Raw genomic sequence first — 72,089 nt, 5'->3', positions numbered from 1 at the left:
GTTGAATTAATTGAGGTAATATGTAGGTAGAGTTAAAGTGACTATGTATAGATAGTAAACAGAGAGTAGCAGCAGTGTGGAAGAGGTCTGGGTAGCCCTTTGATTAGCTGTTCAGGAGTCTTATGGGGGTAGAAGCTGTTGAGAAGCCTTTTGGACCTCGACTTGGCGCTCCGGTACCGCTTGGTGAGTGGTAGTGTTGGTTTGTTGCTTACTTTTAACAAATAAGGAATAATCAAAATGTGAATAAATAAAATTAAGATATTTTATTTAGAATACAGCTGTTGACAGAAGTCAAAGATCAACATACAACTGATGTCTCTCCTGAGTTGTGAACTAAAGAAAGACAGGATCTTCTATAGATCAAACCTCTTGGTGTCAAACCCTGCATGTGCAGTTTAAAGACCCAGTTATTCTAAACACAAGGTTTCTGAGAACCTGTCTCAGCAGTATGTAAATCTGCCCTGGTTTCAGAGAAAAACAGACAGTCACTCTGTCTCGCTGTCATCCACAGGCCCTTTTCTCACCTCTTCTCACAGACACGGGTCTGCGGTTTTGGCAGAGAGCTACACACAGAGAGGCCTCAATATTCAGCTATACAGTGAGTATAAGTACAATGACATGTAAGCAAATGAATAACAACATAATCAATAGTGGGGTCTTTAGAAGACCCCCAGAATCAACTTGAACCCTTCAGTAGCAGAGAGAACAGTCCATGACTAGGGTGGCTGGAGTCTTTGACAATATTTAGGACCTTCCTCTGATACCGCCAGATATAGAGGTCCTGGATGGCAGGAAGCTTATCCCAAGTGATGTTCTGTACTGACCCAGTCACTTGTGCTTCCTGCTTGTAAGCAGCAAACAGGAGGATAGAATGATGGTCAGATTTGCCAAATGGAGGGCGAGGGAGAGCTTTGTACGCGTCTCTGTGTGTGGAGGAAAGGGGGTCTAGAGGGAGAGCTTTGTACGCGTCTCTGTGTGTGGAGGAAAGGGGGTCTACAGTTTTTCCCCCTCTGGTTGCACATTTAACATGCTGGTAGAAATGAGGTAAAAGTGATTTGAGTTTCCCTGCATCCCCGGCCATTAGGAACACCTCTGGATGAGCGGTTTCCTGTTTGCTTACGGTGGTATACAGCTCACTGAGTGGGTTAAGTGCCAGCATCTGTCTGTGGTGGTATACAGCTCACTGAGTGGGTTAAGTGCCAGCATCTGTCTGTGGTGGTATACAGCTCACTGAGTGGGTTAAGTGCCAGCATCTGTCTGTGGTGGTATACAGCTCACTGAGTGGGTTAAGTGCCAGCATCTGTCTGTGGTGGTATACAGCTCACTGAGTGGGTTAAGTGCCAGCATCTGTCTGTGGTGGTATACAGCTCACTGAGTGGGTTAAGTGCCAGCATCTGTCTGTGGTGGTATACAGCTCACTGAGTGGGTTAAGTGCCAGCATCTGTCTGTGGTGGTATACAGCTCACTGAGTGGGTTAAGTGCCAGCATCTGTCTGTGGTGGTATACAGCTCACTGAGTGGGTTAAGTGCCAGCATCTGTCTGTGGTGGTATACAGCTCACTGAGTGGGTTAAGTGCCAGCATCTGTCTGTGGTGGTATATTTAAAAAAATGTTTTTATTATATTTAACTTGGCAAGTCAGTCGAGAACAAATTCTTATTGACAATGTGTGTGAGTCATGTTCATTGTGGGAGAGAGAGGCATGTTTTCAACTCAGATAAAAAGAACATCATTTCCTCTTACAGTTCTTCTGTAAACATGAAGCCTTAGTCCTTTACAATATTATCAATGCCCCTTTAATTTGATATCGAGAGTAATTCTGTAGATATTGAGAACGGACATGAAGGAGTAGATCTCTCCAATCCTCAAATAAAATGCAGCAAAACATGAAATTAACAAGTAATTACAACGTATTTACATTGTGGATAATGTGTGTTGTGTTTTATGTTTCCTTGTCAGCCACCCATCTCTGCTTTGTCAGTCTAGAAAGGCCCAGTGTCTTCTGGGTGAGGCTGTCAGGCAGATCTGAAAGAGAGACACACAAAGTGACAGTAAGTATACAGGTCAACAACATGTCTGTGTACATCTGTTGGTGTGACTGAGCATGTAAAACAGAATTCTCAATTACAATTTTACAGATGATTACAAAGTTTGAAAGCAAAGTTGACTCATCAGTATGCTGCTCTTTCGGGAACTAGAGTGAGGCACCCAGATATGAGGCTAGCGCCGTTAGCATTAGCATGCTAGCAGAGACAGCATGTTAACTATGAAAGGATCGATCCAGCAACAATGTCGAGGTCAAAAACGAAAGGAACAATCAATCAAAGAAGCGGAATGTCGGTATAGGGAAAAAATGTTGCAATTCAACGGCCAAGACACGAGACATATGTGGCAGGGTCTTCAGGCCATCACGGATTACAAAATGAAAACCAGCCACATCACAGACACTGACATCTTGAGACACCGACATCTTGAGACACCGACGTCTTGCCACCAGACAAGCTAAACACCTTCTTCGCCCGCTTTGAGGATATACAATGCCACCGACACGGCTCATTACCAAGGACTGCGGGTCCCCCCTCTCCTTCTCTGTGGCTGACGTGAGTAAGACATTTAAACGTGTTAACCCTCGCAGGGCTGCTGGCCTAGACGGCATCCCTAGCCGGGTCCTCAGAGCATGCGCAGACCAGCTGGCTGGGGTGTTTACGGATATATTCAATCAATCCCTATCCCAGTCTGCTGTCCCCACATGCTTCAAGATGGCCACCATTGTTCCTGTTCCCAAGAAAGCTAAGGTAACTGAACTAAATGACTATCGCCCCGTAGCACTCACTTCCGTCATCATGAAGTGCTTTGAGAGACTAGTCAAGGATCATTTCACCTCCACCTTACCTGACACCCTAGACCCACTTCAGTTTGCAGATCGCCCCAACAGGTCCCCAGGCGATGCAATCGCCATCACACTGCACATGCCCTGTCCCATCTGGACAAGAGGAATACCCATGTAAGACTGCTGTTCATTGACTACAGCTCAGCATTCAACACCATAGTACCCTCCAAGCTCATCACTAAGCTTAAGGCCCTGGGTCTCAACCCCGCCCTGTGCAATTGGGTCCTGGACATTCTGACAGGTCGCTCCCAGGTGGTGAAGGTAGGAAACAACATCTTTACTTCACTGATCCTCAACACTGTGGCCCCACAAGGGTGCGTGCTCAGCCCCCTCCTGTACTCCCTGTTCACCCATGACTGCGTGGCCTCCAACTCGGTCATCAAGTTTGCAGACGATACAACAGTAGTGGGCTTGATTACAAACAACGACGAGACAGCCTACAGGGAGCAGGTGAGAGCAGGAAAGTGTGGTGAAAAAAAACCCACCTCTCACTCAACGTCAACAAAGCAAAGGAGATGATCGTGGACTTCAGGAAACAGCACAGAGGCGGTAGGGTAGCCTAGTGGGGCGGCAGGGTAGCCTAGTGGTTAGAGTGTTGGACTAGTAACTGGGAGGTTGCAAGTTCAAAACCCCGAGCTGACAAGGTACAAATCTGTCGTTCTACCTCTGAACAGGCAGTTAACCCACTGTTCCTAGGCAGTCATTGAAAATAAGAATTTGTTCTTAACTGACTTGCCTGGTTAAATAAAGGTAAAATAAAAATAAATCGATGGGACAGTAGCGGAGAAAGTTCCTCGGCGTACACATCACGGACAAACTGAAATGGTCCACTGAAGAAATTTGGCTTGTCACCTAAAACCCTCAAAATCTTTACAGATGCACAATCGAGAGCATCCTGTCGGGCTGTAGGTACGGCAACTGCATCCCCCTCAACCACAAGGCTCTCCAGAGCGTAGTGCGGTCTGCACAATGCGTCATCGGGGGCAAACTACCTGCCCTTCAGGACACCTACAGCACCCGATGTCACAGGAAGGCCAAAAAGATCATCAAGGACAACAACCACCCGAGCCACTGCCTGTTCACCCCGCTATCATCCAGAAGGCGAGATCAGTACAGGTGCATCAAAGCTGGGACCGAGAGACTGAAAAACAACTTATATCTCAAGGCCATTAGACTGTTAAACAGCCATCACTAGCACAGAGAGGCTGCTGTCAACATACAGACTCAAATCTCTGGCCACTTTAATAAATGGATTTAATAAAGGTTTCACTAGTCACTTTAATAATGTTTACATACCCTACATTACTCATCTCATATGTATAGACTGTACTCTATACCATCTACTGCATCTTTCCCATGCCATTCTGTACCATCATGCCGTTCGGCTCATCCACATATTTATATGTATATTTTCTTATTCCATCCCTCTACATTTGTGTAGGTAGTTGCTGAGAAATTGTTAGATTACTTGTCAGATATTACTGCACTGTCAGAACTAGAAGCACAAGTATTTCGCTACACTCACATTAACATCTGATAACCATGTGTATGTGACCAATAACATCTGCTAACCATGTGTATGTGACCATTAACATCTGCTAACCATGTGACCATTAACATCTGCTAACCATGTGTATGTGACCATTAACATCTGATAACCATGTGTATGTGACCAATAACATCTGATAACCATGTGTATGTGACCATTAACATCTGCTAACCATGTGACCATTAACATCTGCTAACCATGTGTATGTGACCATTAACATCTGCTAACCATGTGTATGTGACCATTAACATCTGATAACCATGTGTATGTGACCATTAACATCTGATAACCATGTGTATGTGACCATTAACATCTGATAACCATGTGTATGTGACCATTAACATCTGCTAACCATGTGTATGTGACCATTAACATCTGCTAACCATGTGTATGTGACCATTAACATCTGATAACCATGTGTATGTGACCATTAACATCTGCTAACCATGTGTATGTGACCATTAACATCTGATAACCATGTGTATGTGACCATTAACATCTGCTAACCATGTGTATGTGACCATTAACATCTGATAACCATGTGTATGTGACCATTAACATCTGATAACCATGTGTATGTGACCATTAACATCTGATAACCATGTGTATGTGACCATTAACATCTGCTAACCATGTGTATGTGACCATTAACATCTGATAACCATGTGTATGTGACCAGTAACATCTGATACCATGTGTATGTGACCATTAACATCTGCTAACCATGTGTATGTGACCAATAACATCTGATAACCATGTGTATGTGACCAGTAACATCTGCTAACCCTGTGTATGTGACCAGTAACATCTGATACCATGTGTATGTGACCAATAACATCTGCTAACCATGTGTATGTGACCAGTAACATCTGATACCATGTGTATGTGACCATTAACATCTGCTAACCATGTGTATGTGACCAGTAACATCTGCTAACCATGTGTATGTGACCAATAACATCTGATAACCATGTGTATGTGACCATTAACATCTGATACCATGTGTATGTGACCATTAACATCTGCTAACCATGTGTATGTGACCAATAGAATGTGATTTGATGCAGTGCCTCCACCTAATAAATAAAGATATGTATTGACTGACTTGGTCTATGGTGGAAAACTGTCTGTTATGTTTATCTAGTGTATCTTTGTATTTAATTAAAGTCTGTAATAACGTATCTATATATTTAAACATTATGTTATAGTGTTTATCCACTGTATCTATGTATTTAACTACAGTCTGTTATGTTTATCTAGTGTATCTACATATTTAACTAAAGTCTGTAATGTTTATCCAGTGTATCTATGTACTTAACTACAGTCTGTAATGTTTATCTAGTGTATCTATATATTTAAACATTATGTTATAGTGTTTATCCACTGTATCTATGTATTTAATTAAAGTCTGTTATGTTTATCTAGTGTATCTATGTATTTAACTAAAGTCACATGATGTTCTGATGAGATTTGCTCCCTCTGCTAGAATACTTCCCCTTTGTCTACATGACTGATTCATGGTTCTTGACTCACAGCCAAATGCTGTTTCTCCATATCCTGTTATTTAGCAGTAGACTGAACTAAACTGTGAGAGACGAGCAGGACAAATGGTTGTGGTTCTCTTGAGAAACAGTGTTGAGACATTGAACACTGAGAAATGGTGTGACATTTCTCAACAAGACCTCACCACAAACCAACAGCAGCCTCTCAGTTCCATGGTCCTTTGGCTGAGACCAAACTCTATTTCGTTGGGCTCTTAACTCTGCACCTCTATGGGCCCTCTGCACCTCTATGGGCCCTCTGCTCCACTATGGCCTCTCTGCTCCACTATGGCCCCTCTGCTCCTCTATGGCCCCTCTGCTCCTCTATGGCCCCTCTGCTCCTCTATGGCCCCTCTGCTCCTCTATGGCCCCTCTGCTCCTCTATGGCCCCTCTGCTCCACTATGGCCCCTCTGCTCCTCTATGGCCCCTCTGCTCCTCTATGGCCCCTCTGCTCCTCTATGGCCCCTCTGCTCCACTATGACCCCTCTGCTCCACTATGGCCTTCTCAGCCGACTGACTGAGAGGGCCCAAGAGGGACCAGCTTGCTGAGAGGGCCCAAGAGGGACCAGCTTGCTGAGAGGGCCCTAGTGGAGCCAGCCGCTTGAGAGACCCCCTGTGGAGCCAGGTGGCGGAGAGGGTCTATGGTGGCAAAATTGCTGTTATAATGTTTATCCAGTGTTTCTGTACATTTAACTAAAGTCTGTTATAATGTTTATCTAGTGTATCTATATATTTAATTAATGTCTGTAATAATGTATATATGTACATTTAATTATAATATGTTATAGTGTTTATCTAGTGTATCTATGTATTGATGAGACTTGCTCCCTCTGCTAGAATACTTCCCCTATGTCTACATGACTGACTCATGGTTCTGAACTCACAGCCAAATGCTGTTTCTCCATATCCTGTTATTTTGCAGTAGACTGAACTAAACTGTGAGAGACGAGCAGGACAAATGGTTGTGGTTCCTTTGAGAAACAGTGTTGAGACATTGAGCACTGAGAAATGGTGTGACATTTCTCAACAAGACCTCACCACAACAGTCACAATGTGGAAAGATGAACATCTCTCTGCAGAGGAGATTATATATAATTTAGTACATTTGCTTTTGTCTGTTTTTGTTTTCTCAATCGCTCAGTTCCATAGGTCAGGGGTCAAGCTGAGCTGAGCCAATAGTGGAAGAGGTTACTGGTTGACTGTTGACTATATTCAGTTGACTGTATGTTACTATGTCAGTCCTCTGTCTTTTGACACCTCCCTCCCTCCCCCCCCCCTCCTCTCTCTCTGCTCCTCTCTCGTTCTCTCTCTCTTCCTGACATATAGCATCAGGCCTGTTGATCTTGACTCAGGTCACAGACCTCTAGCACATACACCCCTCCCATACTCTAACATGAGACCAATATAAAACATATTATATACTCTCATTCATTTACATAGAGACAGATACAATCAATCATTGACACACTGAATATACAACAGTCAGATGCATGACACCATCACCAATGTTTTGTTTTTACTGTGGCTGTAAATGCTACAAAAACCACCTTCTCCACAATAAGTGTTTCCAGATCACTTGATTGACGTACAACATTTACAACTGGTTGTGGTTCATCCACCTCCATCTCTTCTTCAGAACTGTGGCCTCTTTTCCCTTCAACTCTCTTCATCACCTCCACATAGGAGACTTACTGTACAGCCCTGATCCTTGACTCCTCAACCTCTTTCACCCTAACAGGGAATTCTGGGAATTCAGGAACATGATCCCAGCTGCATTCTCCATAGGGGCCAATAATACAGATAAACAGCTACATTCTCCATAGGGGTCAATAATACAGATAAACAGCTACATTCTCCATAGAGGTCAAACAGCTACATTCTCCATAGAGGTCAATAATACATAATGTCCAACGGTACGCCAGAGATATCAACCTCATACCACTCCTGGTTACTATGACGACACCATATCAACACCATACCATTCCTGGTTACTATGACGACACCATATCAACACCATACCATTCCTGGTTACTATGACGACACCATATCAACACCATACCACTCCTGGTTACTATGACTACACAATATCAACACCATACCACTCCTGGTTACTATGACTACACCATATCAACACCATACCATTCCTGGTTACTATGACGGCACCATATCAACACCATGCCATTCCTGGTTACTATGACTACACCATATCAACACCATACCATTCCTGCTTACTATGACGACACCATATCAACACCATACCATTCCTGGTTACTATGACGACACCATATCAACACCATACCACTCCTGGTTACTATGACTACACAATATCAACCCGGCGTTCAGTGCAACTGAATCGGGGGCACCGACTGCCAACAGACCGAGACCCCCCAAAAAGTAGGAACACAAGGCTTTATCGTGGGTTTTTACAGAAGTGTTTGTCGATCTACTAGGAATACCATGGAGATCGACCAGTTCGGTGCTCTAGAAAAGTTAGTGAAGTTCAATCTTGTGTTTCTCGCTATTGGCTGATTTATCTGCAGCTTAGAGAGAACATTGTGTCACACCCTGATCTGTTTCACCTGTCTTTGTGATTATCTCCACCCCCTTCCAGGTGAAGCCCATCTTCCCCATTATCCCCTGTGTATTTAGGATTTTTCCCAGTCTCTGTTTTCATGTCCTCCTGGTTTTGACCCTTGCCTGTCCTGACTCTGAGCCCGCCTGCCTGACCACTCTGCCTGCCCTGACTCTGAGCCCACCTGCCTGACAACTCTGCCTGTCCTGACTCTGAGCCCGCCTGCCTGACCACTCTGCCTGCCCTGACTCTGAGCTCGCCTGCCTGACCACTCTGCCTGTCCTGACCCTGAGCCCACCTGCCTGACCACTCTGCCTGTCCTGACTCTGAGCCCACCTGCCTGACCACTCTGCCTGTCCTGACTCTGAGGCCACCTGCCTGACCCTGAGCCTGCTTGCTGATCTGTACCTCTGCCTTCCTCTGAATTACAGATCTCTACCTACCCTGAGGATGCCTGCCGTCCTGTACCTTTGCCCCCCTACTCTGGACTATCGACCCCTCCCTGCCTTGACCTGTCTTTGCCTGAACCCTGTTGTCTGCATTTGGGTCTTACCTTGGTTCTAATAAGACTGACCATCACACCTTAACTGATATTAGTGCCTGTCCCCAGATGGACAGTTAGACTACAGTAAAGTACATTTACAGGTGATCACATCATTGTCCTGCTTTGAGACACATTTTTACTGTCTGCTTCCAGCTGGATGTTATTTTACTAGCCGCACAAATTGTAACATATCTTACAATTTCGAAAAACATACCTGTGCTCCAGAACAGGATCATCAATATCACTGCAGGTATCATATCTTTCTCTAACTGGGGCTCCACTGAGCGAAACACGTCTACTGTCATGAAGAGAGGACTGAAGAGTGAGAAATACTGCTAGGCTATATGACTTCTATCTCATTACTTCCTTACTTCAATTATGTGGCAAACTGTTAAGCAAATCAGAAGGAAACACTGACATCAGTGTTGTTAAATGCTAGTTTTTTTCCACTGATAAAAACTTGTCTTGTGTGACTTAGTGTTAAGTCTGGGCATTCAGCAAAGAGCTGTTTGGGTGTGACCGCAGTGTGTGGCACATCCTGTTTTTCACAATCTGCAGGGACTCCACTGTGTGGAAATCTGTTAGAAAGGACCAGAGAATAGTGTGATCTGTGGTAACTCTAGACAGATGAGCCCTGGTGCTGTCAAAGTCAGCTATCTTCATCTGCACAGCCACAGTCACCTTTTACACACTATGTTCCTCACCTACTCTCTCTCCTCCCCTGTCTCCTTCTATCAACCCAGTCTGTTAATAAGTCCTATCTCACTCTCCCATCTCTCGCTCCCTCCTCTCCTGTCTCCTCCTACCAACCCAGTCTGTCAGTCCTATCTCTCTCTCCTGTCCTGTAAATGACTACAAACTACATTCAAGTCTGGAGTTTATTCAAATAAGAAAAGAACAAAACAACATCCAGGTGAATCGGTTAGAAATCATCAATGACATCACATCAACTCACAAGTATCACAGTAGGATAGAAATTAACACTTGGTAGACTATATAACTTCTACATCCATGGTGGTGATATTAACACTTGGTAGACTATATAACTTCTACATCCATAGTGGTGACATTAACACTTGGTAGACTATATAACTTCTACATTCATGGTGGTGACATTAACACTTGGTAGACTATATAACTTAAACATTCATGGTGGTGACATTAACACTTGGTAGACTATATAACTTCTACATTCATGGTGGTGACATTAACACTTGGTAGACTATATAACTTCTACATTCATGGTGGTGACATTAACACTTGGTAGACTATATAACTTCTACATTCATGGTGGTGACATTAACACTTGGTAGACTATATAACTTCTACATCCATGGTGGTGACATCAACACTTGGTAGACTATATAACTTAAACATTCATGGTAGTGACATTAACACTTGGTAGACTATATAACTTAAACATTCATGGTGGTGACATTAACACTTGGTAGACTATATAACTTAAACATTCATGGTAGTGACATTAACACTTGGTAGACTATATAACTTCTACATTCATGGTGGTGACATTAACACTTGGTAGACTATATAACTTCTACATTCATGGGGGTGATATTAACACTTGGTAGACTATATAACTTAAACATTCATGGTGGTGACATTAACACTTGGTAGACTATATAACTTCTACATCCATGGTAGTGACATTAACACTTGGTAGACTATATAACTTAAACATATTGGTTGTTACTGTTGGGTAGCAACTTCACCAGCTTGTTGTTGTTGTCATGGTTGTTCCTGTTTGGTAGTAACTTCACCAGATTCTTGTTGTTGTCATGGTTGTTCCTGTTTGGTAGCAACTTCACCAGCTTGTTGTTGTTGTCATGGTTGTTACTGTTGGGTAGCAACTTCACCAGCTTGGTGTTGTTGTCATGGTTGTTCCTGTTGGGTAGCAACTTCACCAGCTTGTTGTTGTTGTCATGGTTGTTCCTGTTGGGTAGCAACTTCACCAGCTTGGTGTTGTTGTCATGGTTGTTCCTGTTTGGTAGCAACTTCACCAGCTTCTTGTTGTTGTTATTCTGAAGCATCTTGTGTGATGTTGGTCTTGAGGGGAGAGGGTGAGAGAAGATGGATTCTATTCATATGCTGTCCAGCTTCTGAAGAACGTATGGTGCTAGAATGGAGAGGAGATCAGTAAACAACAGAACGTATGGTGCTTGAATGGAGAGGAGATCAGTAAACAACAGAACGTATGGTGCTAGAATGGAGAGGAGGTCAGTAAACAACAGAACGTATGGTGCTAGAATGGAGAGGAGATCAGTAAACAACAGAACGTATGGTGCTAGAATGGAGAGGAGATCAGTAAACAACAGAACGTATGGTGCTAGAATGGAGAGGAGATCAGTAAACAACAGAACGTATGGTGCTAGAATGGAGAGGAGATCAGTAAACAACAGAACGCATGGTGCTAGAATGGAGAGGAGATCAGTAATCAACAGAACGTATGGTGCTAGAATGGAGAGGAGATCAGTAAACAACATATTTAGATTCTCTTCGCAACTAGACAGTACATTTGACTCATGTTGGTTCCATGTAGAACCCTCTGTTAAATGGAACCCCAAAGGGTTCTACCTGGAACTAAAAGGGTTCTTCAAAGGGTTCTCCTATGGGGACAGTGGAAGAATCCTTCTAGGTTCTAGATAGCACCTTTTATTTAAGAGTGTAGGCCTATATTCAAATCCCCGAGATGACAAGGTAAACATCTGTTGTTCTGCCCCTGAACAAGGCAGTTAACCCACTGTTCCTAGACCGTCATTGAAAATGAGAATTTGTTCTTAACTGACTTGTTAAATAAAGGTTAAAACATAAATAAAACAACTAGACAGTTACAGTACATTTGACATTAAAGTAAAATCCTAATTGTATATATACTTACCTATATAGACACACTTCCCAGGTTTGACAGTAAAAAACCTTGCTACAAAGACTATTTTCCTGACTGTCTCTACTGATGGCCTCTAACAGCAGAATAAAATAAGTGGGATATTTAAACAGCACTGAAACAGAGTAGGTTGCTAGTTGACGATGTGTTGTAAATTGTTTCAATGCTGCCGTCTACAGATCTTCTAATGTATTGTAATACCACATGTACCAATACAGTAGAATAGACAGGGACACTGTGTAATGATACAATGACCCTCCATCCAATGTTCTGCTGCTGTTGTGCAACATTGTGACGTGTAGTGGCAAATCGGTTCAAATATGACACAACCAAGAACTTTGTGAAAATCAATATAGACTTTTAATACAACAGTATCATAAGCCGGAGCGGTCCGCGGAACACACACACTTTTTCAGAGCCCTCGCTCTGAGTTATACACCTACCATATAAGTCCCTCCCATATGCAAATTAAGTTACATCCCAATCCGTGCTTCCTGCTTGTTCAGCCCAATAACGCCCCCATCTGCTTTCCATTAGATCCTAATGGTGACAAGACCCTTGCTTTGACCCTTCACTCAGCTTAATGCGTTCTCCTGTTTGTGTGTTATCTAGGGTCAGCAGACTATGTGTCTCTTCTGTTTTTAGCATGCTCAGCTATACTAAAAATACTATACATTCCCCTTTCCTGTGGCCTGTGTTCATACCCTGTAATTAACTCCATGTGTCCCTTTTGGTGTCTTTCATCTCCTTTAGCTTTAGGGTGCCTAGCTGTTCTGGTCGCCTTCTCTTCATATGGTTGTCTAAGATCAAACAGACTTGTCTCCTGTGATGTGATTGATGTCTGTAATCCATCAATTGGTCCTTTGGCTGAACCCCCCGTCCTTAGATAACCTCTGATCTTTGTATGTCCAGCTGCCCTAGGTGTTGCCCTCTCCCATGGCCCCACTCTGGCTTCCTGTCCTATACAATAGACAATGTACCTTACCAGAATGGCAAATGCATCCCTCTTTTATATAGGACAGTATATTTATCCATATATGTACCTAATTTCTCCCACAGACGCCACTGACATGTTTACAGGTTGCCATGCCGACGAAAGAGAAGGTGTTTTCATTCTGTAACAAGGCCTTCACTTCAGTCTGGATGACTGGTTGACTGCAGACAGGTTACACAGTATCAGTGGAGGTGTTAGGCTGTTTCTGCTCTCCTCCCAACTACTAATGGAATTGTCCTGCCAATGCAACGTCTGAAAATGTATCCAGTCACTACTGTAAGTCTCTCTGGATAAGAGCGTCTGCTAAATGACTCACATGTTCAATGTGTAACTGACAGTTAGACTTACAGGTTATGTCGTTGTCTTTTGTTTGAATTGTTTACGTGTCCGCTGTGCGGGGGAAATGATAATACAAGCGGAACTACGTAGCTAATTGTAATTGTTGTAACGGGGATCCTTATTGTAGCAACACACTTTTGGAGGGAAGGCAATCCTGCGCTGCGTTAGCTAAGTTTTCATGTCATCGGGTGTAGTTCATAAAGGTTGAAGAGTGTATGTTAGGATGAAGTGTGAATTCATGCCAGGACTAATAAGTGTCAAGTTTGATTTCCTCCCTTCTGTAATAAGCAGCCGTATTTTTTCAAGAGGTATTTTCTCCTTTATTCATGTGTTTAATCTGAACCCGTTATAACGCCGGTTAAACTGTTATGTATGTAAGCACTTCAGAGTTATACCAAGCTAATAAGTCACTCGTAAGATAAGGTTGTAAGAGTGTGCTTAACTGTATTTTTCATTTACTTTATATCACGGAAGGTGATAATTCTGACTAAAACTACAGAATAAAGCCGCCAGTTAAAATCAAGAAACGGTTGTGCTCGTGGTTACTGAAGGGAGCTACACAATGTAATGTTCAGGTTGACAATATCAATGGAATAGACCAAAGCAGAGCCATGTATTTAGATATGAACAGATATCTCGATGGAGGATAATGTCAGTATTTAGCTACGTTATTAGCTGTTTTGCTCACCAAAGGTGGAACAAAGTGAAACTGTTGATGTCAAAGCCTCAGTTCCGCGAGAGTCGTGGGTGAAACCATTCACCCCAGGAAAAGGGGTGATATAAATAACGTTTCCTTTCATTATGTGTTACTGAATTCATTAAAATATTTGCTGCCATTGTAGTAAGGTTGGTAATATGAGAGGTCTTCGGACCTACCATTTTTGTATTATTTTCTTTGAAAGAACAACTAGTGTGTTTTGAGTGCTTCTCCCCTATTTGGGAAGTTGGTCTGCCCGCTCCTCAGTCTGACAGATATTCTGAGAGCAGGTTCGAGTCCTCTTCCTCTGTACATAAAAACTGTTTCAAACTGTATAACACAATAGTGGTTTTGGAAAACTGGTTCATATATCCTAAAGTCAATAGCGAATGTGGCTCTGTATATATGTATTTAGCCGTTCATGAATTGAAGACCTATTTCAGCCAGTTAACCAAGTTGTTGCTGTCTTAGCTAGCCGTGTTAATGACGAGCTAACGAGCACCGTTGGTCTCTGCACTACAATGTCACGCTAGTTATTACCAGCAGGTGATTTACTAGCAGGTGACTTATTGAAATATTAAGTGAATGTTTATTTTCTTACTACCGTAAAAGGTTTATATAAAAGGGTTGTACTTGTGCTCTGTATTTTTTGATTAATATCACTTCACATTGAGGGTATGAATCAATAACGTTACTGTTGTTCCTATCTAACAGATATCTTGTGTCCTACCTAACCATGTATCACTACTGTTGTTCCTATCTAACAGATATCTTGTGTCCTACCTAACCATGTATCACTACTGTTGTTCCTATCTAACAGATATATTGTGTCCTACCTAACCATGTATCACTACTGTTGCTCCTATCTAACAGATATCTTGTGTCCTACCTAACCATGTATCACTACTGTTGCTATTATATTACTGAACAGTACAGCTTGGGTTGGTCTACTATTATCCTACTGAACAGTACAGCTTGGGTTGGTCTACTATTATCCTACTGAACAGTACAGCTTGGGTTGGTCTACTATTATCCTACTGAACAGTACAGCTTGGGTTGGTCTACTATTATCCTACTGAACAGTACAGCTTGGGTGGGTCTACTATTATCCTACTGACCAGTACAGCTTGGGTTGGTCTACTATTATCCTACTGAACAGTACAGCTTGGGTGGGTCTACTATTATCCTACTGAACAGTACAGCTTGGGTTGGTCTACTATTATTCTACTGAACAGTACAACTTGGGTTGGTCTACTATTATCCTACTTAACAGTACAGCTTGGGTTGGTCTACTATTATCCTACTGACCAGTACAGCTTGGGTTGGTCTACTATTATCCTACTGAACAGTACAGCTTGGGTTGGTCTACTATTATCCTACTGAACAGTACAGCTTGGGTTGGTCTACTATTATCCTACTGAACAGTACAGCTTGGGTTGGTCTACTATTATCCTACTGAACAGTACAGCTTGGGTTGGTCTACTATTATCCTACTGAACAGTACAACTTGGGTTGGTCTACTATTATCCTACTGAACAGTACAGCTTGGGTTGGTCTACTATTATCCTACTGGACAGTACAGCTTGGGTTGGTCTACTATTATTCTACTGAACAGTACAACTTGGGTTGGTCTACTATTATCCTACTGGACAGTACAGCTTGGGTTGGTCTACTATTATCCTACTGAACAGTACAGCTTGGGTTGGTCTACTATTATCCTACTGAACAGTACCACTTGGGTTGGTCTACTATTATCCTACTGAACAGTACATCTTGGGTTGGTCTACTATTATCCTACTGAACAGTACCACTTGGGTTGGTCTACTATTATCCTACTGAACAGTACAGCTTGGGTTGGTCTACTATTATCCTACTGAACAGTACCACTTGGGTTGGCCTGTAACAAGTCATTAAAGAGTAAAAAGTAATTAAAGAGCAGCAGTAAAATAACAATAGCAGGACTATATACAGGTCAGTACCTGGCTCTCCAGAGAAGACAGGCTATGTGCACACAACCCACAAAATGAGGTGGAGACTGAGATGCACTTCCTATCCTCCTGCCAAATGTATGACCAGTTAATTCATATTGTATTTTGTAGTCTGTCCAAGAGGGGAATAACACAGACTGATCTCAGTTAATTCATACTGTATGTTGTAGTCTGTATAATAATTAAATCACACCAGACTGATCTCAGTTAATTCATACTGTATGTTGTAGTCTGTCCATGAGGGGAATCACACAGACTGATCTCAGTTAATTCATACTGTATGTTGTAGTCTGTCCAAGAGGGGAATCACACAGACTGATCTCAGTTAATTCATACTGTAGGTTGTAGTCTGTCCAAGAGGGGAATCACACAGACTGATCTCAGTTAATTCATACTGTAGGTTGTAGTCTGTCCATGAGGGGAATCACACAGACTGATCTCAGTTAATTCATACTGTAGGTTGTAGTCTGTCCAAGAGGGGAATCACACAGACTGATCTCAGTTAATTCATACTGTAGGTTGTAGTCTGTCCAAGAGGGGAATCACACAGACTGATCTCAGTTAATTCATACTGTAGGTTGTAGTCTGTCCAAAAGGGGAATCACACAGACTGATCTCAGTTAATTCATACTGTATGTTGTAGTCTGTCCGAGAGGGGAATCACACAGACTGATCTCAGTTAATTCATACTGTATGTTGTAGTCTGTCCAAAAGGGGAATCACACAGACTGATCTCAGTAAATTCATACTGTAGGTTGTAGTCTGTCCAAAAGGGGAATCACACAGACTGATCTCAGTTAATTCATACTGTATGTTGTAGTCTGTCCGAGAGGGGAATCACACAGACTGATCTCAGTTAATTCATACTGTATGTTGTAGTCTGTCCAAGAGGGGAATCACACAAGACTGACATCCTGTCATTTTATTAAAAACATTCATTCATTACATGGCAGTTTAGAGAGCAACATCACAACAATAATCTACTAATAATCTACTACATAATCAATAATCAATATCATAACATTTATAATCAACAACATCATGAGGTAAACAACAACAAAAACGAAATGACTTGAGAAAAAGATGACGCCTTTATTCAAACATGTTTCAAAATACAAAGAATGAACAGATGATTATAATAATACCTGGACTAATAATGGAAACACTTCAAGATAAAGAATCTAAGAGACACTAAATAAGATAAAGAATCTAAGAGACACTAAATAAGATAAAGAATCTAAGAGACACTAAATAAGATAAAGAATCTAAGAGACACTAAATAAGATAAAGAATCTAAGAGACACTAAATAAGATAAAGAATCTAAGAGACACTAAATAAGGTAAAGAATCTAAGAGACACTAAATAAGGTAAAGAATCTAAGAGACACTAAATAAGATAAAGAATCTAAGAGACACTAAATAAGATAAAGAATCTAAGAGACACTAAATAAGATAAAGAATCTAAGAGACACTAAATAAGATAAAGAATGTAAGAGACACTAAATAAGATAAAGAATCTAAGAGACACTAGATAAGATAAAGAATCTAAGAGACACTAAATAAGATAAAGAATCTAAGAGACACTAAATAAGATAAAGAATCTAAGAGACACTAAATAAGATAAAGAATCTAAGAGACACTAAATAAGATAAAGAATCTAAGAGACAATAAATAAGATAAAGAATCTAAGAGACACTAGATAAGATAAAGAATCTAAGAGACACTAAATAAGATAAAGAATCTAAGAGACACTAAATAAGATAAAGAATCTAAGAGACACTAAATAAGATGAAGACAAAAGCAAAAAGCAATACATTCTGGAACACAAAACAGACATTACTGAGCTACTTAAAATACCCCATGTTACCAAAACCCCATGTTACCAAAACCCCATGATACCCAAAACCCCATGTTCCCCAAAACCCGATGATACCCAAAACCCCATGTTACCCAAAACCCCATGTTACCCAAAACCCCATGATACCCAAAACCCCCTGTTACCCAAAACCCCCTGTTACCCAGAACCCCATGTTACCCAAAATCCCATGTTACCCAAAACCCCATGTTACCCAAAACCCCATGTCACCCAAAACCCCATGTTACCCAAAACCCATGTTACCCAAAACCCCATGTTACCCACAACCCCATGTTACCCAAAACCCCATGTTACCAAAACCCCATGTTACCCAGAACCCATGTTACCCAAACCCCATGTTACCCAAAACACCATGTTACCCAAAACACCATGTTACCCAAAACCCCATGTTACCCAAAACCCCATGTTACCAGAACCCCATGTTACCCAAAACACCATGTTTCTCTGGTGGTAAAAACCAAACTAAATGAATAATGGTGGTTGCAGTCACTCCTTTTAGATTTCTTCCAAGGTTCTAGAAAGATAAACTAATTCTGAACTTGTTATTAAAATTAGAACCACTTCAGATTTGTCACCACATTTTAAACATCAGTCCACTGCTGACCATCGAATTAAAACACAAAACTGACCTAAGATCAGCATGTAGGGTCAGCTTCATTCTACTCCTACTCCGTCCCCTGGGCTGCTCTCTCCTCTCCCGGTCCAGCTTCAGCTCTGGAGCTCAGAGAGACCATCTCCATGGCATTGACATAAAGATCCATGCTGCTCACCCTGTTCACTCTCTTCTGCCTCCTGGTGGGCTAGAGAGACACAGCACCAACAGCCAGACACTTACTCTCTAGTATCTCCATTCTCTCTCCCTCCCCCTCACCCTCTCCCTCTAGTTTAAATGACTTGTAACTTCTGAGTAAATGTCTTTACCTTGTAGTACAGGTAGGAGGTGGTGATGGATGTCAGTAGGATCAGCAGCACTACAACGTGTCTGATGATGAAGGCTGGCAGAGGAGAGGCTGCAAACAGAAACACCTTTGATGAGGGGACTGATCATCATCACATAGATCTGTGGGAAATCTGTCATTGACAAAGTTATAAGTTTGGTTCATGTTCAGTTACCTGTGATGGTGAGGGAGAGGAGCTCACTCTCAGAGGAGAAGTTATGAGAGAAAACATAATTGTCATAAACACAGCTGTAGTTCCCTTGGTGGGAGTCATCTGCAGCAGGGAAGAGGAAGGCAGCAGAGTGATTGACAGCTGGCTGGGTCTGGGTTCTGTTGGAGCCGGTGAACGTGAGGAGGAAGGAGCCTCCTGGGTACTGTGGCTGAGTGGAGCAGGTGATGGTGAAGCTGTAGCCCCTGAACATCTCGGGCCCCTGGTGGCCCCTGAAGACCCCTCCCATTGAGTCAGTCAGGAAGATATCAGGCTGGACCAGGAGATCTGTAACAATAAAAGAGAACAAGAAAAACCTCTTCAACTAGTTTCCTATAGATATGACAATAACATCAGCATGTAACAGTGCCAGCCACCCTCCCTCACAGGGCAACATGAGTAGTGGGCCTACAGTCACTGAGACAACATATGTTGATATCAGGCTGAAGCAGGACATCTGGAACAAGAGGAGAGAAAAAGAAAACGTAGCTCCTCAACTACTGTCCTCATTTAGATATGACAATAACATGACATGTGACAGTGGTAGTGAGTAGAGACGTTCACTGAGATAACACTCAAATACAAAAGCATTCTGGGATATTTAAGGTGTATTTGATTCCTACTTGACTGAGTGATCTATTTTGCAAAGCAGATTTACAAGCTAAACAGTCATCATGAGAGGTGCAGAGGAAGTTGTATGAATGAAGGAAATCAGTTGAATGTAATTATAATCTATTGTTATTACCTGAGCAGATCACTGTGAGTCCAGGACGTAGATCATACATTCTATAACAATCCCTCAGTGAAGGCTCAGACCCAGAACAGGAAGCTCCATTCCCTCTAGTGATGTTTCCAGGTAATACTGAAACTGTGGAGCCACAACCCAGCTGTCTACACACTACTGCAGCTACATTCTCCTGGTTCCAGTCATCAGCTCCCACAATCCTCCACTCTCCCTGGTCGTACCACTCCACTCCACCAGCACAGCGACTGCCTCCTCCCACCAGCCTCACATCATCAGGCTCTGAGAAAAGAAAAGAGAGAGACAGTAATCTTACTATTTTCTCACTAAAACACACCTATATTGTCTCTCATATTCTTCACTCCAGGTGAGAAACAATGTTGATTGAGTGACAAACTGTTTCTTACCTGAGCAGGTGAGTCCAACAGCATTACCAGGTAGGCAGGTGTTGTTTTTTCTGTCTGAGGTGTCACAGTCCAGGAGAAGGGACTCATTACCTTTACACTGGAACTCTTTATCCCAGGTCTGACCCTCACCTTCTCCATAGAGCCCCCCCTGTAGAGCTGCAGGAGCCCCACAGCCAAACTCCACACAGACTACCTCTGCATCCTGCCGGTCAAAGTCAGCTTCACACACTGAGGCCCAGGACTGATTGGACTTCACCTCCACTCTCCCAGAGCAGAGACCAGCTCCACCCACAAGCCGCACAGACTCTGGAGAAAAAGAGTTGGTTGAACATTCCGTTTTGTTGATGACACTGTCAAGGACTAAACACAAATATGTTGGATAAAAGATTGTAGTTTGCTATGTTTGATACTGTAAGAGGTAGAAATGGGTTCTTAGTCACTCAGGATCGGGTTGGGAATAATGCAGGCAGGAGACAGGAATAAGTTCACTTCACTGTTCACACACAGCTTAACGACAAGGTCTGATTCATTATGTCACGGTCAGGATTGGCTGGGCCAATAGTGGAAAAGGTTACTGGTTATAATGACATCACTGGTGAGAACTCAGTGATACAAATATATTCTCTCTTTCATCTCTCTCTCTTCCTCTCCTCCTCCCTCATTCTCTTTGTAACAGTCGTTGTGAGTAGAGACGTTCATTGAGATAACACTCAAATACAAAAGCATTCTGGGATATTTAAGGTGTATTTGATTCCTACTTGACTGAGTGATCTATTTAGTAAAGCAGACTGACAAGTTAAACAGTCATCATGAGAGGTGCAGAGGAAGTTGTATGAATGAAGGAAATCAGTTGAATATAATTATAATATGTTGATATGTTTCCTGAGCAGATCACTGTGAGTCCAGGAAGGAGATATAATACATGGACTAAAGTATGTGGAACTCAGCAGTGAGTTTTACAACAGAGGATTATTTTTACGCTCTACGTGGTTCAGCCCTCGACTGTCCGTTCTGTGAGCTTGTGTTGTCTACCACTTCACGGCTGAGCCGTTGTTGCTCCTAGATGTGCCACGTTGAAATTCACAGAGACCTTCAGAAAGGACATTTTACTGCCAATGTTTGTCTATGGAAATTGCATGGCAAGGTGGTCAATTTTATACACCTGTCAGGAACAGGTGTGGCTGAAATAGCCGAATCCACTAATGTCCACATACTTTTGGCCATATAGTGTATCTTGTTATTACCTGAGCAGATCACTGTGAGTCCAGGAGAGAGATCATAACTTCTGGAACACTCCCTCAGTGAAGACTCAGACCCATAACAGGAAAGTCTAAAAGCTCTAGTGGTGTCTCCAAGTAGTACTGAAACAGTGGACCCACAGCCCAGCTGTCTACACACAACTGCAGCTACATCCCAGTCTTCAGCTCCCACAGTCCTCCACTCTCCCTGGTCGTACCACTCCACTCCACCAGCACAGCGACTGCCTCCTCCCACCAGCCTCACATCATCAGGCTCTGAGAAAAGAAAAGAGAGAGACAGTAATCTTACTATTTTCTCACTAAAACACACCTATATTGTCGCTCATTTCTTTACTCCAGGTGAGAAACAATGTTGATTGAGTGACAAACTGTTTCTTACCTGAGCAGGTGAGTCCAACAGCATTACCAGGTAGGCAGGTGTTGTTTTTTCTGTCTGAGGTGTCACAGTCCAGGAGAAGGGACTCTTTGCCTTTACACTGGAACTCTTTATCCCAGGTCTGACCCTCACCTTCTCCATAGAGCCCCCCCTGTAGAGCTGCAGGAGACCCACAGCCAAGCTCCCCACAGACTACCTCTGCATCCTGCCGGTCAAAGTCAGCTTCACACACTGAGGCCCAGGACTGATTGGACTTCACCTCCACTCTCCCAGAGCAGAGACCAGCTCCACCCACAAGCCGCACAGACTCTGGAGAAAAAGAGTTGGTTGAACATTCAATCAGTTTGTTGATGACATTGTCAAGGACTAAACACAAATATGTTGGATAAAAGATTGTAGTTTACTATGTTTGATATTGTAAGAGGTAGAAATTGGTTCTTAGTCACTCAGGATCAGGTTGGGAATAATGCAGGCAGGAGACAGGAATAAGTTCACTTCACTTTATAGAAAATAAACAGCTGGACATCCATCAGGCAGCTTCACTTCAGTACCATCTGAACTACAATGATCTGCCCATGAACATCTCCCATAAACCAATATGACAAACACAAATATAATGTTTAAATACATCTGACATCTCTCCCTCTATTTAAATGAAATAAAAACACATAAAACATGATACATGGCAATATTATATAATGTATAAATAAATCTCTCAATATGACCAGTCTCTTACCTGAACAGGTCACATGATGATAAGTTCTACCATTACAGCCACCAGGTCCTCCTCTTACAATGTCACACTGTCTAACAGAAGACTCATTTCCATAGCAACCACCTAGTATAACTCTTTGTTTTCCATCTTCAAGCAGAGGTCCTCCAGATTCAGCTACAGGATTCCCACAGTCCAGCTCTCTACACACAAACCTGACCTCTATCACCATGCTCCACCAACTAGTACAAAGACCTAACCACTCTCCTCTGTAGAAGACTTCCACTGTCCCAGAGCAGGAAGTGGTCCCATCCACCAGTCTGACTGAGTATTCAGCTGTAAACAGCAGAGAGGAAAACACAGTGGTGAGGACAGATGATGACAGTGATTCTGTTATTCTAACAGCAGTAATGCTTTGTGGTTGACAAGTATTAGTAGTTCCATAAAACACTACTTGTTATTGGGGTTTAGAATGGTTTGTATGGACACATGAATTTCTCCATGTGGGATAATAAAGTTGACTAATATTGAACTGCTATAATCACTGTAGATTTATACTCTACCTACCTGGTGGACTGACGCTTTGAGCGTGAAGATCTGAGGAGAAATAGAGAGACAGAGGAGAAAGAGAGAGACAGAGGAAGAGAGAGGCAGAGGTTAAATTAACATCAACATGACCTTTCATGGTGCAACAACACCCATGTGTACATACACTATATATACAAAAGTATGTGGACACCCCTTCAAATTAGTGGATTCTATTTCAGCCACACCCCTTCCCCACCCCTTCCACACAGTAATACAATCTCAATAGACAAACATTGGCTGTAGAATGGCCTTACTGAAAAGCTCAGTGACTTTCAACATGGCACCATCATAGGATGCCACCTTTCCTACAAGTCAGTTTGGCCCCGGTCAACTGTAAGTGCTGTTATTGTGAAGTGGAAACTTCTAGGAGCAACAGCTGCTCAACTGTGAATTGGTAGAGCATAAAAATCGTATGTCCTCGGTTGCAACACTAACTGCAGAGTTCCAAACTACCTCTAGAAGCAACGTCAGCAGAATAACTGTTCGTTGGGAGCTTCAGGATGAATTTTCCATGACGGAGCAGCCACACACAAGCCTAAGATCACCATGGTCAATGCCAAGCGTTGGCTGGAGTGGTGTAAAACTCAGATAACATGAGAACACTACCTGTCCTAATGCGTAGTGCCAACTGTAAAGTTTGGTGGAGGAGGAATAATGGTCTGGGGATGTTTTCATTGTTTGGGTTTGGCCCCTTAGTTCCAGTGAAGGGAAATCTAATCGCATTCTAGATGATTCTGTGCTTCCAACTTTGTGGCAACAGTTTGGCGAAGGCCCTTTCCTGTTTCAGCATGACAATTCCCCTGTGCAAAAAGCAAGGTCCATACAGAAATGGCTTGTTGAGATCGGTGTGGAGGAACTTGACTGGCATGCACAGAGGCTAACCTAAACCCCATTGAATACCTGTGATGATTTGAAATGCAGACTGCAATCCAGGCCAAATCGCCCAGCATCTGTACCTGAGCTCATTAATGCTCTTGTGGCTGAATGGAAGCAAGTCCATGCAGCAATGTTCCAACATCATTGCCTATCGAATATACAGTGTCTATGGGGTCATATTGCACTTCCTAAGGCTTCCACTAGATGCCAACAGTCTTTAGAACCTTGTTTGAGGCTTCTACTGTGAAGGAGGGTGGGATGAGAGCTGTTTGAGTAAGGGCTCTGCCAGAGTGGCATGAGCTGATCACACTCGCTCACGTGATAGCGACCTGCGTTCCATTGCAATTCTAAAGACAAAGGAATTCTCCGGTTGGAACATTATTGAAGATTTATGTTAAAAACATTGCATTCTGATGAAGATCATCAAAGGTAAGTGAATATTTATAATGCTGTTTCTGACTTCTGTTGACTCCACAACATGGCGGGTGTCTGTATGGCTTGTTTTTGTGTCTGTGCGCCGTACTCAGATTATTGCATGGTGTGCTTTTCCGTAAAGTGTTTTTGAAATCTGACACAGCGGTTGCATTAAGGAGAAGTGGATCTATAATTCCACGCATAACATTTGTATATTTTTTCAATGTTTATTGTGAGTATTTCTGTAAATTGATGTGGATCTCTGCAAAATCACCAGATGTTTTGGAAGCAAAACATTACTGAACATAACGTGATTTTTGGATATAAATATGAACTTCCTCAAGCAAAACATACATGTATTGTGTAACATGATGTCCTATGAGTGTCATCTGATGAAGATCATCAAAGGTTAGTGATACATTTAATCTGTATTTTTGCTTTTTTGTGACTCCTCTTTGGCTGGAAAAATGGCTGTTTTTCTGTGACGAGGTGCTGACCTAACATAATCTGCTTTCGTCGTAAAGTCTTTTTGAAATCGGACAATGTGGCGGGATTAACAACAAGTTTATGTATGTTTGAGGAATTTTAATTATGAGATTTCTGTTGTTTGACTGTTGTCAAATTGATCCCGTTAACGGGATCTTAAACCGTCTCTTCCATAGGAGGTTAAATTTGATGACAAAACAGTGGTAGGCCTGATCACCGACAACGAGCTCCAAGCACACCATGTCAGTCGTGAAGAGGGCACGACATAACCTATTCCCCCTCAGGAGACTGAAAAGATTTGGAATGGGTCCTCAGATCCTCAAAAGGTTCTACAGCTGCACCATTGAGAGCATCCTGACTGGTTGCATCACTGCCTGGTACGGCAACTGCTCAGCCTCCGACCGCAAGGCACTACAGAGGGTAGTGTGAATGGCCCAGTACATCACTGAGGTCAAGCTTGCTGACCTCTATAACAGGCAGTGTCAGAGCAAGGCCCTGAAAATTGTGAAAGACACCAGTCACCCAGTCATAGTGTTCTCTCTTCTACCGCACGGCAAGCGGTACCAGAGCGCCAAGTCTAGGTCCAAGAGGCTTCTAAACAGCTTCTATCCCCAAGCCATAAGACTCCTGAACATCTAGTCAAATGGTTACCCAGACTATTCATATTGCCCCCCCCCCCCCCCCTCTCAAAACTGCCACTCTCTTTTGTCATCTATGCATAGTCACTTAACTTGAAAATAAAAGAGAGCTGCACACTCTAGGAGCTCAGATGCAAATATTTAATTACCAACGTTTTGACAGCCAAGCTGTCTTCATCAGGGTTTTCTACTCCGCTAGCCAGCACCTCTAGCCAGCACCTCTAGCCAGCACCTCTAGCCAGCACCTCTAGCCAGCACCGCTAGCCAGCACCTCTAGCCAGCACCGCTAGCCAGCACCTCTAGCCAGCACCTCTAGCCAGCACCTCTAGCCAGCACCTCTAGCCAGCACCTCGCCTGAATAGGTGTGCGTTTCTTTTTCTTCTAGATAGTCACTTAACTTTACCTCAATGTTCATACTACCTCAACTAACCGGTGCCCCCACACACTGACTCTAACCGGTGCCCCCACACACTGACTCTAACCGGTGCCCCCACACACTGACTCTAACCGGTGCCCCTACACACTGACTCTAACCGGTGCCCCTACACACTGACTCTAACCGGTGCCCCCACACACTGACTCTAACCGGTGCCCCTACACACTGACTCTAACCGGTGCCCCCACACACTGACTCTAACTGGTGCCCCTACACACTGACTCTAACCGGTGCCCCCACACACTGACTCTAACCGGTGCCCCCTCACACTGACTCTAACCGGTGCCCCCACACACTGACTCTAACCGGTGCCCCCACACACTGACTCTAACCGGTGCCCCCACACACTGACTCTAACCGGTGCCCCCACACACTGACTCTAACCGGTGCCCCCACACACTGACTCTAACCGGTGCCCCCACACACTGACTCTAACCGGTGCCCCCACACACTGACTCTAACCGGTGCCCCCACACACTGACTCTAACCGGTGCCCTCACACACTGACTCTAACCGGTGCCCCCACACACTGACTCTAACCGGTGCCCCCACACACTGACTCTAACCGGTGCCCCCACACACTGACTCTAACCGGTGCCCCCACACACTGACTCTAACCGGTGCCCCCACACACTGACTCTAACCGGTGCCCCCTCACACTGACTCTGTACCGACACCCGCTGTAAATACTGTTATTTTTAACTGCTGCTCTTTAATTACTTGTTACTTTTATCTCTTATTCTTCTCTGTATTTGTTTAACTGCACTCTCGGTTAGGGGCTCGTAAGTAAACATTTCACTGTAAGGAAACTGTTGTTTTCGGCGCATGTGACCATTAACATTTGATTTGATTTGACTCTGAACTTACATCGTTATAGACTGCATTTTTTTATTGTGCATTTTGCTATTTTGCTATTTGCCTCATGACTTCAGACTTTGTTGACTACAAACTTTCTTTACAAACTATGTTTGTTCCCACACTTGTGACTCTGACTCTCTATTGGTTACATGGACTTTTGGCCTCCCATCCTTTTCCCACCACCTCCCGCTGGCTTTGTATTCATGTTACCTGAGGAAATCGCAGTACAATAGGATCTTGTTGCCATCTGATGCACATTCAGATGTCATAAATCAGCACTGCAGAGCTCTCCCTGTCCTCTGCCGTGCCCTGATTGTATTACTGTTGATGATATCTGGAAATCTGCATGTACACCCTGGCCCATCTACTGTTGTTAGCCCCAATTCTGACTTGTGCTCTTATATCTGCTTCACTGATTTCTGCTCTCGTTAAAAGCCTGGGTTTTCTCCACGTTAACACTAGAAGCTTATTACCTAAAATGGACCAATTGAAAGTGTGGGTTCACAGCTCCAATCCAGATGTGTTGGTAACCAATAGAGAATCAGAGTCCCAAGGGTGGGAACAAAAGTAGTTATGTACTAGACTGGTGGGTGTCGGGGAGAAAGTTGAGTTATGTACTAGACTGGTAGGGGTCAGGGAGAGAGATGAGTTATGTACTAGACTGGTGGGGGTCAGGGAAAGAGATGAGTTATATGCTAGACTGGTGGGGGTCAGGGAGAGAGTTGAGTTATATACTAGACTGGTGGGGGTTGGGGAGAGAGTTGAGTTATGTACTAGACAGGTGGGGGTTGGGGAGAGAGTTTAGTTATGTACGAGACTGATGAGGGTCAGGGAGAGTTGAGTTATGTACTAGACTGATGAAGGTCAGGGAGAGAGCTGAGTTATGTACTAGACTGGTGGGGACTGGAGAGAGTAGAGTCATGTACTAGACTGGTGGGGGTCAGGGAGAGAGTTGAGTTATGTACTAGACTGGTGGGGGTCAGGGAGAGAGTTGAGTTATGTACTAGACTGGTGGGGGTCAGGGAGAGAGTTGAGTTATGTACTAGACTGGTGGGGGTCAGGGAGAGAGTTGAGTTATGTACTAGACTGGTGGGGGTCAGGGAGAGAGTTGAGTTATGTACTAGACTGGTGGGGGTCGGGGAGAGAGGACTGAAGAGTGGAATATACTTCTAGGATACATGACTATAATCTCATTAGTTCTTTACTTCAATGATGTGAGATAAACTTCTCAGCAACTTATCTTTGATCAGTGGTTGAACCAAGCTACCAACAGCAACCTCATCTGTTCTGAAAACCCCCACAGGAAACTGCTCACAGGGCAGCAATGTTTCATAGTGTCTGCTATAATATCACCACTAACTTTCTACTGCCTGAGTTCATCTCTTATAAGGGTTTACTGAACAACTTGAATAAGGTCTGGATGTCTTATATTGAAAACACTACAACAAAAGGAGTCAATTGAAAAGATGTCCACTTCCTGTTTTCAATAGCTGCTGGGTTGCTCAGTCCTGGTGGTCTGCTGTCCTGTGTGTTGTCACTCTGGCCTTGACCTAATACACCTGAAACCAATAATGAATGTTTCACTAAGATCCTAAAGCTGAGTGGGATGTGTTGGGTTGGGGTGGTGGAGGACGGGCCGACCCAGATACACCTTACATTATGTACAAAAGTATGTGGACACCCCTTCAAATTAGTGGATTTGGCTATTTCAGGCACACCCGTTCCTGACCTGTGAATAAAATCGAGCACACAGCCATGCAATCTCCATAGACAAACATTGACAGTAGAATGGCCTTACTGAAGAACTCAGTGACTTTCAACGTGTCATCATCATAGTAAGCTACCTTTCCAACAAGTCTGTTGGTCTAATTTCTACCCTGCTTTAGCTGCCCCGGTCAACTGTAAGTGCTGTTATTGTGACGTGGAAACGTCTAGGAGCAGCAGTGGCTTAGCCTCGAAGTGGTAGCTTACACAAGCTCACAGAACGGGACCACGAGTGCTGAAGTTCGTCGCGTTTAAAAATCATCTGTCCTCGGTTGCAACACTCACTTCCGAATTCCAAACTTCCTCTGGAAGAAACTTCAGCACAAGACCTGTTCGTCTGGAGCTTCATGAAATGGGTTTCTACAGCAGAGCAGCAGCACACAAGCCTAAGATCACCATGTGCAATGCCAAGCGTCTGCTGGAGTGGAAACACTTTCTCTGGAGTGTTGAATCACGTTTCCCCATCTGGCAGTCCGTACCACAAACCTGGGTTTGGCAGATGCCAGGAGAACGCTACCTGCCCCAAAGCATAGTGCCAACTGTAAAGTTTGGTGGAGGAGGAATAATGTTCTGGGGTTGTTTTTAATGGATCGGGTTAGGCCCCTTAGTTTCATTGAAGGGAAATCTAATCGCTACAGCACACAATGACATTCTAGACTATTCTGTGCTTCCAACTTTGTGGCAACAGTTTGGGGAAGGCCCTTTCCTCTTTCAGCATGACAATGCCCCTGTACACAAAGCGAGGTCCATACAGAAATAGTTTGTTGAGATCGATGTGGAAGAACTTTACTCGCCTTCACAGAGCCCTGACCTAAACCCCATTGAATACCTTTAGGGATCAATTGAAACGTTGACTGAGCCAGGCCTAATCGCCCAACCTCACTAATGCTGTTGTGGCTGAATTGGAAGCAAGTCCCGCAGCAATGTTCCATCTTCTAGTGGAAAACCTTGCCAGAAGAGTGGAGGCTGTTATAGCAGCAATGTTCCATCATCTAGTGGAAAACCTTCCCTGAAGAGTGGAGGCTGTTATAGCAGCAAAGGGGGGGACCAACTCCATATTAATGCCCATGATTTTGGAATGAGATGTTAGATGAGCAGGTGTCCACATACTTTTGGACATGTAGTGTACATTCCCCTTCCATGCAAATGTGTAATTCTCTTTGCAGATGAGATTAAATCTAATTTAATACATTTGCTTTTGTCAGTTTTCTAAATCATTAATTTCAGAGGTCAGGGGTCAAGCTGAGCCGGACCAAGAGTGGAAAAGGTTGCTGGTTATGATGACATCACTGGTGAGAAGTCAGTAAAGACAAGATATTCAGTTGGCTGCATGTTAGTCTGTCAGCCCTATCTCTGTTGACATCTCACTTTCTCTCCACGCCTTCTCTCTCTCTCTCTCTCTGTTCCTCTCTCTCTCTTCCTGACAGATAGCATCAGACCTGTTGCCTTGGTAACAGACCTCTATCATCTACACCCCCCTTCTCCTACTCTAACATCAGACCAATATAATATATAATATGTCAAGTATAAGTAGTTCCATAAAACACTACTTGTTATTGGGTTTTAGAATGGTTTGTATAGACACATGACTTTCTTCATGTGGTATAATAAAGTTTACTAATATTGAACTGCTATAATCACTGTAGATTTATTCTCTACCTACCTAGTGGACTGACGCTTTGAGCCTGGAGGTCTGAGGAGAAAGAGAGAGACAGAGGAGAAAGGGAGAGAGAGACAGAGAGATAGAGAGAAAGGGTGGAGTCAGAGGAAGAGAGAGACAGAGGAGAAAGGGAGAGAGAGACAGAGAGACAGAGAGAAAGGGATGAGTCAGAGGAAGAGAGAGGCAGAGGTTAAATCAACATAACATGACCTCTCATGATATGATGGGGAAGACGTGTGGTATGGTGCAACAACACCCATGTTTAAACACATTCCCCATCTCTCCTCCACCCTCCTCTCTCCCCTACCCTCTTCTCTCCTCCACCCTCCTCTCTCCCCTACTCTCCCCTCTCCCCTACCCTCTTCTCTCCTCCACCCTCCTCTCTCCCCTACCCTCCTCTCTCCCTCCCATCATCTCTACTCTACCCTCTCTCTCCTATCCTCCACTCTCCCCTTCCCTCCTTTCTCCCCTCCCCTTCTCTATACCCTACCCTCTATCCCCTACCATCCTCTCTCCTCTACCCTTCTCTCGTGTCTACCCTCCTCTCTCCTTCCCTCTTTCCTCCTTCTCAAATCTCTCTCCCCTACCCTCCTCTCCCCACCCCTCTTTTCCCCTTCTCAATTCTCTTCCTCTACCCTCCTCTCTCCCCTACCCTCCTCTCTCACCTATCTTGCTCTATGCCCTCCTTTCTCTCTCCCCTCCCTTTCTCTCTCCCCAACCCTCCTCTCTCCATACCCTCTCTCTCTCCTCCGTTTCTCTCTCCTCCTCCTCAAATCTCTCTCCCCAACCCTCCTCTCTCCCCAACCCTCCTCTCTCCTCCTCCTCAAATCTCTCTCCCCAACCCTCCTCTCTCCCCACCCCTCCTCTCTTCTCATCTCTCTCTCTCTCTCTCTCTCTCTCATTCTCTCTCTCTCTCTCTCTCTCATAGTGTTGGACCTGTTGATCTTGACTCAGCTCATATACCTCTAGCATCTACACCCCTCCCTTCTCCTACTCTAACATAACACCAATATAATATATAATACATAATATATACTCTCATTCATTTACATAGAGACAGATACAATCAATCATTGACACACTGAATATACAAGGTCTCATGTTAGAGCAGGAGAAGGGGGGGATGGTTACTGGTTATGATGACATCACTGGTGAGAAGTCAGTGACCAAAAAGATGAAGAGGAGGGAGAAGAGGAGAGGGGGGAGAAGAGGAGAGTGGGGAGGAGAGGGAGAGGGGAGAGGAGGTACTGTTTGTCACACCGTTCCACTCAGAGGACTCTACTGTTATCAAGTGGGCATTTCAGTGAAGTGAACAAGTGCACACTTCAGGAGAAAGGAGTGATAATTGGAACAATTTTTTTTTCTAGTCTACAGTCCTGCGTCTGTGACACCAGATTACCACCTAGTGGCCATAAGAGGAACTGTCCTGTCAGTGTGTTTTTACTGCTGGCTAAAAACAACACATGACCTGCAAACAGGATATGATTCATGTGTGAGTACTAAAAGCATATGAATATAGTATATTATAGTATATTTGATATATATGTGGGTCTGATAAGTAAACACTCTTAATGTTTGCTGTTTTATCACTCAGAAGAACAATGTGTCAGGACATACGCCAGAGATGAGAAGCAGGTACGTGGAATCAACATTTAATCAGGAACAGACAAAGACAAGAACAGCGTCAGCACACGGGTACAAAACCACAAACCACAATTAATGCTGAAGCAGGGAACAGATCAGGAACCAGACAGATGTAGGGAAGGTAATGACAGAGGTGACTGAGTCCAGGTCCAATACTCGTTGATGCGCGTGACGGGGGGAGCAGGTGTGTGTAATGATGGTGCAGGATGGAGAGTAATGCTGGTGAGCCTGGGGCCTTTGGGCTCCAGGGGGGGGGGGGGGGGGGCAGGTGTGTGTAATGATGGTGAGCCTGGGGCCTTTGGGCTCGAGGGAGGGGGAGGGGGGGGGGCAGGTGTGTGTAATGATGGTGCAGGATGGAGAGTAATGCTGGTGAGCCTGGGGCCTTTGGGCTCCAGGGGGGGGGGGGGGGGGCGGGTGTGTGTAATGATGGTGAGCCTGGCGCCTTCGGGCTCCAGGGAGGGGGGGGGGGGGGGCAGGTGTGTGTAATGATGGTGCAGGATGGAGAGTAATGCTGGTGAGCCTGGCGCCTTCTGGCTCCAGGGGGGGGGGGGGGGGCAGGTGTGTGTAATGATGGTGAGCCTGGCGCCTTCGGGCTCCAGGGAGGGGGAGGGGGAGGGGGGGGAAGGCAGGTGTGTGTAATGATGGTGCAGGATGGAGAGTAATGCTGGTGAGCCTGGCGCCTTCTGGCTCCAGGGAGGGGGAGGGGGGAGCAGGTGTGACACATTGGGCACTATGTAACCAAACACATGTGAAACCTCATGATATGAGTGATAAGAAGTGTTTAAAAAGGTGAGTTCTGAACCCTGTAGACTACTGCACTACTTCTGAAGAAGACCAGAGTCATTTCAGAATGAAGACTGCTATAGTTCTGACGGTGTTGCTGTTCTGTCTGTCTGGGGCCTGGACTCAGGGAGAGAGTGGAGGGGTGACTAGTAGTTCTGTCTGTCTGTCTGTCTGTCTGTCTGTCTGTCTGTCATAATATACTATATTGTTAGGTACAGAATAGAGGTAGGTATGTGGGGGAAGTTGCACCTAGATGCTGATCTTGGGTCAGTTTAGCTTTTTCTCAACAAGTGGTTGAGGACAGGATTGGGGTTGGGTCATGGCTAAAAGGGATCCGAACTTTTCTCAGATAAACGTCCTTTTTGACTTTTCTTAGCAGGTTAGGAGAATTAGGTTAAGGTTAGGAAAAGGGTTAGGATTAGCTCAAATGTTAAAAAATATCACCTTTTGATGTTAATTTGACAAAAGCTGGATCCCTTCTTGCCATGACCTTGAGGTTGGGGAAGCTGATCCTGATCTGTACCTAGGGAAAACCCTGGAGCTTAGTCCACAGTAAGACAGTTTGGTTTGTTTTTCATGGTTGTTAATGCTACAGCATACTGTTCAGTCGTGTGGTCAGGTGCCACAAATGACTCAGGAAAATTGCAATTGGCTAAGAACAGAGCAGCACGGCTGGCCCTTGGACAGCTAATTCATATATGTTGTAGTCCGTCCAAATGGATAATCACACAGACTGATCTCAGTTAATTCATACTGTATGTTGTAGTCTGTCCAAGAGGGGAATCACACAGACTGATCTCAGTTAATTCATACTGTATGTTGTAGTCTGTCCAAGAGGGGAATCACACAGACTGATCTCAGTTAATTCATACTGTATGTTGTAGTCTGTCCAAGAGGGGAATCACACAGACTGATCTCAGTTAATTCATACTGTATGTTGTAGTCTGTCCAAGAGGGGAATCACACAGACTGATCTCAGTTAATTCATACTGTATGTTGTAGTCTGTCCAAGAGGGGAATCACACAGACTGATTTCAGTTAATTCATAGTGTATGTTGTAGTCTGTCCAAGAGGGGAATCACACAGACTGATCTCAGTTAATTCATACTGTATGTTGTAGTCTGTCCAAGAGGGGAATCACACAGACTGATTTCAGTTAATTCATAGTGTATGTTGTAGTCTGTCCAAGAGGGGAATCACACAGACTGGTCTCAGTTAATTCATACTGTATGTTGTAGTCTGTCCAAGAGGGGAATCACACAAGATTGACAGCCTGTAATTTTATTAAAATTGTTCAGATGATTACATGACAGTTTAGAGAGCAACATCATAACAATAATCTACATCATAACCAATATCCTAACATTTATAATCAATAACAAAATGAAGTAAACAACATCATAAAAACAAACCCCAACAACAAACCACGATAAAGACAAAAGCAAAAAGCAACACATTCTGGACACAAACAGATGAAATGTAGCTACTATCTATCAATAATAAAACCACCATGTTACCAAAACCCATGTTAGCCAGAACCCCATGTTACCCCATGTTACCCAAACCCCATGTTACCCCATGTTACCAAAACCCATGTTACCCCATGTTACCCAAACCCCATGTTACCCAAACCCCATGTTACCCAAACCCCATGTTACCCCATGTTACCCAAAACCCCATGTTACCCCATGTTACCAAAACCCCATGTTATCCAAACCCATTGTACCCCATGTTACCCCATGTTACCAAAACCCATATTACCCCATGTTACCCAGAACCACATGTTACCCCATGTTACCCCATGTTACCAAAACCCATGTTACCCCATGTTACCCAGAACCACATGTTACCCCATGTTACCAAAACCCATGTTACCCCATGTTACCAAAACCCATGTTACCCCATGTTACCAAAACCCCATGTTACCCCATGTTACCAAAACCCATGTTACCCCATGTTACCAAAACCCATGTTACCAAAACCCCATGTTACCAAACCCCCATGTTACCCCATGTTACCCAGAACCCCATGTTACCCCATGTTACCAAAACCCCATGTTACCCCATGTTACCAAAACCCATGTTACCCCATGTTACCAAAACCCATGTTACCCCATGTTACCAAAACCCCATGTTACCCCATGTTACCAAAACCCATGTTACCCCATGTTACCAAAACCCATGTTACCAAAACCCCATGTTACCCCATGTTACCAAAACCCCATGTTACCCCCATGTTACCAAAACCCATGTTACCAAAACCCCATGTTACCAAAACCCCATGTTACCCCATGTTACCAAAACCCCATGTTACCCAAAACCCCATGTTACCCCATGTTACCAAACCCCCATGTTACCACAACCCCATGTTACCACAACCCCATGTTACCCCATGTTACCCAAAACCCCATGTTACCCAAACCCCATGTTACCAAACCCCCATGTTACCCAAACCCCATGTTACCAAAACCCCATGTTACCCAAAACCCCATGTTACCCAAACCCCCATGTTACCCAAACCCCCATGTTACCCAAAACCCCATGTTACCCAAACCCCCATGTTACCCAAACCCCCATGTTACCAAAAACCCATGTTACCCAAACCCCATGTTACCCAAAACCCCATGTTACCCCATGTTACCCAAAACCCCATGTTACCCCATGTTACCCAAAACCCCATGTTACCCCATGTTACCAAACCCCCATGTTACCAAACCCCCATGTTACCAGAACCCCATGTTACCCAAAACCCCATGTTGCCAAAACCCCATGTTGCCAAAACCCCATGTTGCCAAAACCCCATGTTGCCAAAACCCCATGTTGCCAAAACCCCATGTTACCAAAACCCCATGTTTTTCTGGTGGTAAAAACCAAACTAAATGAATAATGGTGGTTGCAGTCACTCCTTTTAGATTTCTTCCAAGGTTCTAGAAAGAGAAACTAATTCTGAACTTGTTATTAAAATTAGAACCACTTCAGGTTTGTCACCACATTTTAAACACCAGTCCACTGCTGACCTTCGATTTAAAACACAAAACTGACCTAAAATCAGCATGTAGGGTCAGATTAATTCTACTCCTACTCCGTCCCCTGGGCTGCTCTCTCCTCTCCCGGTCCAGCTTCAGCTCTGGAGCTCAGAGAGACCATCTCCATGGCATTGACATAAAGATCCATGCTGCTCACCCTGTTCACTCTCTTCTGTCTCCTGGTGGGCTAGGGAGACACAGCACCAACAGTCAGACATTTACTCTCTAGTATCTCCATTCACTCCCCCCCTCACCCTCTCCCTCTAGTTTAAATGACTTGTAACATCTGAGTAAATGTCTTTACCTTGTAGTACAGGTAGGAGGTGGTGATGGCTGTCAGTAGGGTCAGCAGCACTACAAAGTGTCTGATGATGAAGGCTGGCAGAGGAGAGGCTGCAAACAGAAACACCTTTGATGAGGGGACTGATCATCATCACATAGATCTGTGGGAAATCTGTCAATGACAAAGTTATAAGTCTGGTTCATGTTCAGTTACCTGTGATGGCGAGGGAGAGGAGCTCACTCTCAGAGGAGAAGTTATGAGAGAAAACATAATTGTCATAAACACAGCTGTAGTTCCCTTGGTGGGAGTCATCTGCAGCAGGGAAGAGGAAGGCAGCAGAGTGATTGACAGCTTGCTGGATCTGGGTTCTGTTGGAGCCGGTGAACGTGAGGAGGAAGGAGCCTCCTGGGTACTGTGGCTGAGTGGAGCAGGTGATGGTGAAGTTGTAGCCCCTGAACATCTCGGGCCCCTGGTGGCCCCTGAAGACCCCTCCCATTGAGTCAGTCAGGAAGATTTCAGGCTGGACCAGGAGATCTGTAACAATAAAAGAGAACAAGATAAACCTCTTCAACTAGTTTCCTATAGATATGACAATAACATCAGCATGTAACAGTGCCAGCCACCCTCCCTCACAGTGCAACATGAGTAGTGGGCCTACAGTCACTGAGACAACATATGTTGATATCAGGCTTAAGCAGGACACCTGGAACAAGAGGAGAGAAAAAGAAAATGTAGCTCCTCAACTACTTTCCTCATTTAGATGTGACAATAACATGACATGTGACAGTGGTAGTGAGTACCCCACACCATGACTGACCCACCGCCAAACCGGTCATGCTGGAGTCTGTTTCTGACCGTTTGAGCAGACACATGCACATTTGTGGCCTGCTGGAGGTCATTTTGCAGGAATATGGCAGTGCTCCTCCTGCTCCTCCTTGCACAAAGGCGGAGGTAGCTGTCCTGCTGCTGGGTTGTTGCCCTCCTACGGCCTCCTCCACCTCTCCTGATGTACTGGCCTGTCTCCTGGTAGCGCCTCCGTGCTCTGGACACTACGCTGACAGACACAGCAAACCTTCTTACCACAGCTCGCATTGATGTGCCATCCTGGATGAGCTGCACTACCTGAGCCACTTGTGTGGGTTGTAGACTCCGTCTCATGCTACCACAAGAGTGAAAGCACCGCCAGCATTCAAAAGTGACCAAAAATCAGCCAGGAAGCATAGGAACTGAGAAGTGGTCTATGGTCACCACCTGCAGAACCACTCCTTTATTGGGGGTGTCTTGCTAATTGCCTATAATTTCCACCTGTTGTCTATTCCATTTGCACAACAGCATGTGAAATTTATTATCAATCAGTGTTGCTTCCTAAGTGGACAGTTTGATTTCACAGAAGTGTGATTGACTTGGAGTTACATTGTGTTGTTTAAGTGTTCCCTTTATTTTTTTTAGCAGTGTATTTTGCAAAGCAGATTTAAAAGCTAAACAGTTGTCATGAGAGGTGCAGAGGAAGATGTGTGAATGAAGGAAATCAGTTGAATATAATTATAGTATCTTGTTATTACCTGAGCAGATCACTGTGAGTCCAGGAAGGAGTTCATCTGATTTTCTACACTCCTTCAGTACAGACTCAGACCCAGAACAGAAAACTCTAATCCCTCTGGTGGTGTTTCCAGGTGGTACTGAAACAGTGGAGCCACAACCCAGCTGTCTACACACTACTGCAGGTACATCCCTCTGGTTCCTGTCGTCAGTTCCCACAGTCCTCCACTCTCCCTGGTCGTACCACTCCACTCCACCAGCACAGCGACTGACTCCTCCCACCAGCCTCACATCATCAGGCTCTGAGAAAAGAAAAGAGAGAGACAGTAATCTTACTATTTTCTCACTAAAACACACCTATATTGTCTCTCATATTCTTCACTCCAGGTGAGAAACAATGTTGATTGAGTGACACACTTTCTTACCTGAGCATGTTAGTCCAACAGCATTACCAGGTAGGCAGGTGTTCTTTCTGTCTGAGGTGTCACAGTCCAGGAGAAGGGACTCATTGCCTTTACACTGGAACTCTTTATCCCAGGTCTGACCCTCACCTTCTCCATAGAGCCCCCCCTGTAGAGCTGCAGGAGCCCCACAGCCAAACTCCCCACAGACTACCTCTGCATCCTGCCGGTCAAAGTCAGCTTCACACACTGAGGCCCAGGACTGATTGGACTTCACCTCCACTCTCCCAGAGCAGAGACCAGCTCCATCCACAAGCCGCACAGACTCTGGAGAAAAAGAGTTGGTTCAACATTCAATCAGTTTTGTTGATGACACAGTCGAGTCGAGGACTGAACACAATATGTTGGATAAAAGATAGTAGTTTTCTATGTTTGATACTGTAAGAGGTAGAAATGGGTTCTTAGTCACTCAGGATCGGGTTGGGAATAATGCAGGCAGGAGACAGGAATAAGTTCACTTCACTTTATAGAAAATAAACAGCTGGACATCCATCAGGCAGCTTTACTTCAGTACCATCTGAACTACAATGATCTGCCCATGAACATCTCCCATAAACCAATATGACAAACACAAATATAATGTTTAACTACATCTGACATCTCTCCCTCTATTTAAATTAAATAAAACACATAAAACATGATACATGGTAATATTGTATAATGTATAAATAAATCTCTCAATATGACCAGTCTCTTACCTGAACAGATCACATGATGATAATATCCACCAAAACAGTAACCAGGTCCTCCTATGCCACACTGTCTAATAGAAGACTCATGTCCACTACAACTATATAGTGTGACTCCTCTTCTTCTATATTCAACCAGAACTCTAGATTCAGCTACAGGATTCCCACAGTCCAGCTCTCTACACAAAACCTTAACCTGTATCCTCATTCTCCACCACATAGAACAAAGACCTGACCACTCTCCTCTGTAGAAGACTTCCACTGTCCCAGAACAGGAAGTGGTTCCATTCACCAGTCTGACTGAGAGTTCAGCTGTAAACAGCAGAGAGGAAAACACAGTGGTGAGGACAGATGATGACAGTGATTCTGTTATTCTAACAGCAGTAATGCTTTGTGGTTGACAAGTATTAGTAGTTCCATAAAACACTACTTGTTATTGGGGTTTAGAATGGTTTGTATGGACACATGAATTTCTCCATGTGGGATAATAAAGTTGACTAATATTGAACTGCTATAATCACTGTAGATTTATACTCTACCTACCTGGTGGACTGACGCTTTGAGCCTGGAGATCTGAGGAGAAAGAGAGAGACAGAGGAGAAAGAGAGAGAAAATGAACATCAACATGACCTTTCATGATGTGATGGGAAGACAGTCTTATTATGAGGTTTCACATGTGTTTGGTTACATTGTGCCCATGTTCTTCTGAGTGATAAAACAGCAAACATTAAGAGACCCACATATATAATAAATATACTATATTCATATGCTTTTAGTACTAACACATGAATCATATCATGTTTGCAGGTCATGAGTTGTTTTGAGCCCCCCCTCTCCTCTCCTTCCCCCTCTTCTCCTCCCCTCTTCTCCCCCTTCCCATCTCATCTTCTCCCCCTCTCCTTTTATCTAATCTTCTCCTTTTCTTCTCCTCTTCCTTTCCTCTCCTCCCCCTCTCCTTCCTCCTACCCTCCTCCCCTCCCGTCCTTCCCCTCTTCTCCCCCTCTCGTCCCACTCTCCTTCCCCCTACCCTCCTACCTTATTATTATCTATCCTGATGTCTAGTCACTTTACCCTGCCTTCATGTACATATCTACCTCAAATACCTTATTATTATCTATCCTGATGTCTAGTCCCTTTACCCTGCCTTCATGTACATATCTACCTCAAATACCTTATTATTATCTATCCTGATGTCTAGTCACTTTACCCTGCCTTCATGTACATATCTACCTCAAATACCTTATTGCCATGTACATATTGGTGCATTAGGAAAGTATTCAGACCCCTTATCTTTTCAAATTTTGTTACTTTATAACCTTATTCTAATATTAATTTAAAAACAATCGTCATCAATCTACACACAATACCCCATAATGACATCACAATACCCCATAATTACATCACAATACCCCATAATGACATCACAATACCCCATAATGACACAGAAAAAACAGGTATTTAGAAATGCTTGCTAATTTATTAGAAATAAAAAACAGAAAAACACTATCGTTCAACAGTTTGGTGTCACTTAGAAATGTCCTTGTTTTTGAAGGAAAAGCACATTTGTTGTCCATTAAAATAACATCAATTTGATCAGAAATACAGTGTAGAGATTGTAAATGTTGTAAATGACTATTGTAGATGGAAACAACACATTTTTTATGGAATATCTACAGAGGCCAATTATCAGCAACCATCACTCCTGTGTTCCAATGGCACGTTGTGTTAGCTAATCCAAGTTTATAATTTTAAAAGGCTAATTGATCATTAGAAAATACTTTTGCAATTATGTTATCATAGCTGAAAACTGTTGTTCTGATTAAAGAAGCAATAAAACTGTCCTTGTTTAGACGAGTTGGTGTCTGGAGCATCAGCATTTGTGCGTTCGATTACAGGCTCAAAATGGCAAGAAACAAATAACTTTCTTCTGAAACTCATCAGACTATTCTTGTTCTGAGAAATGAAGGCTATTCCATGTGAGAAATTGCCAAGAAACTGAAGATCTCGTACAACGCTGTGTACTACTCCATTCACAGAACAGCGCAAACTGGCCCTAACCAGAATAGAAAGAGGAGTGGGAGGCCTCAGTGCACAACTGAGCAAGAGGACAAGTACATTAGAGAGTCTAGTTTGAGAAACAGACACCTTACAAGTCCTCAACTGGCAGCTTCATTAAATAGTACCCGCAAAACACCAGTCTCAACGTCAACAGTGAAGAGGCGACTCCAGGATGCTGGCCTTCTAGGCAGAATTCCTCTGTCCAGTGTCTGTGTTATTTTGCCCATCTTAATCTTTTATTTCTATTGGCCAGTCTGAGATATGGCTTTTTCTTCGTAACTCTGCCTTCAAGACTCTTGCTAGAGCTGGTCGACCGGCCAAACTGAGTAATCGGGGAAGAAGGGCCTTGGTCAGGGAGGTGACCAAGAACCCGATGGTCACCCTGACAGAGCTCCAGTGTTCCTCTGTGGAGATGAGAGAACCTTCCAGAAGGACAACAATCTCTGCAGAACTCCACAAATCAGGCCGTTATGGTAGAATGGACAGACGGAAGCCACTCCTCAGTAAAAGGAACATGACCGCCCGCTTGGAGTTTGCCAAAAGGTGCCACAAGGCACCTAAAGACTCTCAGACCATGAGAAACAAGATCCTCTGGTCTGAAGAAACCAACATTCTTTGGCCTGAATGATAAGCGTCACATCTGGAGGAAACCTGGCATGAATAATGTAATATATTTCAGTTGCTTATTTTTTATTTTTTTTACAAATTTGCAAAATTTTCTAAAAACTGGTTTTTGGTTTGCTATTATGGGGTATAGTGATGTCAGTATGGGGTATAGTGAGGTATAGTGAGGTCATTATGAGGTATTGTAATGTCATTATGGGGTATTGTGATGTCATTATGGGGTTTAGTGATGTCATTATGGGGTATTGTGATGTCATTATTGGGTATAGTGATGTCATTGTGGGGTATAGTGATGTCATTATGGGGTATAGTGATGTCATTATGGGGTATAGTGATGTCATTATGGGGTATTGTGATGTCATTATGGGGTATAGTGATGTCATTATGGGGTATTGTGATGTCATTATGAGGTATAGTGATGTCATTATGGGATATAGTGATGTCATTATGGGGTATAGTGATGTCATTATAGGATATAGTGATGTCATTATGGGGTATAGTGATGTCATTATGGGGTATAGTGTGTAGACTAAGGGGGGAAATAAACAATATAATTAATTTTGGAATAAGGCTGTAAAATATCAAAATGTGTTAAAAGTCAAGAGGTCTGAATACTTTCTGAATGCACTTTATCACAACCAGTAAATGTTCAACTTGAATTCAAATCTTTTATCATCTACAATGTTGATTTACTGTCATTGCATTTCAAATTGCTACACTTGATCAACAAGTTTAGTTTTATTTCATAACATTTATGATTTTGTCAATTTCATTATTGTCTTGGGGATGTTTCATAGTATTTCTGATTATCTTTTAACTTACCAGAACCAAGGAACCATTTTGTTTCACAGAAAACCACAGAACCACTACAGCAATATAGGCCTACAGTTACGTTCGTTGAAAGATGGATTAGACCAAGGTGCAGCGTGAATATAAATATAGGCCTACTGTTACGTTCGTTGAAAGATGGATTAGACCAAGGTGCAGCGTGAATATGAATATAGGCCTACTGTTACGTTCGTTGAAAGATGGATTAGACCAAGGTGCAGCGTGGATATAAATATAGGCCTACTGTTACGTTCGTTGGAAGATGGATTAGACCAAGGTGCAGCGTGGATATAAATATAGGCCTACTGTTACGTTCGTTGAAAGATGGATTAGACCAAGGTGCAGCGTGGATATAAATATAGGCCTACTGTTACGTTCGTTGAAAGATGGATTAGACCAAGGTGCAGCGTGGATATAAATATAGGCCTACTGTTACATTCGGTGAAAGATGGATTAGACCAAGGTGCAGCGTGAATATAAATATAGGCCTACTGTTACGTTCGATGAAAGATGGATTAGACCAAGGTGCAGCGTGGATATAAATATAGGCCTACTGTTACGTTCGTTGGAAGATGGATTAGACCAAGGTGCAGCGTGGATATAAATATAGGCCTACTGTTACGTTCGTTGAAAGATGGATTAGACCAAGGTGCAGCGTGGATATAAATATAGGCCTACTGTTACGTTCGTTGAAAGATGGATTAGACCAAGGTGCAGCGTGGATATAAATATAGGCCTACTGTTACGTTCGTTGAAAGATGGATTAGACCAAGGTGCAGCGTGGATATAAATATAGGCCTACTGTTACGTTCGTTGAAAGATGGATTAGACCAAGGTGCAGCGTGGATATAAATATAGGCCTACTGTTACGTTCGTTGAAAGATGGATTAGACCAAGGTGCAGCGTGGATATAAATATAGGCCTACTGTTACGTTCGTTGAAAGATGGATTAGACCAAGGTGCAGCGTGGATATAAATATAGGCCTACTGTTACGTTCGTTGAAAGATGGATTAGACCAAGGTGCAGCGTGAATATAAATATAGGCCTACTGTTACGTTCGTTGAAAGATGGATTAGACCAAGGTGCAGCGTGGATATAAATGTAGGCCTACTGTTACGTTCGTTGAAAGATGGATTAGACCAAGGTGCAGCGTGGATATAAATATAGGCCTACTGTTACGTTCGTTGAAAGATGGATTAGACCAAGGTGCAGCGTGGATATAAATATAGGCCTACTGTTACGTTCGTTGAAAGATGGATAGGACAAGGTGCAGCGTGGATATAAATATAGGCCTACTGTTACGTTCGTTGAAAGATGGATAGGACAAGGTGCAGCGTGAATATAAATATAGGCCTACTGTTACGTTCGTTGAAAGATGGATTAGACCAAGGTGCAGCGTGGATATAAATATAGGCCTACTGTTACGTTCGTTGAAAGATGGATTAGACCAAGGTGCAGCGTGGATATAAATATAGGCCTACTGTTACGTTCGTTGAAAGATGGATTAGACCAAGGTGCAGCGTGGATATAAATATAGGCCTACTGTTACGTTCGTTGAAAGATGGATAGGACAAGGTGCAGCGTGAATATAAATATAGGCCTACTGTTACGTTCGTTGAAAGATGGATTAGACCAAGGTGCAGCGTGGATATAAATATAGGCCTACTGTTACGTTCGTTGAAAGATGGATAGGACAAGGTGCAGCGTGGATATAAATATAGGCCTACTGTTACGTTCGTTGAAAGATGGATAGGACAAGGTGCAGCGTGGATATAAATATAGGCCTACTGTTACGTTCGTTGAAAGATGGATAGGACAAGGTGCAGCGTGAATATGAATATAGGCCTACTGTTACGTTCGTTGAAAGATGGATTAGACCAAGGTGCAGCGTGGATATAAATATAGGCCTACTGTTACGTTCGTTGAAAGATGGATAGGACAAGGTGCAGCGTGAATATAAATATAGGCCTACTGTTACGTTCGTTGAAAGATGGATTAGACCAAGGTGCAGCGTGGATATAAATATAGGCCTACTGTTACGTTCGTTGAAAGATGGATAGGACAAGGTGCAGCGTGGATATAAATATAGGCCTACTGTTACGTTCGTTGAAAGATGGATAGGACAAGGTGCAGCGTGGATATAAATATAGGCCTACTGTTACGTTCGTTGAAAGATGGATTAGACCAAGGTGCAGCGTGGATATAAATATAGGCCTACTGTTACGTTCGTTGAAAGATGGATTAGACCAAGGTGCAGCGTGGATATAAATATAGGCCTACTGTTACGTTCGTTGAAAGATGGATTAGACCAAGGTGCAGCGTGAATATAAATATAGGCCTACTGTTACGTTCGTTGAAAGATGGATAGGACAAGGTGCAGCGTGGATATAAATATAGGCCTACTGTTACGTTCGTTGAAAGATGGATTAGACCAAGGTGCAGCGTGGATATAAATATAGGCCTACTGTTACGTTCGTTGAAAGATGGATTAGACCAAGGTGCAGCGTGAATATAAATATAGGCCTACTGTTTCGTTCGTTGAAAGATGGATTAGACCAAGGTGCAGCGTGGATATAAATATAGGCCTACTGTTACGTTCGTTGAAAGATGGATTGGACAAGGTGCAGCGTGGATATAAATATAGGCCTACTGTTACGTTCGTTGAAAGATGGATAGGACAAGGTGCAGCGTGGATATAAATATAGGCCTACTGTTACGTTCATTGAAAGATGGATAGGACAAGGTGCAGCGTGGTTTAAATATAGGCCTACTGTTACGTTCGTTGAAAGATGGATTAGACCAAGGTGCAGCGTGGTAGGCGTACATCATACATTTATTAAATGATCACCAAAAAACAAGAAAGATAAACGACACGTAAAGTTTTGGAACGCTAACACAGCAACTATACAAAAACAAGATCCCACAATCTAAGGTGGGAAAAAGGGCTGCCTAAGTATGATCCCCAATCAGAGACAACGATAAACAGCTGCCTCTGATTGGGATCCATACTAGGCCAACAAAGAAATAGAAACATAGATATACAAAAACTAGAGTACCCACCCTAGTCACACCCTGGCCTAATCAAATAGAGAATAAACAAGGGAGAGAGTTGAGTTATGTACTAGACTGGTGGGGGTCAGGGAGAGAGTTGAGTTATGTACTAGACTGGTGGGGGTCAGGGAGAGAGTTGAGTTATGTACTAGACTGGTGATTTATAAGCCTAAAACCGAGATTCTAAGAAGACACCTTTGTTTCATCACAAAACCAGAGAGCAACATCTGTCCAGTGAAGTCCACAAAACATATTACCTGTAACAAACAGATACATGACCTACAGCAGGTCAAGCAAGGTCATGTTTCTGAATATGATGTGGCTGTAAACTCAATCGTTATACCTTTCCTATTGTGTGTGTGTGTGTGTGTGTGTTTGTGTGTGTGTGTGTGTGTGTGTGTGTGTGTGTGTGTGTGTGTGTGTGTGTGTGTGTGTGTGTGTGTGTGTGTGTGTGTGTGTGTGTGTGTGAGTGAGTAGAAAACACATGTTGACTCCTCATGGGCAACGATGTGCCAGGCCAGCTAGTTAACATTAACCTACTACATCTAGCTACATGTTGAACTTCCATCCTCTCAGGCCAGCTAGTTAACATTAGCCTACTACATCTAGCTACATGTTGAACTTCCATCCTCTCAGGCCAGCTAGTTAACATTAGCCTACTACATCTAGCTACAGTACATGTTGATCTTCCATCCTCTCAGGCCAGCTAGTTAACATTAGCCTACTACATCTAGCTACAGTACATGTTGATCTTCCATCCTCTCAGGCCAGCTAGTTAACATTAGCCTACTACATCTAGCTACATGTTGAACCTCCATCCTCTCAGGCCAGCTAGTTAACATTAGCCTACTTCATCTAGCTACAGTACATGTTGAACTTCCATCCTGTCAGGCCAGCTAGTTAACATTAACCTACTACATCTAGCTACAGTACATGTTGAACCTCCATCCTCTCAGGCCAGCTAGTTAACATTAGCCTACTACATCTAGCTACAGTACATGTTGAACCTCCATCCTCTCAGGCCAGCTAGTTAACATTAGCCTACTACATCTAGCTACAGTACATGTTGAACTTCCATCCTCTCAGGCCAGCTAGTTAACATTAGCCTACTACATCTAGCTACATGTTGAACCTCCATCCTCTCAGGCCAGCTAGTTAACATTAACCTACTACATCTAGCTACATGTTGAACTTCCATCCTCTCAGGCCAGCTAGTTAACATTAGCCTAATACATCTAGCTACATGTTGAACTTCCATCCTCTCAGGCCAGCTAGTTAACATTAGCCTACTACATCTAGCTACATGTTGAACTTCCATCCTGTCAGGCCAGCTAGTTAACATTAACCTACTACATCTAGCTACATGTTGAACCTCCATCCTGTCAGGCCAGCTAGTTAACATTAACCTACTACATCTAGCTACATGTTGATCTTCCATCCTGTCAGGCCAGCTAGTTAACATTAGCCTACTACATCTAGCTACAGTACATGTTGAACTTCCATCCTCTCAGGCCAGCTAGTTAACATTAGCCTACTACATCTAGCTACATGTTGAACCTCCATCCTCTCAGGCCAGCTAGTTAACATTAACCTACTACATCTAGCTACATTTTGAACTTCCATCCTCTCAGGCCAGCTAGTTAACATTAGCCTACTTCATCTAGCTACATGTTGAACTTCCATCCTCTCAGGCCAGCTAGTTAACATTAGCCTACTACATCTAGCTACATGTTGAACTTCCATCCTGTCAGGCCAGCTAGTTAACATTAGCCTACTACATCTAGCTACATGTTGAACCTCCATCCTGTCAGGCCAGGGCCACAACGTATGAATTTCAAATCAAATCAAATGTTATTAGTCACATGTAGGTAGAGTTATTATAGTCACATGTAGTTAGAGTTATTATAGTCACATGTAGTTAGAGTTATTATAGTCACATGTAGGTAGAGTTATTATAGTCACATGTAGGTAGAGTTATTATAGTCACATGTAGGTAGAGTTATTAGTCACATGTAGGTAGAGTTATTATAGTCACATGTAGGTAGAGTTATTATAGTCACATGTAGGTAGAGTTATTATAGTCACATGTAGGTAGAGTTATTATAGTCACATGTAGGTAGAGTTATTATAGTGACATGTAGGTAGAGTTATTATAGTGACATGTAGGTAGAGTTATTATAGTCACATGTAGGTAGAGTTATTATAGTCACATGTAGGTAGAGTTATTATAGTCACATGTAGGTAGAGTTATTATAGTCACATGTAGGTAGAGTTATTAGTCACATGTAGGTAGAGTTATTATAGTCACATGTAGGTAGAGTTATTATAGTGACATGTAGGTAGAGTTATTATAGTGACCATGCACACATAGATGACAACAGGGAGTAGCAGTGGTGTAAGGGGGGGGGGGGGGGGGGGCAATGCAAATAGTCTTGGTAGCCATTTGACTATATGTTCAGGAGTCTTATGGCTTCTTATGGAGGTAGAAGCTGTTTAGAAGCCTCTTGAACCTAGACTTAGTGCTCTGGTACTGCTTGCCGTGCGGTAGCAGAGAGAACAGTCTATGACTAGGGTGGCTGGGGTATTTGACATGTTTTAGGGCCTTCCTCTGACACCGCCTGGTATAGAGGTCCTGGATGGCAGGAAGCTTGGCCCCAGTGATGTACTGGGCTTTCCTCTGACACTGCCTGGTATAGAGGTCCTGGATGGCAGGAAGCTTGGCCCCAGTGATGTACTGGGCTTTCCTCTGACACCGCCTGGTATAGAGGTCCTGGATGGCAGGAAGCTTGGCCCCAGTGATGTACTGGGCTTTCCTCTGACACTGCCTGGTATAGAGGTCCTGGATGGCAGGAAGCTTGGCCCCAGTGATGTACTGGGCTTTCCTCTGACACTGCCTGGCATAGAGGTCCTGGATGGCAGGAAGCTTGGCCCCAGTGATGTACTGGGCTTTCCTCTGACACTGCCTGGTATAGAGGTCCTGGATGGCAGGGAGCTGGGCCCCAGTGATGTACTGGGCCGTACGCACTACCCTCTATAGTGTCATGCGGTCGAAGGCCGAGCAGTTGCCATACCAGGCAGTGATGCAACCCATCAGGATGCTCTCGATGGTGCAGCTGTAGAACCTTTTGAGGATCTGAGGACCCATGCCAAATCTTTTCAGTCTCCTGAGGGGAAATAGGTTTTGTCGTGCCCTCTTCACAACTGTCTTGGTGTGCTTGGACCATGTTAGTTTGTTGGAAATGTGGACACCAAGGAACTTGAAGCTCTCAACCTGCTCCATTGCAGGTTGAATTTGTGGTTGGATCAGAATCTCTGTTATAATCATTGTCCAGTACAGAGAATAAAAACAACAAGTCCAACTCCCTCCATCCATGGCTAAAATAGGAAAGTGATTATTTTAGCTAGCTAGACAACAACACAATGAGATGCATTCAAGATTTTTTCTGTAAACGATGATGTTTGGCTTGTGATGTGATTCACAGCTGAGCTCACTCAGTTTAGCTCAACGCTGATTGGCTATTAATCAATAAAACATTTATCAAGGGAGGCAAAATTCCTGCTGGTTTCTCTTTCATTCAATGCTGTGGGCAACAATATAATAAACCCACACAGTATCTAGAACTACACAATTATTAAATATTTACTGACTAGAAATATAATAAATCCACACAGTATCTAGAACTACACAATTATTAAATATTTACTGACTAGACATATAATAAACCACACAGTATCTAGAACTACACAATTATTAAATATTTACTGACTAGACATATAATAAACCACACAGTATCTAGAACTACACAACTACAAAATCTCAAAGTGAATGTAAATGCTATTTGGCCCTAAACAGACAGTCTGCCACTGTGAGCACCGTTTGTTCAAAAGACAAGTTCTAATTGACACACCAATTAGAACCTCACACAAAATATTAACATCTACAATAGAACCAATTGCCCTTTATGGAGGTAAACTGTGGGGTCCACTAACCAATCAAGATTGTAAATACTGCATGGAGAAATCACTAATTAACATCCATCACTAATTAATATCCATCACTAATTAATACCCATCACTAATTAATATCAATCACTAATTAATATCCATCACTAATTCATATCCATCACTAATTAATATCCATCACTAATTAATACCCATCACTAATTAATATCCATCACTAATTAATACCCATCACTAATTAATATCAATCACTAATTAATATCCAGAAACAAGTCTTCAATGTCTATAACCATGCACTTCAATGTCTATAACCAGCACTGAAATACTAAGAGATGAACATAGAGAAAAGTCCCTTCATCCAGCTGGTCCTGAAGCTTAGTTCACAAACCACTACTAACCCAACAAAGCCTCAGGACAGAACTCAGACAGTCTGGCCCAAACAAATTATAACCAAACATAGATAAACGATGGCAAACTATCTGTCCACCGTGACTGATAGAAAACGGAGAAAAAAATGGACAATGTACAGACTCAGTGAGTATAGCCTTGCTATTGAGAGAGGTAGGCAGAGAGGAGACAGGCTATGTGCCCACTGCCCACAAAATGAGTTGGATACTGAGCTGTACTTCCTAACCTCCTGCCAAATGTACAACGATATAAGAGACACATATTTCCCTCAGATTACAAAGACCCCAAAATAATTTGAAAACAAATATAATATTGACAAGCTCCCGTATCTGTTAGGTAAAATACCACAGTGTGCAATCATGAGCCCTTCCTTGACAATTTCTCTCTCCTCCACAAATATCCCCTCCCCTCCTCTCTCCCCTCCCCTTCTCTATCATTCTCTCTCCTCCAAAAATCTCTCTCCCCTGCACTTCTCCACCCTCCCTTCTCTCTCCCCTCCCCTTCTCTGTCCCCTCCCCTCCACTACTCTCTCCTCCCTGTCACGCTGCTCATCTCTCTCTCTCTCTTTTCTTGACATAGTGTTGAACCTGTTGATCTTGACTCTACTCATAGACCTCTATCATCTACACCCCCCCTTCTCCTACTCTAACATAACACCAATATAATATATAATTCATAATATATACTCTCATTCATTTACATAGAGACAGATACAATCAATCATTGACACACTGAATATACAACAGTCAGATGCATGACACCATCACAACTTAACTGACATTAGTGCCTGTCCCCAGATGGACAGTTAGACTACAGTAAAGTACATTTACAGGTGATCACATCATTGTCCTGCTTTGAGACACATTTTTACTGTCTGCTTCCAGTTGCATGTTAATTTACTAACCCTGCAAATTATAATATATCTTACAATATTAAATCATATCTCAGCAACTGTCACAAGTGTATAGCAGTATAAGAGCATCCTACCTCTGCTCCACAACAGGGTCATCAGTACCACTGCAGGTATCATATCTGCCTCTAACTGGGGCTCCACTGAGCGAAACAAGTCTACTGTCATGAAGAGAGGACTGAAGAGTGAGAAATACTGCTAGACTATATGACTTCTATATCATTACTTCCTTACTTCTATGACGTGACAAACTAAGCAGATAAGATCAGTTAAACCCACCTACATACAGGAAACACTGACATTAGAAAAACTCCACAGGAAACTGCTGGCAGAGCAGCAAAGTTACACATAGTGTGTACTATAACATCACCTCTAACTTTCTACTGCTTGAGTTCACCTCTTATAGAATATTGACTTAATGTTCCAGCACCTAAATATAAACAGTACCAGCAACCAAAATGAGTACTGATGAGGTCTCATGTTAGAGCAGGAGAAGGGGGGATGTGGTGTAGAAGCTAGAGGTATGTTACCCAAGTCAACTCAACAGGCCTGATGCTATATGTCAGGGTCAGGCTGGGCTGGGCCAAGAGAGGAACAGGTTACTGGTCATGATGACATTAATGGTGAGAAGTCAGTGATACAAATACATTGTAGATTTAAATGTCAGTCTCTCTCTCCCTCCTCCCCTGTCTCCTTCTACCAACCCAGTCTGTCAATAAGTCCTATCTAGCTCTCATCTCTCTCTCCCTCCTCCCCTGTCTCCTTTTACCAACTCAGTCTGTCAATAAGTCATATCTCTCTCTCATCTCTCTCTCCCTCCTCCCCTGTCTCCTTCTACCAACCCAGTCTGTCAATAAGTCATATCTCTCTCTCTCCCTCCTCCCCTGTCTCCTTCTACCAACCCAGTCTGTCAATAAGTCATATCTCTCTCTCATCTCTCTCTCCCTCCTCCCCTCTCTTATTCTACCAACCCAGTCTGTCAATAAGTCATATCTCTCTCTCATCTCTCTCTGCCTCCTCCCCTGTCTCCTTCTACCAACTCAGTCTGTCAATAAGTAATATCTCTCTCTCCCTCCTCCCCTGTCTCCTTCTACCAACTCAGTCTGTCAATAAGTCCTATCTCTCTCTCTCATCTCTCTCTCCCTCCTCCCCTGTCTCCTTTTACCAACCCAGTCTGTCAATAAGTCCTATCTCTCTCTCTCTCATCTCTCTCTCCCTCCTCCCCTGTCTCCTTCTACCAACCCAGTCTGTCAGTAAGAACTAAACTCAGCAAAAAAAGAAATGTCCTCTCACTGTCAACTGCGTTAATTTTCAGCAAACTTAACATGTGTAAATATTTGTATGAACATAGCAAGATTCAACAACTAAGACATAAACTGAACAAGTTCCACAGACATGTGATTAACAGAAATTGAAAAATGTGTCCCTGAACAAAGGGGAGGGGGTCAAAATCAAAAGTAACAGACATTTCAGTTCCCAGACGTGCCCTAGCCTTCACCCTCCTATCCAACAGGTCCCAGACATTTCAGTTCCCAGACATGCCCTAGCCTTTACCCTCCGATCCAACAGGTCCCAGACGTGCCCTAGCCCTCACCCTCCTATCCAACAGGTCCCAGACATGCCCTAGCCCTCACCCTCCGATCCAACAGGTCCCAGACGTGCTAAATGGGACTGAGATCCAGGCTCTTCGTTGGCCATGGCAGAACACTGATATTCCTGTCTTGCTGGAAATCACGCACAGAACGAGCAGTATGGCTGGTGCCATTGTCATACTGGATGGTCATGTCAGGATGAGCCTGCAGGAAGGGTACCACATGAGGGAGGAGGATGGCTTCCCTGTAACGCACAGCATTGAGATTGCCTGCAATGACAACAAGCTCAGTCCGATGATGCTGTGACACACCGCCCCAGACCATGACGGACCCTCCACCTCCAATCGATCCCGCTCCAGAGTACAGGCCTCGGTGTAATGCTCATTCCTTCCTCACCCCTGGTGAGACAAAATGGCGACTCATCAGTGAAGAGCACTTTTTGCCAGTCCTGTCTGGTCCAGCGACGGTGGGTTTGTGCCCATAGGCGACGTTGTTGCCAGTGATGTCTGGTGAGGACCTGCGTTACAACAGGCCTACAAGCCCTCAGTCCAGCCTCTCTCAGCCTATTGCAGACAGTCTGAGCACTGATGGAGGGATTGTGCATTCCTGGTGTATATCAGGCAGTTGCTGTTGCCATCCTGCACCTGTCCCGTAGGTGTGATGTTTGGATGTACCGATCCTGTGCAGATGTTGTTACACATGGTCTGCCACTGCGAGGATCATCAGCTGTCCATCCTGTCTCCCTGTAGAGCTGTCTTAGGCGTTTCACAGTACGGACATTGCAATTTATTGCCCTGGCCACATCTGCAGTCCTCATGCCTCCTTGCAGCATGCCTAAGACACGTTCACGCTGATGAGCAGGGACCTGGGCATCTTTCTTTTGGTGTTTTTCAGAGTCAGTAGAAAGGCCTCTTTAGTGTCCTAAGTTTTCATAACAGTGACCTTAATTGCCTACCATCTGTAAGCTGTTAGTGTCTTAACGACTGTTACACAGGTGCATGTTCATTAATTGTTTATGGTTCACTGAACAAGCATGAAAAACAGTGTTAAACCCTTTACAATGAAGATCTGTGAAGTTATTTGGATTTTTACAAATTATCTTTGAAAGACAGGGTCCTGAAAAAGGGACTTTTGTTTTTTGAGTTTCTCCCAACCCAGTCTGTCAGTAAGTCCTACCTCTCTCTCTCTCATCCTCCTCTCGTGTCTCCGTCTCCCAACCCAGTCTGTCAGTATGTCCTCTCTCTCCTCTCCCTCCCCCTCCTGAGAAATACTGCTTGGCTATATGACTTCTAGCTCATTACTTCCTTACTTATATGTGACCCACTTTTAAGCAGACAATATCAGTGGTTAAACCCACCTACCTACAGGAAACACTGACTTTTGAAAAACTCCACAGGAAACTGCTGACAGAGCAGCAAAGTTACACATAGTGTGTGCTATAATATCACCTCTAACTTTCTACTGCTTGAGTTCACCTCTTATAGAATATTGGCTTAATGTTCCAGCACCTCAATATAAACAGTACCAGCACCCAAAAGGAGTACTGATGAGGTCTCATGTTAGAGCAGGAGAAGGGGGGGATGTGGTGTAGAAGCTACAGGTCTGTTACCCAAGTCAACTCAACAGGCCTGATGCTGTATGTCAGGGTCAGGCTGGGCTGGGCCAAGAGAGGAACAGGTTACTGGTCATGATGACATTAATGGTGAGAAGTCAGTGATACAAATACATTGTAGATTTAAATGTCAGTCTCTCTCTCCCTCCTCCCCTGTCTCCTTCTACCAACCCAGTCTGTCAATAAGTCCTATCTCTCTCATCTCTCTCATCTCTCTCTCCCTCCTCCCCTGTCTCCTTCTACCAACTCAGTCTGTCAATAAGTCCTATCTCTCTCTCTCTCATCTCTCTCTCCCTCCTCCCCTGTCTCCTTCTACCAACTCAGTCTGTCAATAAGTCCTATCTCTCTCTCTCTCATCTATCTCTCCCTCCTCCCCTGTCTCCTTCTACCAACCCAGTCTGTCAATAAGTCATATCTCTCTCTCTCTCTCATCTCTCTCTCCCTCCTCTGTCTCCTTCTACCAACTCAGTCTGTCAATAAGTCCTGTCTCTCTCTCTCTCTCTCTCATCTCTCTCTCCCTCCTCCCCTGTCTCCTTCTACCAACTCAGTCTGTCATTAAGTCATATCTCTCTCTCTCCCTCCTCCCCTGTCTCCTTCTACCAACACAGTCTGTCAATAAGTCCTATCACTCATCTCTCTCTCCCTCCTCCCCTGTTTCCTTCTACCAACCCAGTCTGTCAGTAAGTCCTATCTCTCTCTCATCTCTCTCTCCCTCCTCCCCTGTCTCCTTCTACCAACTCAGTCTGTCAATAAGTCATATCTCTCTCTCTCTCATCTCTCTCTCCCTCCTCCCCTGTCTCCTTCTACCAACCCAGTCTGTCAATAAGTCCTATCTCTCTCTCTCTCTCATCTCTCTCTCCCTCCTCCCCTGTCTCCTTCTACCAACCCAGTCTGTCAATAAGTCCTATCTCTCTCTCTCTCTCATCTCTCTCTCCTCCCCTGTCTCCTTCTACCAACTCAGTCTGTCAATAAGTCATATCTCTCTCTCATCTCTCTCTCCGTCCTCCCCTGTCTCCTTCTACCAACTCAGTCTGTCAATAAGTCCTATCTCTCTCTCTCTCTCTCTCATCTCTCTCTCCCTCCTCCCCTGTCTCCTTCTACCAACTCAGTCTGTCAATAAGTCATATCTCTCTCTCTCTCTCTCTCCCTCCTCCCCTGTCTCCTTCTACCAACCCAGTCTGTCAATAAGTCCTATCTCTCTCTCTCTCTCATCTCTCTCTCCCTCCTCCCCTGTCTCCTTCTACCAACCCAGTCTGTCAATAAGTCCTATCTCTCTCTCTCTCTCTCATATCTCATGTTATTGCAGGTGTAGCAAAATGCTTGTGTTTCTAGCTCCGACAGTGCAGTAATATCTAACAATTTTACAACATATACCCAATACACACAAATCTAAGTATTTGAATCTAGGTTCCTCTGTAGACATGATCCATCCAACCAGAGGGTGGAGGGGCACCTGTATCAGTGGTTTTGACCAGATAGACACCTGTTGTTGTTGAAGGAGCGTCCCGTCCACTAGATTATACGTCACACTGGCAGCGTCGCCTGAACCTAAAAGACGCACATCGCCATCTGCTGACTGGAGGGGCAACGCAGTTGAGGAACCAAAAGTTTATTTTTCATTTATTTCATTAAAGTTGATTATCATATTAAGTCATTCAAAGAAAAGCATGTGTTGATTGATTCGTTTTTAATGAGTGATAATTTAAAACAAACTTTAGACCCACTACATATTTACATTGAACCATAGTTCTGACATGGATCATTTTGACCCACTACATATTTACATTGAACCATAGTTCTGACAGGGATCATTTTGACCCCAGAGGCATATCTTTTATCAAAGCCATAATGTGGTTTAGTCAATTCATCCAATTTTTCATGACTTTGTCAATCAACTTGTTCTTAATACATCTAAATCCTGGTTTAGTGTTTCTGTATCAATAAGGACTTTTAACAAATTAAAATCCTTTGGAGTCATTTTGACTCCATCCAAAAACACCTTTGATAAATAGGACGTTTATTTCAAATCAAAATCACATTTTATTGGTCACATACACGTGTTTAGCAAATGTTATTGCAGGTGTAGCAAAATGCTTGTGTTTCTAGCTCCGGCAGTGCAGTAATACCTAACAAGTAATATCTAATAATTTCACAAATCTAAGTATTTGAATGTAGGTTTCTCTGTAGACATGATCCATCCCACCAGAGGGTGGAGGGGCACCTGTATCAGTGGTTTTGACCAGATAGACACCTGCAGACACACAGTATAGTGCCTCCCATGTTCTCTCCTAAGATTGGACTTTCTATACCACGTATCACCTGACTGTGTACAAAACTGCCAATGATAGAAACCTCTTCCAGTGGTATACAGTGTATTCATTAAGTATTCAGACCCCTTCACTTATTCCACATTTAGTTACGTTACAGCTTCATTATAAAATGTAATATGTTTTTCCCCTCATCAACCTACACACAAAACCCCATAATGACAAACCAAAAACAGGTTAACAGACATTTTCGCAAATGTATTTATTTAAGTATTCAGACCCTTTGCTATGAGACTCGAAATTGAGCTCAGATGCATCCTGATTCCATTGATCATCCTTGAGATGTTTCTACAAAAGCTCTGAGACAACAAGAACCCGATGTTCACTCTGACAGAGCTCCAGATTTCCTCTGTGGAGATGGGAGAACCTTCCAGAAGGACAACCATCTCTGCAGCACTCCACCATTCAGGCCTTAAAGTAGCAGTGATTAAATTGTCAACATTTATTCGTTGGACAATTCTGTGAACTGTTCTGTGAAATGTGTTGGTTAGAGATGACTTGCAGGAGCTTGCAGGGATTTGTAGGCATGTTGTCTACTTTGATGCTAATTAGCATTTTCGAATCTGAGAGTAGAGAGACATCCCCATTAGCTCCTGCCAAGGCAGCAGCTACTCTTCCTGGGGTTTATTATAGATCCCCATTAGTTCCTGCCAAGGCAGCAGCTACTCTTCCTGGGGTTTAATATGGATCCCCATTAGTTCCTGCCAAGGCAGTAGCTACTCTTCCTGGAATCCAGCTAAAATAAAGGCAGTTATACCATTTTAAAAACATGACAATAAATTGACAACACACTGTGTCCTCAGTCACCTTGTCCCAGAGAGGTTTACATGGTTATCAAAACATCACACCAGGGTGAGTCTAAACAAAACACAGCCCTGTGGGGAAAATGAATGGAACCATCTCCCTGTTTGACCTCTAGTTGTTATGGATATTATGACTCTACAGAGACACACAGTGGACGTGTCAAAATATGTTCCATTGATAAATCACACTTTATTTAACCTCAATGTCATCTTGTGTTTACATGGCATTGTAGATTTTAGCTGTATATAGGATGTATTCTGGATGTTTTCAACCCTTTCAGACAATGGATTAATCACAATTAAAAATAGTGCACTAACATTATACGAAGTGAACTCAAGTCTGACAGCCCAAACAAACACACACAATCTCAGTCAAAAACACAAGTCAGAACACAGCCTCTCGATTCTCTCATGTGTTTTCAGGTTTTCTGACTTGGAAAATGTCTTTCCACAATGAGAGCAGTGGTATGTCTTCTCCTCCTGTGTATTTGTATGTATTCCTTCATGCTCTTTCAGGTACCTTAACCGGGTAAATCTCTCTCCACACTGGGAGCAGCGGTACATCTTCTTACCTGTGTGTGTCCTCTCATGCTTGTTCAGGTTTCCTACCTGGCCAAAACTCTTTCCACAATGGGAACATTGGAAAAGCTTTTCCCCTGTGTGTCCCCTCTCATGCGTTTGCAGGCTCCCTAACTGGGTAAACGACATTCCACATTGGGAACAGTGGTATGGCTTCTCTCCAGTGTGTATTCTCTTATGTGTTCTCAGGCTCCCTAACTGAGTAAAGCGCTTTCCACACTGGGAGCAGTGATGTCGTCCTGCTGGTTTGGACGTCTTGGGGTCTGGTTTCCCTGAAGGACTCTTCCTGCTGTCAGAAGGAGAGTCTGGTCTCTCTCCTGTCAAAGACAAACAGATGATTTAATTAAACAGAGACCTGAATGAAACCTCCACATGATAAAACTTCCTATGACGTTTAATCTAGACTAGATCCCTCAATCACCTGAAGTCACTTTTCACAAGTGTTATTAAAGCCACTACAAAATGCAGGTCTCTGTGTGGTTCTTAGTCAGAGAGGCCTATAGAATGGTCTAGAATGTCATTGTATGCTGTAGCGTTTACACCACTCCAGCCTACGCTTGACACTCTAGCAATGATAAAGTACTTTATGATAACACGAAAATTAAATAAACGATTTGGTATCATTTTTATTATAAAAGATTGAATAAGTGTGCTTCAAACGGTTTGTTTGGAATGATTTGTAGACATCGTCTCGACTACCTGTGCATGAGAGTCCATTCAACTCAGTTTCCCTACCTGAAAAAACGCCATTCCGTAAAGTGTATTCGCGCACGCAAATTCAGGAAGAAACCGAAGAGCAGATGGCCTGACCGCGTTTTGCGACTGTCGGCTCACTTGACCGCAGTCAACGACGGGCTGGAAATCGCATCCAGTTTAGTACAGTGGAATTGCAGTATTGAATGAAGGCAAGTCCATTCCGTGAGACATTTAAGTTGTGATTTTAGGTGCAAATCCATTGTTAACGTTTTGTTGTTGGCCAGCTTCTTGATGGTATTCACATCTTACAGTGTAGCTTTATCAATTCCTACATTAAAAAACGGCATTTAAGCTCAGAACTAGAGTAGAATGCCGTTTTAAAACCACGTTTCAGTTCAACAACTATTTTCAAGACAGGACTTACTGGTGTTACTCAGATCTTCTGTCTCCTTCTCTTCTTCCCTCTCCTCCTCCTTCAATATGACAGTTATCTCTCCTTCATTCACTCCAAAAAAAGTATAATCGTTTTCTTCCTCTTCTTTCTGTGTAACAGCCTCACCCTCTACTCCTTCGTTTACTGTGACATCCTCCTCTTCAGTCTCCTCTTTCACGACAACGTTCAGCCAAATACCTTCTTTCTCCTTCCAGCAGACCTCTTTTTTAGCAGGAGGGCAGTAGCTTGCTGAGCTCATGGTCGGGGATGTTAGCCAGCTAACCTAGCTAGTTAGCGACTAGCCTAGTGATAGGCTCATTTATCAAGCCAGCTACCGTTACCTGACTAAACGGAAATATGACATGAAATGGGGAAACTAGTTAAAAGACAGAATTATGTTCCAAATACAGAAGTAAATATATACCGAAGCAGTCTGAACAGCTTGAACGTTTCCGCTAGGAAGCTACCGAGGTGGCTGACTAGATGTTGATGAAGAAGCGTCCCGTCCACTACATTATACGTCACTCTGATAGCATCGCCTGAAAAACGCATATCGCCATCTGTTGACTGGAGTGGTTAACGCAGATAAATGTTTATTTTATTTCCAGACAAAAAGTGCATTTTTACATTTCATTCATTAAATAATAATATAATAGTCAGACAACTGCAGATGTGTAATAAGTATGAATTTAAAACCTACTTCTACATTCTACCAACCCAACAGATGTTTCTACTAGGGAATTATTATCCAATGAGGTGGGTCTTTCCACATTCTACCAACCCAACAGATGTTTCTACTACAGTGAATATTAACCAATGAGGTGGGTCTTTCCACATTCTACCAACCCAACAGATGTTTATACTATGAACACTTTCAGGTTAATTGAAGTTAAATTCCCAAAAAGCCTAAACAGGTTTGGTCATTATCAGGTATTGGAGCGTTGAAAGATGATGCACAACAACGGTTTCTTCCACGAAACCACGACAACAATAACCACCGCGGTCAAAATAACTGTAAAGTTATTCGCCATAGAAACGACTACCGCTACAATCGACCTGTTCACAACACATGGGTATTGGATCTAACCTCACTGATCTGTCAGTAAGCTATGTTTACATGGGTATTGGATCTAACCTCACTGATCTGTCAGTAAGCTATGTTTACATCGGTATTGGATCTAACCTCACTGATCTGTCAGTAAGCTATGTTTACATGGGTATTGGATCTGACCTCATTGATCTATCAGTAAGCTATGTTTACATGGGTATTGGATCTAATCTCACTGATCTGTCAGTAAGCTATGTTTACATGGGTATTGGATCTAACCTCACTGATCTATCAGTAAGCTATGTTTACATGGGTATTGGGTATTGGGTGCCAGTGCGGTTAGTATCTGCTGGGAACAGGGGGAGGGGAGGTTATGAGACAGAGAGCATTTATTAGTGCAAGCTATGATTGCATGGTTAGGCCACAGGCAGACAACAGTCAGTGAATGCTTTATTACATGTGTTAATATGTTATTACACCACTGAAAACTTAAAGACAGGAAGCAAACCAAAAAGGTAGCGCAACTAAAGTTGTTGACCCTCCGTGTCTTTGAAGACAACTGGCATTCTGGTCCAGACACTCTTAAATAGCACCTGGACCAGCTCAGGTGAAACACCTTCCCACTAACGAGATGGACAAGCAGCACAGGTGTAACACAAACTGACTAATGAGGTGACACCAATCAGTGCGTCCTACGTGCTAACGAGTTAGACGTGCTAACGAGCTAGACGTGCTAACGAGTTAGACGTGCTAACGAGCTAGACGTGCTAGACGTGCTAACGAGCTAGACGTGCTAACGTCCAACCTCAAAACATAAATGTAAAAACCAAAGCCTGTGACACCTTCCCCCTTTAGACAACAAATACGTCCTATATTTTTGTTGGACAAGTTTGCTCACCATTAACAAAAAACAACTTCCATTTCACATTATAATCAACTACAATGCTTCACCTTCACCAATATAAGCATGGTGTCTACTGGCTGTCAACAATTAAAAACAAGAAAACACACGTATTTCTATATATATATTTTTTTCTACAATGTTTTTTTTTTATTTTTAAACTCATTAGCTTCTAGAACTCTCGTCTTCCTAAATCTCACTAGCTTCTAGAACTCTCGGCCCCTTGGAACGCGCCCAAACACATCTCATCTCCAATATAGAAAAACGTGCAGTCAAAATAAATTGGTATCCATGGCAACGCACTGGCTAAACGCAAAACATTTTTGACTGCCCACCATTAAGAATTTCAGCAACGAAGTTCTCCTTACTACGGTCTGATTTCAAGAGGAAACTCCTGAAATATCCGTAGTAACTTTCCACCTCACTCCAGAGCTTCTCCCTCTTTTCAGGGTTCACTCGATAGGCATGTTGTTGGATCTGGGTCCAGTCCCCAATGTCATGCTCCAGTACATTTGGGTTGGCACTTCTGAGAATGAACCCTGATATTATTATAGCAGGGCAACAATGTCAATATAATTGTACCCAATAATGGTCAGCTAGTTGCATAAATAATTATCATTACTAAATGTTACATAAATTGTAAATATGAAATATGAAAACCAAATGTCCACCCCTTTGTTAATATGTCTTGGCAATAATTAACTTAATGGTGAGACATGGAATAATAAAACATGTATATAAACACAAACAGCTGCCAATCATATTACTGGTGTGTTTAAACAAGCACCTTATAAACTGCACCAGCAACAACAACGCTGCTGTTTAGTAGCAAGAAATCACTGATATCAATTAGGGGGGAATCAGGTTGTAGGTGCTGTTGAAACTAACACAACTAAAAACACATGGAAATGGGAGATATATTTTACCTCCCTGGTTAGAGGACAAATCAGGTTGTTGGTGCTGTTGAAACTAACACAACTAAAAACACATGGAAATGGGAGATATATTTTACCTCCCTGGTTAGAGGACAAATCAGGTTGTTGGTGCTGTTGAAACTAACACAACTAAAAACACATGGAAATGGGAGATATATTTTACCTCCCTGGTTAGAGGACAAATCAGGTTGTTGGTGCTGTTGAAACTAACACAACTAAAAACACATGGAAATGGGAGATATATTTTACCTCCCTGGTTAGAGGACAAATCAGGTTGTTGGTGCTGTTGAAACTAACACAACTAAAAACACATGGAAATGGGAGATATATTTTACCTCCCTGGTTAGAGGACAAATCAGGTTGTAGGTGCTGTTGAAACTAACACAACTAAAAACACATGGAAATGGGAGATATATTTTACCTCCCTGGTTAGAGGACAAATCAGGTTGTTGGTGCTGTTGAAACTAACACAACTAAAAACACATGGAAATGGGAGATATATTTTACCTCCCTGGTTAGAGGACAAATCAGGTTGTAGGTGCTGTTGAAACTAACACAACTAAAAACACATGGAAATGGGAGATATATTTTACCTCCCTGGTTAGAGGACAAATCAGGTTGTTGGTGCTGTTGAAACTAACACAACTAAAAACACATGGAAATGGGAGATATATTTTACCTCCCTGGTTAGAGGACAAATCAGGTTGTTGGTGCTGTTGGAACTAACACGACTAAAAAAACACATGGAAATGGGAGATATATTTTACCTCCCTGGTTAGAGGACAAATCAGGTTGTTGGTGCTGTTGGAACTAACACGACTAAAAAAACACATGGAAATGGGAGATATATTTTACCTCCCTGGTTAGAGGACAAATCAGGTTGTTGGTGCTGTTGAAACTAACACAACTAAAAACACATGGAAATGGGAGATATATTTTACCTCCCTGGTTAGAGGACAACCTGCAGAAGACAGGCAGCTACATTTTGGAGAGATGCATTTACATTTAGAGGTTGTTAAACAAAGGAACGCAACACTTATTTTTCATCCCTCATCGATATCATGTTGAAATCATTTGCGTGAGAGTCTGGAGATGAGGTTGCATGTCCTGTTAAAACTAACAGCTCAAAAACCACATGGAATCTGTGAATAATGTGTACATCACTGGTTAGAGGACAACTTGTAGAAAACATCTAGCTACATTTTGATTCAAGTGGGTCACCAATGCTGTAAGTGTAACACAGCTCTTTTTGTGTTAGTCACTTTCTGTTATATCATACAAATAACATTCTTTCAATTCAGAGCCTGGATTTTCCCCCTGAGGCTAATATCCATATCATGCAGAAATCAATTGAACAGGGGGCAAACGTTTAGTGTTCTACATTATGACATTATTAAAATACTCCTACAACAATGTTAAAACATTCTACATTGTGACATCATTAAAATACTCCTACTACAATGTTAAAACATTCTACACTGTGACATTATTAAAATACTCCTACAACAATGTTAAAACATTCTACATTGTGACATCATTAAAATACTCCTACTACAATGTTAAAACATTCTACACTGTGACATTATTAAAATACTCCTACTACAATGTTAAAACATTCTACATTGTGACATCATTAAAATACTCCTTCTACAATGTTAAAACATTCTACATTGTGACATCATTAAAATACTCCTACTACAATGTTAAAACATTCTACATTGTGACATCATTAAAATACTCCTACTACAATGTTAAAACATTCTACACTGTGACATTATTAAAATACTCCTACTACAATGTTAAAACATTCTACATTGTGACATCATTAAAATACTCCTTCTACAATGTTAAAACATTCTACATTGTGACATCATTTCATTGATATCATGAAACAACTCCTTCATGTATGTATTTTCTGATGTAGAGTTTTGTTCCATCTAGCCATCTGACTATACACCAGAGAACACACACAGGAGAGAAATCTTGTAGCTGTCCATATTGATACAGAAACATTAAACCAGGATTTAGATGTATTAAGAACAAGTTGATTGACAAAGTCATGAAAAATGGAATAAACCACATTTTGGCTGTGATAAAAGATATGCCTCTGGGGTCTAAATGATCCATGTCAGAACTATGGTTCTATGTAAATATGTAGTGGGTCAAAATGATCCATGTCAGAACTATGGTTCAATGTAAATATGTAGTGGGTCTAAATGATCCATGTCAGAACTCTGGTTCAATGTAAATATGTAGTGGGTCTAAAGTTTGTTTTAAATTATCACTCATTAAACACGAATAAATCAACACATGTTTCTCTTTGAACAACTTAATATAATATTACACTTTTATGAAATAAATGAAAATAAACTTTTGGTTCCTCAACTGTGTTGCCCCTCCAGTCAGCAGATGACGATGTGTCTTTTTATTTTAATTTAATTTTATATATTTATTTTTTGATTCAAAATACAGACCAACAATGTACATTGTTACATCATACAAAACAGAACTAGTATCAACTAGAAAATACTAAAACACACAAAATATCAATGAAGTAATAAAACATTAACTATTTTAGTGTAGTTGTTATCACTCTGAAAAAATCTATAATGATTCAGGAAAATGTTTTTCTTGTTGTTATTCACTAGGGTTAATGTTTTAATAAAATATTTAAATTCAATCAGAAAAATGTGTAATTTTGATATAGAATTTTGGAATGATTGTTTGTGTATAAAGTATTTGGCAACAAGAATAAAAAAAATTGACAATCATTTCAGTGGTTTTGTTGTCATTGCAATAGTAACATATTATATCCTTCATGTAAAACATGGGCAGTGTTCATAATGGTAACATATTATATCCTCCATGTAGAACATGGGCAGTGTTCATAATGGTAACATATTATATCCTCCATGTAAAACATGGGCAGTGTTCATAATGGTAACATATTATATCCTCCATGTAGAACATGGGCAGTGTTCATAATGGTAACATATTATATCCTCCATGTTAAACATGGGCAGTGTTCATAATGGTAACATATTATATCCTCCATGTAGAACATGGGCAGTGTTCATAATGGTAACATATTATATCCTCCATGTAGAACATGGGCAGTGTTCATAATGGTAACATATTATATCCTCCATGTTAAACATGGGCAGTGTTCATAATGGTAACATATTATATCCTCCATGTAAAACATGGGCAGTGTTCATAATGGTAACATATTATATCCTCCATGTAAAACATGGGCAGTGTTCATAATAGTAACATATTATATCCTCCATGTAGAACATGGGCAGTGTTCATAATGGTAACATATTATATCCTCCATGTTAAACATGGGCAGTGTTCATAATGGTAACATATTATATCCTCCATGTAGAACATGGACAGTGTTCATAATGGTAACATATTATATCCTCCATGTTAAACATGGGCAGTGTTCATAATGGTAACATATTATATCCTCCATGTAGAACATGGGCAGTGTTCATAATGGTAACATATTATATCCTCCATGTTAAACATGGGCAGTGTTCATAATGGTAACATATTATATCCTCCATGTAAAACATGGGCAGTGTTCATAATGGTAACATATTATATCCTCCATGTAGAACATGGGCAGTGTTCATAATGGTAACATATTATATCCTTCATGTAAAACATGGGCAGTGTTCATAATGGTAACATATTATATCCTCCATGTAGAACATGGGCAGTGTTCATAATGGTAACATATTATATCCTCCATGTAGAACATGGGCAGTGTTCATAATGGTAACATATTATATCCTCCATGTAGAACATGGGCAGTGTTCATAATGGTAACATATTATATCCTCCATGTTAAACATGGGCAGTGTTCATAATGGTAACATATTATATCCTCCATGTTAAACATGGGCAGTGTTCATAATGGTAACATATTATATCCTCCATGTAAAACATGGGCAGTGTTCATAATGGTAACATATTATATCCTCCATGTAGAACATGGGCAGTGTTCATAATGGTAACATATTATATCCTCCATGTAAAACATGGGCAGTGTTCATAATGGTAACATATTATATCCTCCATGTTAAACATGGGCAGTGTTCATAATGGTAACATATTATATCCTCCATGTTAAACATGGGCAGTGTTCATAATGGTAACATATTATATCCTCCATGTAAAACATGGGCAGTGTTCATAATGGTAACATATTATATCCTCCATGTAGAACATGGGCAGTGTTCATAATGGTAACATATTATATCCTCCATGTAGAACATGGGCAGTGTTCATAATGGTAACATATTATATCCTTCATGTAAAACATGGGCAGTGTTCATAATGGTAACATATTATATCCTCCATGTAGAACATGGGCAGTGTTCATAATGGTAACATATTATATCCTCCATGTAGAACATGGGCAGTGTTCATAATGGTAACATATTATATCCTCCATGTAGAACATGGGCAGTGTTCATAATGGTAACATATTATATCCTCCATGTTAAACATGGGCAGTGTTCATAATGGTAACATATTATATCCTCCATGTTAAACATGGGCAGTGTTCATAATGGTAACATATTATATCCTCCATGTAGAACATGGGCAGTGTTCATAATGGTAACATATTGTATCCTCCATGTAAAACATGGACAGTGTTCATAATGGTAACATATTATATCCTCCATGTAGAACATGGGCAGTGTTCATAATGGTAACATATTATATCCTCCATGTAAAACATGGGCAGTGTTCATAATGGTAACATATTATATCCTCCATGTAGAACATGGGCAGTGTTCATAATGGTAACATATTATATCCTCCATGTTAAACATGGGCAGTGTTCATAATGGTAACATATTATATCCTCCATGTAGAACATGGGCAGTGTTCATAATGGTAACATATTATATCCTCCATGTAGAACATGGGCAGTGTTCATAATGGTAACATATTATATCCTCCATGTTAAACATGGGCAGTGTTCATAATGGTAACATATTATATCCTCCATGTAAAACATGGGCAGTGTTCATAATGGTAACATATTATATCCTCCATGTAAAACATGGGCAGTGTTCATAATAGTAACATATTATATCCTCCATGTAGAACATGGGCAGTGTTCATAATGGTAACATATTATATCCTCCATGTTAAACATGGGCAGTGTTCATAATGGTAACATATTATATCCTCCATGTAGAACATGGACAGTGTTCATAATGGTAACATATTATATCCTCCATGTTAAACATGGGCAGTGTTCATAATGGTAACATATTATATCCTCCATGTAGAACATGGGCAGTGTTCATAATGGTAACATATTATATCCTCCATGTTAAACATGGGCAGTGTTCATAATGGTAACATATTATATCCTCCATGTAGAACATGGACAGTGTTCATAATGGTAACATATTATATCCTCCATGTAAAACATGGGCAGTGTTCATAATGGTAACATATTATATCCTCCATGTTAAACATGGGCAGTGTTCATAATGGTAACATATTATATCCTCCATGTAAAACATGGGCAGTGTTCATAATGGTAACATATTATATCCTCCATGTAGAACATGGGCAGTGTTCATAATGGTAACATATTATATCCTTCATGTAAAACATGGGCAGTGTTCATAATGGTAACATATTATATCCTCCATGTAGAACATGGGCAGTGTTCATAATGGTAACATATTATATCCTCCATGTAGAACATGGGCAGTGTTCATAATGGTAACATATTATATCCTCCATGTAGAACATGGGCAGTGTTCATAATGGTAACATATTATATCCTCCATGTTAAACATGGGCAGTGTTCATAATGGTAACATATTATATCCTCCATGTTAAACATGGGCAGTGTTCATAATGGTAACATATTATATCCTCCATGTAAAACATGGGCAGTGTTCATAATGGTAACATATTATATCCTCCATGTAGAACATGGGCAGTGTTCATAATGGTAACATATTATATCCTCCATGTAAAACATGGGCAGTGTTCATAATGGTAACATATTATATCCTCCATGTTAAACATGGGCAGTGTTCATAATGGTAACATATTATATCCTCCATGTTAAACATGGGCAGTGTTCATAATGGTAACATATTATATCCTCCATGTAAAACATGGGCAGTGTTCATAATGGTAACATATTATATCCTCCATGTAGAACATGGGCAGTGTTCATAATGGTAACATATTATATCCTCCATGTAGAACATGGGCAGTGTTCATAATGGTAACATATTATATCCTTCATGTAAAACATGGGCAGTGTTCATAATGGTAACATATTATATCCTCCATGTAGAACATGGGCAGTGTTCATAATGGTAACATATTATATCCTCCATGTAGAACATGGGCAGTGTTCATAATGGTAACATATTATATCCTCCATGTAGAACATGGGCAGTGTTCATAATGGTAACATATTATATCCTCCATGTTAAACATGGGCAGTGTTCATAATGGTAACATATTATATCCTCCATGTTAAACATGGGCAGTGTTCATAATGGTAACATATTATATCCTCCATGTAGAACATGGGCAGTGTTCATAATGGTAACATATTGTATCCTCCATGTAAAACATGGGCAGTGTTCATAATGGTAACATATTATATCCTCCATGTAAAACATGGGCAGTGTTCATAATGGTAACATATTATATCCTCCATGTAAAACATGGGCAGTGTTCATAATAGTAACATATTATATCCTCCATGTAGAACATGGGCAGTGTTCATAATGGTAACATATTATATCCTCCATGTAAAACATGGGCAGTGTTCATAATGGTAACATATTATATCCTCCATGTTAAACATGGGCAGTGTTCATAATGGTAACATATTATATCCTCCATGTAAAACATGGGCAGTGTTCATAATGGTAACATATTATATCCTCCATGTAGAACATGGGCAGTGTTCATAATGGTAACATATTATATCCTCCATGTAGAACATGGGCAGTGTTCATAATGGTAACATATTATATCCTCCATGTAAAACATGGGCAGTGTTCATAATGGTAAATAAGTATCTTGCAAGGTTTTCCCAAAATTCGGACACAAATTTACATCAAAGAACAAGTGGGACAGATTCTCACCTTTTTCACAGAAAACAAAGAAATTATCAACAGCCACACATGTGGACATCATAGAATTACATTGGATATATCTGATGTAAGATGTTAAAGTGCCCTTCCTTAACATTGTTTGTTATACAGTATTTGTAAGGCCTTAACCAGCCACACATTTGGACATCATGTGGGGAAAAATTGTGCAGGAAACAAATTTTCCAGGCCATTAAAGCTTGTTGGTGAAACATAACTGACTTTGAGAGTTTACTTAGTGTAGAATAGCTTCAGTTATCTGGTGTTGAAAAGTCCCACACCACACCTTACCATCCCATGGGTAACGGCCAAGCAGAACGTCTGAATCGCACACTGGGTGGGCGAGACAACTGGGTTTCCACCCTTCTTCTTGATGTTCGGACGCACCTCTAGGCTGCCGGTAGATGTTATGTTTGAAAGTGTGCTATTGGATGGGGACACAGTAGATGTGGATAAGTAGGTCCAGTCCCTGGATGGGGACACAGTAGATGTGGATAAGTAGGTCCAGTCTCTGGGTGAATGAAATACCATATTGAATCAGTATTGATCAAACATCTTTTCAACCAGTTGATCTTGAAAGTGTTATTTATGTCACAAAGTCCAACACTTCCAGACCTCCTTCAGCTCTTTTATTAGAGGACTGACTCTTTTAGTTTGTGAGATGGGGACACAGTAGATGTGGATAAGTAGGTCCAGTCTCTGGATGGGGACACAGTAGATGTGGATAAGTAGGTCCAGTCTCTGGATGGGGACACAGTAGATGTGGATAAGTATGTCCAGTCTCTGGGTGAATGAAATACCATATTGAATCAGTATTGATTAAACATCTTTTCAACCAGTTGATCTTGAAAGTGTTATTTATGTCACAAAGTCCAACACTTCCAGACCTCCTTCAGCTCTTTTATTAGAGGACTCTTTTAGTTTGTGAGATGTATTTTTCCAGATGAAGTCAAGAAAGGTCTTGTTGATCTCTTTACAAGTAGCAGGATTTACACATAAAGATAATGAGGGGTACACAAAACCAGACAGTCCCTCTGCCTTGGACAGAAGTACTCTCCCAAGTATAGAAACATCTCTTTGTAGACAATTATTACATATATTTTGGGTTTTATTAATTTTAGGAGAGAAATTCATGTGTTGTCTGACTAAGTGTTTTTTGACAGATGTATTCCTAAATATTTAACACAGTCCTTTACAGGAATATTTTATATTTCTTTATCATCAGAGTCAAATAAACATAAGATTTCTGTACTATATAAACACTGCTAATACAACAATAGTGCTAGGTGTCTGTACTATATAAACACTGCTAATCCAACAATAGTGTAGGTGTCTGTACTATATAAACACTGCTAATACAACAATAGTGCTAGGTGTCTGTACTGTATAAACACTGCTACTCCAACAATAGTGCTAGGTGTCTGTACTATATAAACACTGCTAATACAACAATAGTGCTAGGTGTCTGTACTGTATAAACACTGCTAATCCAACAATAGTGCTAGGTGTCTGTACTATATAAACACTGCTAATCCAACAATAGTGCTGGGTGTCTGTACTGTATAAACACTGCTAATCCAACAATAGTGCTAGATGCCTGTACTATATAAACACTGCTAATCCAACAATAGTGCTAGGTGTCTGTACTATATAAACACTGCTAATCCAACAATAGTGCTAGCTGTCTGTACTATATAAACACTGCTAATCCAACAATAGTGCTAGGTGTCTGTACTATATAAACACTGCTAATCCAACAATAGTGCTAGGTGTCTGTACTGTATAAACACTGCTAATACAACAATAGTGCTAGGTGTCTGTACTATATAAACACTGCTAATACAACAATAGTGCTAGGTGTCTGTACTATATTAACACTGCTAATACAACAATAGTGCTAGGTGTCTGTACTATATAAACACTGCTAATACAACAATAGTGCTAGGTGCCTGTACTATATAAACACTGCTAATACAACAATAGTGCTAGGTGTCTGTACTATATAAATATAAACACTGCTAATACAACAATAGTGCTAGGTGTCTGTACTATATAAACACTGCTAATACAACAATAGTGCTAGGTGTCTGTACTATATAAATATAAACACTGCTAATACAACAATAGTGCTAGGTACCTGTACTATATTAACACTGCTAATACAACAATAGTGCTAGGTGTCTGTACTATATAAACACTGCTAATACAACAATAGTGCTAGGTGTCTGTACTATATAAACACTGCTAATACAACAATAGTGCTAGGTGTCTGTACTATATAAACACTGCTAATCCAACAATAGTGCTAGGTGTCTGTACTATATAAACACTGCTAATCCAACAATAGTGCTAGGTGTCTGTACTATATAAACACTGCTAATACAACAATAGTGCTAGGTGTCTGTACTATATAAACACTGCTAATCCAACAATAGTGCTAGGTGTCTGTACTATATAAACACTGCTAATACAACAATAGTGTCTGTACTATATAAACACTGTTAATCCAACAATAGTGCCAGGTGTCTGTACTATATAAACACTGCTAATCCAACAATAGTGCTAGGTGTGTCATGTACTGTCATGTTGTCTTGTCTCTGTCCTTTCCCTTCACCCTGTCTCCCTCTGCTGGTCGTGTCAGGTTACCTTTTCTCCCCCGCTTTCCCCCAGCTGTCCCTTGTCTCCTCTAACTACCCATTCACCCCGTTCCCCACCTGTTCCCTTTTTCCCTCTGATTAGGTCCCTATATCTCTCTCTGTTTCTGCTCCTGTCCTTGTCGGATTCTTGTTTGTTTGTTTGTGTCATTCATGCCTGAACCAGACCATCGTCGTGTTCCTGTAACCTTGTCCTGTCCTGTCGGAATCTGCCTGTCCGTCTGAGCCTACGTTTTGTTTTGTAATTAAAGATACTCTGTTTTGTTAATTCGCTTTTGGGTCCTCATTCACGCACCGTAACAGAAGAATCCGACCAAGAATGGACCCAGCGACTTCGGATCCTCTCCACTCAGCCGTCGAGATCCAGGGAGCGATGCTAGGCAGACACGAGCAGGAATTGTCTGCTGCTCGACATGCCGTTGAGACCCTGGCCACCCAAGTCTCCAACCTCACAGAACAGGTTCACCATCTCCGCCTCGATCCACCGGCCACTTCCAGGGCTTTCGAATCTCCGGAGCCCAGAATCAATAACCCGCCGTGTTACTCTGGGGAGCCCACTGAATGCCGCTCGTTCCTCACCCAGTGTGATATTGTGTTTTCTCTCCAGCCCAACACTTACGCCAGGAGCACTGCTCGTGTCGCCTACGTCATATCTCTCCTTACTGGACGGGCTCGTGAGTGGGGCACGGCAATCTGGGAGGCAAGGGCTGAGTGTACTAACCAGTATCAGGACTTTAAGGAGGAGATGATACGGGTTTTTGATCGATCTGTTTTTGGGGAGGAGGCTTCCAGGGCCCTGTCTTCCCTATGTCAAGGCAATCGATCCATAACA

The 72,089-nt window shown here is 42.3% G+C and overlaps 2 protein-coding genes and 1 long non-coding RNA gene across 3 annotated transcripts; all 3 read right to left on the bottom strand.

Annotated features, from left to right (window-relative positions):
• Positions 1–249: 249 nt before the first annotated feature.
• Positions 250–9,587, bottom strand: LOC149974797 (uncharacterized). The gene is made up of 2 exons (XR_016488757.1): positions 9,310–9,587; positions 250–2,023 (listed from the first exon to the last, which is right to left on the bottom strand). It is a non-coding gene; the product is annotated as an uncharacterized LOC149974797 (long non-coding RNA).
• An 8,969-nt stretch (positions 9,588–18,556) lies between these two features.
• On the bottom strand, positions 18,557–25,950 carry LOC110516094 (CD5 antigen-like). Its single transcript, XM_090211810.1, has 10 exons — positions 25,939–25,950; positions 23,101–23,130; positions 22,794–22,869; positions 21,847–22,130; positions 20,187–20,487; positions 19,783–20,061; positions 19,433–19,494; positions 19,005–19,320; positions 18,813–18,901; positions 18,557–18,691 (listed from the first exon to the last, which is right to left on the bottom strand). The coding sequence occupies exons 1-10, from the start codon at positions 25,948–25,950 to the stop codon at positions 18,557–18,559; spliced, it is 1,584 nt and encodes a 527-aa protein (XP_090067936.1).
• Positions 25,951–55,393: 29,443 nt separating this feature from the next.
• On the bottom strand, positions 55,394–59,064 carry LOC149974796 (uncharacterized). Its single transcript, XM_090210015.1, has 2 exons — positions 58,551–59,064; positions 55,394–57,747 (listed from the first exon to the last, which is right to left on the bottom strand). Exons 1-2 carry the CDS (start codon positions 58,816–58,818, stop codon positions 57,224–57,226), a joined length of 792 nt encoding a protein of 263 aa, XP_090066141.1. The 5' UTR covers positions 58,819–59,064; the 3' UTR covers positions 55,394–57,223.
• Positions 59,065–72,089: the final 13,025 nt, after the last annotated feature.

Source organism: Oncorhynchus mykiss, chromosome 19 (assembly GCF_057628025.1).
Source record: "Oncorhynchus mykiss isolate SJ-2025 chromosome 19, ASM5762802v1, whole genome shotgun sequence".
NCBI classification, from domain to species: Eukaryota; Metazoa; Chordata; class Actinopteri; order Salmoniformes; family Salmonidae; genus Oncorhynchus; species Oncorhynchus mykiss.
The sequence above is the reverse complement of the archived record's forward strand: the minus strand, read 5'-3'. Positions and strand labels throughout refer to the sequence as shown.

Coding starts and splice junctions, on each gene's coding strand:
- LOC149974796 (XM_090210015.1), bottom strand. CDS start 58,818: ATGAGCTCAGCAAGCTACTGCCCTCCTGCTAAAAAAGAGGTCTGCTGG. Junction 57,748..58,550: donor AGAAGATCTGAGTAACACCA/GTAAGTCCTGTC, acceptor TGTCTTTGACAG/GAGAGAGACCAGACTCTCCT.
- LOC110516094 (XM_090211810.1), bottom strand. Junction 22,131..22,793: donor GTCTTCTACAGAGGAGAGTG/GTTAGGTCTTTG, acceptor CTTTTTCTCCAG/AGTCTGTGCGGCTTGTGGGT. Junction 19,321..19,432: donor ACTGTAGGCCCACTACTCAT/GTTGCCCTGTGA, acceptor GTTACAGATCTC/CTGGTCCAGCCTGATATCTT.